The sequence below is a fragment of the Nuphar pumila genome, chromosome 7, assembly GCF_984573655.1.
Source record: "Nuphar pumila chromosome 7, dmNupPumi1.hap1.1, whole genome shotgun sequence".
Taxonomy (NCBI): domain Eukaryota; kingdom Viridiplantae; phylum Streptophyta; class Magnoliopsida; order Nymphaeales; family Nymphaeaceae; genus Nuphar; species Nuphar pumila.
The window spans coordinates 118,905,603-118,977,691 of record NC_143255.1 but is presented as its reverse complement, the minus strand read 5'-3'; the positions used below and the strand labels follow the sequence as shown (position 1 = coordinate 118,977,691).

The 72,089-nt window shown below is 40.2% G+C and overlaps 3 protein-coding genes across 5 annotated transcripts in view; 1 reads left to right on the top strand and 2 right to left on the bottom strand.

Moving 5' to 3' along the window:
- The first annotated feature begins 19,523 nt into the window (after nt 1-19,523).
- Nucleotides 19,524-52,919, top strand: LOC149833163 (protein PHR1-LIKE 2-like). Of its 2 annotated transcripts, XM_090014964.1 has the most exons (8): nt 19,524-19,653; nt 19,766-19,962; nt 51,000-51,076; nt 51,318-51,372; nt 52,044-52,107; nt 52,191-52,260; nt 52,350-52,499; nt 52,631-52,919. In XM_090014964.1, exons 2-8 carry the CDS (start codon nt 19,770-19,772, stop codon nt 52,643-52,645), a joined length of 624 nt encoding a protein of 207 aa, XP_089871090.1. In that variant the 5' UTR covers nt 19,524-19,653; nt 19,766-19,769; the 3' UTR covers nt 52,646-52,919. The 2 variants fall into 2 exon arrangements, with proteins under 2 accessions (XP_089871090.1, XP_089871089.1); XM_090014963.1 differs by having other exon boundaries at nt 52,350-52,919.
- A 3,251-nt stretch (nt 52,920-56,170) lies between these two features.
- On the bottom strand, nt 56,171-58,916 carry LOC149833162 (receptor like protein kinase S.2-like). Its single transcript, XM_090014960.1, has one exon. The coding sequence runs from the start codon at nt 58,914-58,916 to the stop codon at nt 56,367-56,369; it is 2,550 nt and encodes an 849-aa protein (XP_089871086.1). The 3' UTR covers nt 56,171-56,366.
- Nucleotides 58,917-62,775: 3,859 nt separating this feature from the next.
- Nucleotides 62,776-72,089, bottom strand: part of LOC149833161 (ubiquitin-conjugating enzyme E2 8-like) — an 18,903-nt gene continuing 9,589 nt past the window's right edge. For both annotated transcript variants that reach the window (XM_090014958.1, XM_090014959.1), the window contains exons 3-5: nt 63,425-63,552; nt 63,242-63,346; nt 62,776-63,175 (exon numbers count right to left, since the gene is read on the bottom strand). In XM_090014958.1, the coding sequence (XP_089871084.1) occupies nt 63,032-63,175; nt 63,242-63,346; nt 63,425-63,552 (377 nt within the window). In that variant the 3' untranslated portion in view covers nt 62,776-63,031. The remainder of the gene's footprint in view (nt 63,176-63,241; nt 63,347-63,424; nt 63,553-72,089) is intronic.

The window sequence follows — 72,089 nt, the reverse complement described above, 5'->3', positions numbered from 1 at the left end:
CAAGACATTTTTGTGATAAATGAAATTAAAGGTCATAAATCCAACAATATGAATTTTGGATGAAAATGACCTTGAATGGTCCACCCGCTTTTGACTAATGATCAAGGACCTCACCATTCGAAAAACATAAAGTCAAAAGACGACTTGGTCAAAGCGGACCTCAGCACCTCACATGTGCCTCGCGATGCTGCGAGCATGCGAAGTGCAAAGTGTGTTATCAAAACTCCACATTGCACCTCAAGTGCCCTTGAGCTTACACGCGCGCATGTGCGCAAATGGTGTGTATGTTCCTGCATGAAGCACAACAACATCTGTAAGTCACCCTAACACACACGATTTACCAAAGTAAAGAGTAAAGAACAAATACTCTATTTAAACCACGAGAAAAATTTCTCCCTCTTAGATATGTAACTAAACATTTTTAAAGCACTTTTGGTGGGAAACAATAAACCACCAAAACTTTACAAATATACTATATTTTGAATTTTTTTTCAATAGATACTCCATAACAGTGCCTTTGCATATCGCAATTATATAGTTATTTTATGACAACGACGTTGTAGCATGATCGTTATATAGTTACTTTACCACACATGTCGTCGTTAATAACACAAATAATGATGACGAACATGGTCACCATTATAGAGTAAAACCCTATAAAAACGATGTTCTAATGTCACAGTTATTGATTAATAGTGGTGATATTGAATAGCCGTCAAAAGAGTTTTAACCGTAATATTTAACGGCCACATATGTCATCGTTAAAGACAACGCATAATGACAACGTCATTAATCGCCGTTAGAGACATATCTTTAACGATGATATATAAAGTCATTGTTATAGATATATCTATAACGACAATATATAAAATTACCATCATTGCGGCAATTCAACTTCATCAATAGCGGCGACTTTTGGTATCTTTGTTGCTATTGACCCATATTCTTGTAGCGCTTTTGTATATGACCTTATATTGTTTCTAGACTTATTGGCCATGTTACACAGATACAAGCATGACACGTTATGCGAGCTGGAGTATTCTTTGGAAAATAAGACATGAGGATACAAATTTTTTAATTTTTAATAAAAACATTTTTTGATATTTTAATATATGAGAATGTATTTTTATTGAAATATTATTAAAAAAATGAAAATAATGCACATACGAGTCAGATTTGGGTGAGGGTGTCATAGCGTGTCCGACTAGTGTCGCCCATGATAGGCACTTTAAATAGCGCGTCACTGTGAGATAGCCTATTAATGAGACTACGATTGGCCTTTTTTGGACCTGACCCAGAATCTGATACAGTAACAGTGCTTTAAATGGATCAAATCTGGTTTCAGTTTATTGGATCCAGATCCATTTAAACATCCAAGTCCTGGGTCTTCCTCCACCGAAATGGACTCGATTCATACACACACAAAACGTTCATTCTAAACCGTCCAAGTGCAAGCCTCTATATCTATAACTTTTTATTGGATCAGGATACAAATCTGGATAAGCATAAGAAGTCCAATCCAATCTGATCTCACCTACCAGTTTAGATGCTTAAGGTGGATGACGCCACTTTACAGTGGGGGCGTCAAAGGGTCGGGTTTGGTTTGGACCCATGTGAAACCAGACCCAACCTGACTTGAGATGATGGTACCAGTTTCGGATCCGGGTCTAATCTGACTCTCCATAAGAGAAACTATACCTGGGTCCTATAAGAATTACATGAACTAGACCCAGATCATACCCGGTAAAATAATATTTCTTCTCATGTTTACATTAAAAATTTGTGGATCTTAATTGGAACTCAGAATGAGGCCGAGTCTGGTATGAAATTTCATAAACCATACCCAGTTCCATATATTAATCAAACCCTTTGGGTCTGACCCTGATTCTAAGCGGCCTTCTTATTTATCACCAAACCCTGACCTTATAGGGTTTGGTATAGGTCGGGTCTAGGTCAAACCCAACCCATTGACACCCTTAATTACTTTAAAGGTGGTTTAGGGTTGCCAAGTTAGGGATTTAGCCATAATCTTTCATTTTACCTTTCCCAAGGGGTGAGATAGCTAGATGACAAACATTGGCAATTTTCTTCAAAAAAAGACCCCCCCCCCCACATTATTTTACCGAGCCAGTAAAAACTTAAATATAGGCAGAACTTATTTTTTATACGTTGAAAAATCAATATGCATCTGCATTTTTAGTTAATTGTAATAGAGATAACTTACCAATAAAATGCAAGAAATATGAAAAAAAATGATTTTCATGAAAAAAAAAAGGTTGGCTCTATTTTTCATGTTAAAGTTTTGTCACTATTCACCGTAGTACTTGTGCCTACTGCCTAACCCACAAGGACCCTGCCCTGCAAAGAGTGAGGGGGTCCTTGCCAACAAAGAGGTTGATGAAACATAGGGGTTGAAAGGAGGAGGACAATGCCAAGTGAAAATGAAAGGAGTACTTGTGTTCCCCCTTTAACTACAGGGACAGACAATAAAGATCATAGTTTGATATTTGTGAGTAGGCAAATAGTACGTTATCTGACAGAGAAGGAGGCCATGCTTGAGAGACACTTCATTTTGATGTAACAGGAGCCAAAAGGCTACGTGCTATTTGATTTGAAATTGCCAACATTGTGTCCGTTGCACCTTTGCTTATACATTAAGTTGCCTGCAAGTATGCAACATAAATGTCCTTTGGAACATGCCCCCCCCCTCTCTCTTTATATATATATATATATATATATATATATATATAAAGAGAGAGAGAGAGAGAAATGGGTCAGTGCTAAACCAATTTGGTGCTAAACTGCGATCATCAATGGGTTTTGGGGGATCTTTTCATTTTATTTTTAAATTTTAACGGTACAGAAGTGATTAAGGTACTTGATTTTAGAGGGATCAGTTCTTGAAGCATTTGATTCCAACACATTGGTGGGTTTTTATAAAGTTTGAAAATTCAACGGTCCAAAATCTTTGTAAATTTTTAAGGCTCCAAACATCATTTTTTTCATCCAAAACAATGATCCAGGTGTAGATGCTTAGTAAATTTATCATGACCAACACATTTATAAGGACAGAACTGCATAAAAAGCACTAGAGAAGCCCAAAGACCCCATTTAGGACGCAGTTTAGCACCAAATTGGTTTAGTACGGACCCATTACTATATATATTTATTTATTTATGTATGTATGTATATATATTAAAAAAAAACTTGCAAGAAATTGAACATATTGCAAGAAATTACCGTTTTAAATTTTTGGGTAATTTCTCGCTATATTTTCATGAGATTTTCATAAATCTTGCAAGATTTGTCACTATGATTGAAACGCCCCTTAAATGACAAAAGATTAACAAAAACCTTCTTTAGGGCTTGTTTGGATGGCTCCGAAAACTTGAAAGGGTATTGGAATGACACAGAACCCAGTTTGGCAAAACTTAAGTTCACTCTAAAAAACAAGTTTTTGAAAATTCTGCACAACCACTCTCATCTGCATACCCTACAATTTTCTTTTTTCATTTAAATTTTTAATTCATTCGGTTGCAAATCATTAGTATTTGTAGCTGCTATATATGGAGGTAATAGTAGACACAAATAAATTATAAACCTCTTCAATTTCTTCAAACTCACATGAAGTTGCATCTCAAAATATGAAGTCAACTTCATGATCAAGAAAGGGTTAAAAAACTATTTCCAATTTTTTTTATGAAGATACTCAAGTCCAAGCATAGTATCGCTGCATCTTTTAGTGGTTAATCATTTTAACAAAATAATTTGTTTGACTCTTTGCAAAAAATATTACTACATCAGGAAAAAAAAATAAACAAATTTTTTAGCATGTATTGAAAACTTTTGGTATACATGCTTCTATCACATGTGATCAAGATAGCACATTTATAAGTCATCTTTGAGAGTCACCATGTAGGATGATGAGACATTGTGCTGAAGGGAAGTACTTCTGCATTCCATTGATATATATATATATATATATATATATATATATAGACACACACACAAAACTATTAATAGGATTATGGTTCTTTTCCTTTGAGCTCAAAATTTCAAGCATAAAAAGCACTGTGGGGTCGCCCGCATGGCCAACAGGGTGGTTGTGAGGGTGCTGAGATAAAGGCACTGGACCAAACCCCACTGGTGCACGGGTGTATCCGTAACTTTGGCCATAAATCTAGTAATTGGCAGCAACCACTCTTCCAAATGCATAAACAACCTCCAACTACCAAATTATATTGATCACTAACTATATTCAATTGATTGAAATGAGTAAAACACCCTTAAAAGCAATGACATTTTGACTATCAATTTTTAGAGCAAAGTGAATCTTTTGTTTTGTAGGGAAATAAAAAACTCAATTTTTTTTTAAACTTGAAAAATAAAAGTTAGTTTTTGATATAAAAAATAACCAGTATTTTAAAAAAATACTATTGCTTTTAAGAGTGTTTTGGTCATTTCAATTAGTTGAATGTAACTATTGATCAATAATATATATATATATATATATATTGGCTGAAACTCGCTCGCAAACTTTAAGGTATATTGATTTCATTAGCTTTTGAACTAAGCAAGTAGTAAACTTTAGCTGGTGATTGCCAAAAAACAAAGATTATACGCAAAGGTCAAAAAAAATGGTTTGGTTATAAGACTTACTAAGCTTATAAAGCATGTTATGTTTTATGCAATATATATAATCAACCAACTATACACTCGCAAATTAGACTCACACCCACAAGGGCTCTACGTACGTACCTGGCTACATGCATCGGCTTAAGACATCCAAGTTGAAGGGCATCACGAGTTCAATATGCGAGGTGCACATAATGTTGCTGAAAGGTTGAAGCCAACAGGAAACTATTCCGGTGTGAGCAGTAGTACTCATGGAATGTTGCACTGCGAGACACGGTCAACATGGCACCTTTCAGCCCTGGGTCTGAATCATATCGATGATTAATTTCTCCTTGTTATATATATAAAAAAAAAACAATCTTACACATGCACATACATATATTATGCACATACGTCCAACATAACTCTATTTTGCTAATAGTCTATACAACAATCAAGATTACTGTAATAAATGACAAATTTTGACAGCACATGACTGTGCAAATTGGGTAGTCAATTTCAGCTCTCTTCCTCTCTTATAAGTGAATAGATATAGTGCTCTTAGGTTCGACTCTCACCGGGTGCGCAGGTGCCTTTCACTGGTGAGCTTCGTAAGGGCTTGAGTGTTGGTGACCCCACCAGGAGATTACCTGCTTCGCAGGGAACTTCTGTCATAATTTTTTTTTTATTTTGAGTTTAATATAAAAGCACCATGATTTAATACCAAAATGCATTACCTTTAAATGCTTTTGGGAGTGCTTAAACCTCAAGCACCCTCCTAACTTTGTATCTGCATTCAATCCACTTTCTCTTTCTTTTGATGTTGTTTTACAGCTTTTCCATGGATTCTATCTTATGACATATGATATGTGATCATATATGTCGATCTTAGCCGTTCATCCAAGTATATTTAGATGATTGGGATCATATGTAGGAACAGGTGAAAAGTGAACAGCAAAATGCATTCAATTGGACGGCTAGGATCAAAATATGGTATGATGCATGGCATCTTGTGTGACAAGATATGATCCTTTTTCAAGATATTCATACTTGGCCATCTCTGTCATTCTTTAAAAAGCCAAAAGACCGAATGATCTTGTCACCATATTGAGGTCTTGTCCTACCCTTAGCCTTAGCCTTGGCCTAAGTCCTCTGAAAGTTTCCATCTTGGAATAAGTGTGCATGAAATCCTCTTTCCTTGTTGGAGTGGAGTAGATCTACCATCCCTTTGATCTTTTATTTTTAAAAGAATACTCCCATTAAGAAAAAAACAAATAAACTTAAGCAAATCATGCCTTGGAGATTTCAAAAATCCTTGTTGGTGGTCATGAGGAACCCACAAGTGAATAAATAAATGAAGTTTGGTCAACACCAAAATGAAAGCAAGAAAATGACAAGTTTATTTCCTTATATAATTGCAAGTTTGCAACTCCAATGTCCCTTCATTTCTCTCAATACTATTAATTAAAAACAATGAGAACAAGGGAATGGATACAAGCACAGAAAGGGCCCATCCCTAAGTAATCATTTTAAGAATATATATGATAAAACTTCCTGTTCACATGTGGGCTTAGCTCATCACCCAAGGTTGTTGTCCTTGGTGGTCCCTCCAGTCCTTCCCTTTTGCTTTTGGCTCATGTCTTGTCCATTATGTGCCACACAGTCACCTTTTGGTGTTGGGCAATGTTGTCAGTATCGGAATCGGACTTGGATCGTTTGGGCAATGTTGTCAGTATCAGACGTGTATCCTTTGGCCAATGATTCAGGTGAATCGTTTTGAATTGGCCAAAAAATAATTAAAAAATATTATATGTTAAGTGTGACACATGTTAAATCCAATAAAATAATTTTAAGCTATTTTTTACATGTATTAAAAAATAGCCCATTCAGGTCAGTATCGGATCGATTTTCTGGCCCTATAGACACCGGTACTGACAACACTGGTTTTGTGTAATTCACATACTAACACATAACAAAATGGTGAATTTATGTTTAGTGGTCTCAGTTTTTATATATTTGAAGAAAACCACCTTTCCTTTTAAGAAACCCCCAGGTTGCACTGTTCTTAGTATGGATGTGAATCACCGGATTGGTATCGTTTCGGCCCAAAATCGATTCGACAAGCGCCATTCAATCCTCAGCCTACTTTTAATAATTTAATAGTTTTAAAAATGATTCAATAATTTAAAAAAAAATTATTTTTAATGATTTCTAAAGTAAAAATGGTCATTTCAACTCGATTTTGGACTCGAACCAAATTGGCCGATTAATCTAAACCGATTTGAAATTCAATTCAGATCCGAAATCGATTCGGACAACATTTTGAGGTTGATTAGAGTTAGATGAATAAAAAGTTACTTTAACAGCCATATGAGAAATTTTTTTTTTAAGTCAGCTTAATGAAAATCTATCATACATTAGGTGCCCTTTTGATTTTGTTTGAAATGGAAGGTTGCCTCTATGGAATGTGTACCTTCAACTTGTCCGTCAACCACATGTGCCAGAGATGTCCATTCCAGTCCAATTGATCTTGTAGGCTATATATAACTTCTTTTGCAAGGCTCAAGCTAAACATTTCATGATAGAGAGCCCCTAATTTTTTTTTTCTATTTTACTGTTTTTTTTTCTTTCTATTTTATACTTTTTTTGAGATATCATTCTTCATTCTAAACAAACATGAGAATCCAAAACACATGATTTTGAATCTCATGAGATTTCAATTCTCATGTGAAATCATGTGATTTCATTTCATTTTTGAAAAAACGCAGCCAAACATAATCTAAAGAAGAAAAAACCACCGTTGTTGCTCATCTCATCTCACATTGGATTAATGTCTCTATCTTTTCCATGTAAGCCATAATGGTGATTTTGGCACAGAGGGCCATTGCTTGGTGCAATAATAAAGTGTTTACTTTTTGTAAATTTTCCAAGGGTTTTTTCATATAAAAACCCGTCACAAAGACACGAACATGAACTGTGATTCGATATAAGTATTACTGCCAATTCAAATTTTTTTCTTTAAAAGATAAAGCAGGAGGGCACATTTTTTATTTTAATATATAAAATACTTTTTGAAAAATATTAAAAAATTATTTTGTATACATGTCATAGTAAAAGACAAAAAATTAGGACTGTTTTCAGTTAGGTCTTTTGCAGCACCTGACAATACAGGCTGCACTAGCCTAAGGGTGTCAAGGTTTGACCCCAACCCAACTCGTACCAAAACTTATACGGTATGGGTCTGGTAATAAAAAGGAGGTTTGATTAGAAACTGGGTTTGACCTAAAAGGTTCGATTAATATATGGAGCCGGGTATGGTTTGTGAAATTTCATGCCAGACCCAAGTCTGACTCGAGTTCTGCTTAAGACTCATGATTTTTCAGTACAACAAATAAAAAAAATATTATTTTACTAGGAGTATTTTATGTAATCATTATAGGGTTCGGGTATGGTTTTTCTTATAGCAGACTCGATAAGGTTCGGGTCTGAACTTGGTACCCGCACCTCAAAACAGATCTAAATTTAGACTCATCTGGTCTGAACCAGATGCTGCCTCTTGACACCCTTCAATTTGCATGGTTGAATCCCTTTAATATTACATCCTAGAATAAGATGCTCCATACATAGTGACAATCGTTTTTTTCGGCAAAATCTCGTTTGTCAAAAACTCATGAGAAATTAAAAAATTTTCAAAAATCTTTAATTTTCGGGTAAAATCTTGGTAATAAAAAATTTAATTTAAAAATATAAAAATTATTTTTTATAAGAAAATATTAATAAAAAATTTAAAATAAAAAAATACATGGTTTTTTTTTACGATAAATAGCTATTTAAAACATAAATATCACATTTAAATCACAGTATTTATAGTTTTTTATCACAAGATTTTCATAAATCTCGTGATATTTGTTACAGAGGCTACATAGCACTTAGGCATCACCATGCCCTCGTATTCAAAAGTTGGATGTTTTTAACAAGAGGTATGGTGTCATATGCCTATTTCTTCAATAGGCCAGTTCGCCGCGATGATCTTTCCTTACAAACGCAAGCCTTTCAGTCACTCACTTTGTCGCTGCAGAAGCTTTGATAGTTGAAAGTGCAAGAAAGCGATATAATAGAGAAGAAGAGAAATTTCAATCACTCGACAGCAATCACGGGTGAACAAAAGAAAGCTCTCACATTTGCATTCATTCACAATTTTGCCAGCAAGCACATTACAGTTTAGATCTATGGGCTAACCCTTCAGGGTATTGATCATCCATAATCGAAAGAGAAAGTTACAAGTGACTCGACACTTTACATCACGACTCAACCAAAGCAAAACAGACTCTAGACATAACTGTACAAAGTAAGTCGCAGGGAAACAAGTTCCCTCCTTTAAATCATGCACTACCCTCGACATCATATGTTTCGTGGTAGGCTCTGACTTCGGCTAGGTAGCAACTCTTGATCCAGAATGCTGGCTCCCACATCAGCTTCGCTGCCTCCTCCCACTGTACCAAATATTTCTTCGCTTCACCCAAGTAATTGACCTTGTGGTGAAGGATCTTGCTGAGACGCTTCTTGGCCCGTTGTGTTGTCGGGGCCCTCTGCAAGATAGAAGCGTATTATGACATATTACATTCTGGATCTCCCTCCTCCACATAGAATGGTTTCAAGTTGCACATGTAAAACACCGAGTGCACCTTGAAGTCTGGGGGCTGCTCCAACTTGTACGCTAGGTTGCCCACTTTCTTAGTGATGGTGAATTATCCTTCGTACTTCCTAATCAGTCTGCGATGTTGTCCAGAAAATATGCTTGTGTGATTCAGGTAAAGTTTCACCAACACCTGATCCCCAACACGAAACTCAGCAGGCTGACAATGTTTGTCAGGCTACTTCTTTATCATCTTGGCCGCTTTGTGCAGAAACACTTTCGCCAGCTCGGTCTGCTCGTGTCAATCTCGAACAAACTGATAGGCAAATGATGGCCTTCCCTTCTGTATAGTAACTCTACCGATGGCGAAGTCTGAGGCGTTAAATGATGCTTTAGAAGGATGGATAATATCTGCCTTCAAGATCTCGTTCAACTGCCTGCGCAGCTCCTTCAATTCAGTCGGTCTCATGTAATAAGGTATCATGGCAGGAGACTTTGCTTTAGGGGTCAACTCTAACTTGTGATCGACCTCGCGTCTCGGTGGCAGGCGCTTCGACAAACCTGGAAGCATCACTCCTTAAAACTCAACCAATAGTAGGGCAAGGGTCGACGACACTGCTGTTTCCACCTTCCCTTATTCAGAGTACATGGCGGCTAAGAATGTTTGCTCTCCCCGTTTGACACCCTTCTTCAATTGCGTAACAAATAGCATTGAAGACCTACCTTCAAGAATAAGGCATTGCACCGTGTGTGGAGAGTTTGGCCTCATGATTATCAACGAGTTAAACTTCGACAACATCATCACATTCTTGTTGCAAAGAAACTCTTTGCCCAAAATCATTCGAAAGTCATCTAGGGACACCACTGAGAAGTTGGCTTTGTCGACCCAACTCTCAATTTGGATAACCACATCCATTGTTTCACCAAGGATTGACTTGGCCTCAGAGTTCACCGTCTTGATGATTCTCTGTTTTGGCCCAGGCTTCAAGCCCAACCGCTCTGCCTCTTCCCGCGAGATGAAGTTATACATAGTTTCAGAGTCTACCATTATTGCAGTAGACTTCCCATTTGCAATGACTTTCAGATACATGAGTTATTTGCTAACCGGCATGCTCTCGGTTGCGTAGCTTCTAACTGTACTTATGATCTGCATGTCTCTCATCCTAGATTGCACGTCCTCGGCATCACTACTCTATGTCTGCACTGCATTGGTCTATTTGTTGTCCCTCACGAGATGCTTTGGATATTGCCTAGCGATATGTCTATCGCCACATAACCAACAAGTCACAACCGACCCTTTGTTGTCGTTATTGCTGTGCCTTTTATAATTTTGCCTCTTGTCAGAATTATGTTGGGTTGATGCCTCACCTTTATTGTCGCATTGATCCTCCTTCTTGTCTCCGTGATCTGGCTTCTTCCAAGCTTTAGTCGATGAAGTGAAGGACTTGCACTGTGTATCAACTAGTCACTCATCGATCACATACGTATCTTTTAAAGTCTCAGGATTGCTTATTTCTACTTTGAACTGTGTCAAAGGTTGTAGTCTCACAATAAACTAGTTGGGTCTGTCTTTATCCGACATATTGGGTACGTCTAGCATGAGCTTCTGGAACGTCCTGATATAATCCATCAAGGCTTCAGTATGCTTGTATTCTAGCACCATCCAATAAGCTTGGCGTTGTAGATTCCTCGGCATATAGTAGTTTCATAGCTCAGTTTTAAAGGCTTCAAAGGTATCAATCACACAGTGACCTTTTTTCATGACGCTACATTTTCGCCTCCACCAAGCTATAGTCTCTCTGTCAATTTGAGCTACGACTATCTTCACCCTGAGGCCTTCGGTCAATACATTTTAAATGTCTAAGTAATCCTCCACTTGGAACATGAAGTTCTCTATGACCTTGCTATCCCTAGAACCATTAAATTTTGTTGCCCTCATCACATCTATCTTTAATGGCCTATCGCCATTTTTTTCATTTAGGGTAACTGTCCACTGCAGAGTGCGTTTCTTCAACTGAAGCTCTCCTACTTCAATCTGCAAGGCAGCCACTTTCGTAGTTAGCGAAGTAATATGTTTCATCAACAAGTTTACATGCTCTCGCAAGCTCGTCACTTCATCGTTCAGTCCTCCAAATGACTCAATTGCACATAAAATTGCTTTCTCATAAGAAGTCACATCAGTCACCAGTCTGTTGACAGTCTTGACCATCTGCTCATGACCCCAAGGTGAACCCATCTCTTCGGCTTCATCAACTGCCTTTCCTTTGGTGCTACGCAAGTTGTATTGGGGTGCCACGATGTCTTGCTTACAAATTGTGGTTTGTCGGTGCATCTTTCGACACCGACTCTTGAGTTTTTTTTCTCATCTTGAGAACGAGCTTTGGTACCACTTATCACGGGCCTATTTCTTCAATAGACAAGTGCGACACAATAATCCTTCCTTACCGCCACAAGCCTTTTGATCGCTCACTTGGTACTGCGAAAGCTTTGATAGTTGAGAGTACAAGAAAATGATATAATAGAGAGAGAAAGAAATTGCAATCACTTGGAAACAATCACAATGAGAGTAAATAAAAAAAAAGCTCTTCGTATTTGCATTCATTCACAATTTTACCCGTAGACACATTATAGTTTAGATATATAGGCAAACCCTTCAGAGTATTGATCAACCTGAACCAAAGTACAAAGGTGACCCAAAAATAATTACAAGTAACTCAACACTTTACATCACCTTTACATCACAGGGAAACATATTGAGTGTCATTGTTAATTTCTACTAGAAGCTATGTCACAACACTTTCACATGCCCCCCGTGTCAGTGTCTTGTTGTATACTATTCTTAATAAAAAATTGCAAAAAAAAGTGTGTCTTGTGTTCTTTTAGCCATGTCCATGTGACAGATTATAAGTAAGCAACTATATAGCTTTCTACTCAAGCATATGTATTTGCTACAATCCATTGCAGGTGCAATCGACCTGGCATCGTTTTTACTCAATCTAACATGGTAAATGTATTTTGTGTGGTCAATTTGCAAGGAATTGACCATAAATTATATTTTAAGTCAAGAAAATTGATTACATCTAACGCCATTGATTTTTCAGTTGTTGGAAAAACCTGTTCTAATTTCAAAATCCAACTATGCAAATGCTAATTCCCACATATAGATCACATTTACATTTGTGAATTTTTTTTAAAAAAAAATTGCCAAGTCATTTATACACACAAACGGTTTTAGCAAAATATATTATATAAACAAAGGTCATTGCATGTCACAATCACTTTCTTTGTCCTCCATGAACTTCTATACAAGGATGGCAATGGACCCGAGCGGGGCTGGCTCCATCCTCGGTTCAGACAGGGCGAGGAAGGGTGCAGCCCCATTTCTCCTCAATCTAGTGCCATCTCTAAAGAAGGATTGGGGGCGGGGTGGGGCAGGGCAAGGCGGGGATTGAGCGGGGGAAAGCGTAAGTCCATCCCTGCACAGGTTTTGATTTTAACCTCTATCCCGGGTCCAAACAGGGCGAGGCAGGGTAGGGCCCCCATTCCCCCATTCCACTTGCCATCCCTACTACTTCTATATCAAATATTCACATAACATAACTTTTGACCAACTTAGTGGATTATATTGTTAGATAATTAGTTTTAGCATGTTCATCAAAACCTTTGACAAACAAACAAATAAAATTCAACAAAAAGAAGTTTCATATATCTGACAGAACTTGAAAAAAATGACTAGCTAAAACTTCTTGATGAGCGGCACCCCTTGCCCAAGCCAAAGCGTGATGACTCGATGAGGGTAAGCTCTCAGAGTTTCACGCTACCAGAACAACGACCGTAAGTACGGCATGCAGAGCCAAATGCAACAAGGTCTATGATCCTGGAGTGGTTTCTTCCAGTAAAAAAAAAAATCAATGATACTGGTCCGCCAACGGCTAAAAAAACAAAAAAACAATTTAGAGTACATACCCTTCAACCAACGGCTAAGATTGATTGGTCCACATTCACCAAGATGTGGATTGATCCTAACCGTCTTGATGCATCAGCTAGACAGCTAGGACCGACGTAGGATACTTCTTAATGGGATCCTTTTTGGGTGATCTACATATTCATAACACTCTGAAAGTAAAAGTTTATGTCAACTATTTTTTTAAAAGGAAGGGGGCTTGGCTTTTTTGGTAGGAGCTGTTAGTGAACGTCACCTTGTGTTGGGACGTTGCAAGTTCAAATCCCAATGGTGTGTATGATGTATAGCTGGTGAGGGTTTGCCTAACCCCAGCTTGCCTATAAAAAAAAATCCCACATTGATTTGAATGTTTTCAAAGATCGAAAAAATCAAGACGTGATATGTACTGTAGGAAACGTGGTTTGAGTAGAATAATTGTGAAGTGTAAGCCAGGTTTTTCAAAGGGTTTAAAAAAATCATAGCCCATAACACACGAAAGTTTTATGATAAAAATACATGTTTACATTGAAACAATAATATCCAAAGTGTGGTAAGAAAAACTGTGGAACAAATCTATAAACTGTAAATGATTATATAAAAACTTGCTTGTCATTTCCAATTAGACACTATTTTGGAGCTGAATTTGAGATGAAGGATTCACTGGCTTTGGGAGATTGAAAGAGATTTAACCTCCTTCACCCAATTTCAAGTGCATCAAGCCACGACTCTCTAGGGGCAAGGGGTAAGCTCATGGAGTTATGCTGCCAAGATAAGGATGGTAAGTGCAGCAAGCAGAGGCACTGTGGGTGGTTTCTCAGTGTAAAAAATAAAATAAAAATGCATCCTCGTGAAAATGTACTTGATAAATCATTACCAGTACCCTTTTCTTTCCTAACACTGCCTCCCAATCAAACCCATAGATATAATCATCTAACCTTAAGAGAGAGAGAGAGAGAGAGAGAGAGAGAGAGAGAGAGAGAGAGAGAGAGAGAGACGTTCAGTATTTACACGGAGAAACCACTCTCAAGTATAGAGACTTAGCCACACTGACCCAGCTTGCCACACTTGGGCTCGGGTTGGGAGCATGTTACGAGAGTATTTGTAGTGTATTAGGAGATGGTTACTTGATGTGACACTCATCTCATGTATTTGGCTGCCATTTGGGAGGAGTTGGAGGGAGTCAACATTTTAGGCTAAGTATCAACCCACTCTATTTCCTTTGAAATACTCATTTGAACTCCTCTTAAAAAAAAAGGCAGTATTTGCAACTCCTTAAATCCGATGGGTTCCTAAATTTTTGATGGTTCAATTTTTTTATCTCATTTAACTCAGTAAATCTTTTATTCACCTATTTTATCTCAATAAACAATAGGATTTTACCTCAATAAATCTTAAATTTGTATGTTATATATACATAATATATAATATATATGCATACAAAATTTATATATAAATATATATATATATATATAATATATGTATACATAATATATATGTGTGTTTGTATAATATAGAAAATATATATAAATACAAGCCCAACTAAGGCCTAATTTATAAGTCCTACCCCCCCCCCCCCCCAAATACATGGTGAGAGGAATTAGTAGTAGTTACAAGCCCAAATCCTTGAAGGAGTTGTTTATGCTTCCAAATAAAAAGAGTCCACAACTCCTCCCCAATCCATTTTCCTTGAATTTCATTAGTTCTACTCTCTTCGACTCCTTGCAATTACATTCAACACGGATTCTCAAACAAAGGGTTGCGGTCACTGTCGTGACAACGTAAAACTCAACGAGCTTACCCCTTGCCCCCTAAGGAGTCATCACGCTTTGGCTTGCAAGGGGTGGCACCCATGACATTTGAACCTATACCACCTGCCTAGTGGCCTAGGCCCCACCCCACTATGCCAAACCCCTTTGGGGTGAGCCGATCAGTGCTTACAACTATAATTACAGGTTTTTGGAGTTTTTTTTAATGTTTTTTTATATTTGACCATATAGTGCGTTCCATATGTTTGGTTTTATAGGAATTGTCGACATGAGTAGGTTTTTATAAGATTTGAAAATCAACAATCTAAAATTTTCACAAATACTCAAGGGCTACAAAATTATTATTTTTAAATAAAAAACACAATCAGGTGCCATTTTCTAGTAAATAGAACATGTTCAACACATCTTCATGGTCAGATTTACAAAAAAATACCTAAAAATATTTGTGTTTGCTTGTTGTAGGCAATTAACTTTTGTTAACACTTGCTTTTGATCATGTTTGTGTTTATATATATATATATATATATATATATATATATATGAAAACCCGAGCCATGGGTTTTGGTCCTGTTACTCGGAGGTTCAAATCCTTCCGTCCCATATCAATTCCATTTTAACTTAACAAATATTATTTGTTTTCTTTACTTTATTAATCTCAATAATCTTCTATTTAATTAAGAGATCCTAATCTATTCTTTATTTCTAGTTTTGTTTTAAATGGTTCATTTTTAAATTATACTTTACCTTTCTATTTTGTTTTCTACATATGAAATCCACTTTCAATGACTGACACACGTATGAAAAATCCATGATTGTAGTGTAGGCAGGATGGAAGCATAGACATAGATCCATTGAGAAGATATTTCTTTTAATTTAATTTCAAATTTGATTATTAAATGTATGTCTGTCCTGTTTATATTGAAGTTAGTTAGTCAAAAGAAGAGACTTTATGCTTAAATCCATGAAATTCTTATTCGTATATAATTCATTATGAGTCCAAATGTGAAAGAAACCTCTTCTATCTTCTATCTTCTAATTAATGGTAAAGCGGATATGGTAATCGTATCTCATTTAATAATTATCCGAATTGCCAATTCATTTTTATTTAGATTCTATCTAATAAGGATTTTTGGATTCTAATAATGGTTCGGGTTCATGGTACCAATTCTATGAATGAGATTTGAGTTTTTAAGTCTAGACTAAAATGAAAAATGAAAATAAAAAGCAAAAAGAATCTGTACCTGTTTTGTTTTGCACTTATACGTATCTAGTACTGGCATAGCACGCAACTTATACAACTTATAAGAAAAGATCACTGATCAACAATAGAAGGTATCAATTGCAATATCTGTGGCTATTCCCGATTTCATCAACAAACAATCAAGTTCAATACGGAATAGATGCATTGTATTCAATTTTTTTCATGGGGTTCAATGTATCAATTGGTAGGTAGAATCATAGATGTTATGTATTGACTTTATCAAAGGAAGAATCTGCCAAAAATAAAATGCCTTCCTTTTATATTGTTATTGTTCTACTTCAGTAAAAACAAACAACAGTGTTTTGGTTTCAGTCAAAATTTTATGTGATGCCTTACAATATCCACAATTGCCGTCGATAACAGCTGTATATATAACATAACTGGATGGATATTGAAAGATCATACTGCTTTGATTATATATATATATATATATATGAAAACCTTTATCTTCAAATAGGTTTTTGTCAAAATCAGGTCAGATGTGTGGAAATTTGCATTTTAGACCTTTAGCCCGCTATAAACCCCAAAAAGCAAAAACAAAGTCTGCGCCACTAATTGCGCACACGATTAGTAGCGCACAAGTGTACAAAATTGTTGGGACACTACCCATTTGACGATACCGGCTACACTCTCTCTCTTTCTCTCTCTCTCTCTCTATATATATATATATATATATATATATATATAGAGAGAGAGAGAGAGAGAGAGAGAAAAAGCGATCAACATTACTTAAAAGTGAAACTCAACAAAGCGTTGAGCCCCACGAGCACAAACACAACAACACAACATGAAAACACCATTTACACAAAATAAAAAAAATCCGAACACAAAACAGAAAACTCATCAAGGACCACATACATCTAGATGAGGATCGGTTGGAGGCAGAGGCAAGTCTTTGAGATATATACCTAAGATAGCATACACATCAGCCAAGACCCTATGAGTCAAATTGTTAAGGTTGAACGGAACATCTCGAAAAGTAGCATCATTTCTGGCTATCCATATGAACCACCACACTGTAAATAACCAAACTCTCCAAATAGTCCTCCACTTCTTTTCGCATCTAATTATAGCCGAGTCGATGATAAGATCTAACGCAAAGCAACCCTCCCGCACAACAATTGATGGAGCTCTTCAAGATTTAGAAAACAATTCCCGAAACACTTCACAAGACCAAAAAAGATGTGTGGTTTCTTGATCTTGTCGACAAAGCACACACCAACTAGAAACTGAATATATATATATATATATAGAGAGAGAGAGTTGTAATTGTTTGACGAACAAGGCAATCGTACCTGCACCTTTCTCCTTCTTGGGGGCGTAAAGTAGAGCCATGAAGTCCCCATAAAATGCAAAGCCCCTCCTTATCAACAAGGCGAAGGTGGCCTCCACACTGAAGAAACCCTAAAACACCAAACGAAAGATTGAGAAAGATGGCAACAAACATCCAACGCCATGCGACAAAGGAAGGGAGGGTAGCCTCCCTCCACAGTCCGCACGACCCCCTGACCTTTTGTGTTGTTTCCGTCCTTTTTGTCCCTTCTATCATTTTTTTTGTGTTGATATTACCCCAACCTTCCCTTGCCGTGTGACCCTTCCACCCTACCCTAAAATTTTGTAATGTAATGAATAAATGAAGGCCACCATCCCTTTTATATGAAGAGGATTTTTTTAAATGTCGCTTGATTTTTTTGGCATAATTAAGTAATACATTTTTAACGTTTGAAAATTTCAAAATGCACCCAAGTTTTGTTTATGAAGATAAAAAAAAAACACACTAATTAGAAGTAATTGTTGTTTACTACTAACCAAATTTAGTCTTAGTACGAAGAACTTACTTTTTTATTAAGTTGCAACAAATAGAATATGGTTTTGGTAGGATATGCCAAACTAGTATGGGAGGTTCATGAATTAGGTGGACATTAATTTGGTATCTCCCTCCCTCAATTATTGATTTAGTTATGCCTATAAAAAGAGAGAGTTCATTTTAGCTATTTTTTGTTTATACTTAAGATGTATTTGATCTTTATATTATCATTATCCCATGCTACAACAAATTGGTTCAACTTATAAAAAAGAGAGAGACCAAACTAGAATCAAGAAAAAAATAATTTAATAAATTTTTGAAAGTCAAATTTGAGCTTTTTTCCCTATCATCATCAACCGCACATTAGCTGCTTTAAGTTGATAAAAGTACCAGCTTTGACCATACGCGAAGGATGCCCTAGATGTCTGGTCAACTTGGTGACACTCACAAGCACAATGACAAATATTGCGAGATTTATGAAAATCTCACAATAATATCGTGAGAAATTGCTTGAAAGTTTAAAACGGCAATTTCTTGCAAGATTTTCAAAATATCACGAGATTTAATTTGATTTTTTTCCCTATCATCATCAACTGCAAATTAGCTGCTTTAAGTTGATAAAACTACCAGCTTTGACCATCCGGCGAAGGATGCGTTCAGTCAACTTGGTGACATTGAGAAGCATAGTTGACAAATATCGCAAGATTTATGAAAATCTCACGATAATATTGTGAGAAATTGCTTAAAAGTTTAAAACAGCAATTTCTTGCGAGAGTTTCAAAATATAGTGAGATTTATGAAAAAACATAAATACTGTTATTTAAATGTGATATTTACATTTTAAATAGCTATTTATCATGAAAAAACCATTTGTTTTTATTTTTAAATAAATTTTATTAATAATTTCTTATAAAAATATTTTATATATATTTTAAATTTATTTTTTTATTGCCAAGATTTTTCCGAAAAATACGTGAGATTTATGAAAATTTTCAAATTCTCGTGAGTATTTGAAAAACTAGATTTTGCACTTTTTAACGTTTGTCACTATGCTCAGAAGCAATGTTGTCAGTATCGGTGCATATCGCCCTATATGGGTCGATACATATAGTATGGATCACCCTTGAATCAGTTATTTTTAATAAATATAGAAAATACTAAAAATTATTTTTTTAATAGTTTTAACTAGTATCACGTTCTGATTGGCACGTATTTTTTTTTACGATTCACTTGAGTATCGGTATCGGCGATACAGCTGAATTGTTGGCCAAACGATTCAGAGCCGATACCGATACTGACAACATTGTCACAAGTTTTAAAACATTAATCAGTTTTTAGATTATTGATAACAAAAAAAAAAAAGAGCAGGGGAGGTGCAACCAGCCTTGTTTTATTGAAGTCTCTCTCTCTCTCTCTCATTTGAGGACTTACTGTGGCTGGCTTGTCCGGACTCCGTACCTCTTCCGAGCCAATGCCAAGGAGCCTCTCTTCTCAGAGCACTCACTCTGCATTCCCCAGAAGAAGCTTAAGATCCAAATGCGGCTCTTGCCATGGATTCCGAAGGCTTTGGTTGATTAGGGTTTCCGGAAGAGAGGTTTTCTAGAGAGAGAAAGAGGGATAGGGAAGGTGGGGGAGGGGTGGGTCATCGATTTTTCGATCTGGGGTCTCTTGTTTTGCGATTTTGTTTTGTGAATGTTCGATTTTTCGCTGAGATTGTGATGCTCGGGGTGGTTTCCAGGAAAATGTACCAGGCGATTCATCACTCTTTGGAGAAGGGAGTTGGGCACGAGGACTTGCAGAGACCACTCGAGGGTACCAATCTTTCCGGCGACGCCTGTCTGGTGCTCACCACGGATCCGAAGCCGCGGCTGAGATGGACTGCCGAGCTCCACGAGCGGTTTGTAGATGCGGTGACGCAGCTCGGCGGCCCCGATAGTGAGTCTCTGATCCCCCCATTGTTTTACCCTTTTATGGTTTTCGGAAGCATGTATCTTTCTTCCTTTTTATCTGGATTCAGCTGCATAGTTTCTTTCGGTAGTTGTATGGATTTGCAGTCTCGATGTCATTGGGAATTTGTATTGCTTTCCACATGAGTTTTTTTTTGGTGATTGATCTTGTTACTTGATATTGAGTTCGCAAAAAGATGCCTGTGGGATGTTGTGCTGTTTTTCTTCTCCAATGCTGTAGATTTTTATCTCTAATTTCCTGTTTCTGTAGATTGGATTCCTTAAGTTTTGCGTGGTTGACATTTTCTCATATTCTTAAAGCATTAAACACATTACGGAATATGGTCCTTACCTAAGAAACTGTTTCTAATTTTCTTATTATTGCGTTTCACTATGCGTCGGGAACTATGACCCTTATATCTAAAAGTAGAGTTTAGGGAGTTTCGTGAGTTTCTTGGGACGGCAAGTGAGCTCGAGTGATATTCTGGCCCAGCATTTCTTTCTTCTTCTCTCTAGTTGTGAAATGGTGTTCTACATCTCTAAGTGGCTGGCTGCATTGCTTGGTACAAAGATCCTTGTATTATGTTATTCTTCTTGTTTGTGAAGCATCAAAGTATCGTTCGTGGTCTGAGTTAGAGCTTTCATGGTCTGAGTTAGAGCTTTTAGTGTCTCCTGCCATTGAACATAAAATTTTCTTCATCAACTGGTACATCCTTGCTAGCTTTTCTTCTTAATTTAGGCTTTGTTGGGAACTGGTAACTAGGATGGGAGTTTATGCATTTGGTAAAAATTTGGTCAAACTACCTCTCTGGTGGATTGAGTCTAGGTTGAGGAAGGTTGTCATGATATCGGAGAATCAATTTGGTTTTATGCCTGGAAGATCAACTATAGAAGCTATACATCTTCTTAGACAACTTATTGAAAGATATAGAGAGAGGAACAAAGATTTGCATATGGTTTTTATTGATTTAGAGAAGGCATACGATAGCGTACCTAGGGAAGTTCTCTGGTGGACAATGATGAAGAAAGGTGTTTCTCTCAAGTACATTAGTATAATTAAAGATATGTATGAAGGAGTAGTAACCAATGTCCGCACTTGTGGAGGGGTGACAACCAATTTTCCGATAACGGTTGGGTTACATCAAGGATCTGCTTTAAGCCCTTTCCTATTTGCGATAGTGATGGATGAGCTTACGAGATCAATTCAAGAAAATGTACCGTGGTGTATGTTGTTTGCTGATGATATTGTTTTGATTGATGAGTCTAGAGCTGGGGTTAATGCTAAGTTAGAATTATGGAGACAAACATTGGAAGCTAGAGGTTTTAAGTTGAGTAAGAGTAAGACTGAATATATGGAATGTCAGTTTAGTAAGCAACGAAGTAGTGATGGGAGTGTAGTGAAGCTTGGTGAGCAAGAAATACCGGTGAATGATTATTTCAAATATTTGGGATCCATCATTCAAAAGTATGGAGAAATTGATGGAGATGTAAATCATAGGATAAAGGTTGGGTGGATGAAATGGAAAAGTGCAACTGGAGTGCTGTGCGATCGTAGAATGCCATTGCGGTTGAAGGGAAAGTTTTATAGGACGACTATTAGACCCGCTTTACTATATGGTACGGAATGTTGGGCTGCCAAGAGACATCATATTCAAAAAATGAGTGTAGCTGAGATGCGGATGCTTAGATGGATGTGTGGAAATACAATAAAAGATAAGATTCGGAACGAGGAGATACGTAAGAAGGTAGGTGTTGCACCCATTGAAAATAAGATGCGAGAGAATCGTTTACGGTGGTTTGGACATATTCGGCGAAGGCCTAATGATGCTCCAGTTAGAAGGTTGGAGAAATGGGAAAATATATTAGTTAAAAGAGGTCGGGGTAGGCCTAGGAAGACTTGGATGGAGATGATAGGAAAGGATATGAATGCTTTGAACCTCACCGAGGACATGACATTGGATAGAAATGATTGGAGGAAAAGGATTCATGTGGAAGACCCAAAATGAATTTCTTTTTTGGTTCATATCGCTGACCCCAATTGTTTTGGGATGAAGGCGTAGTTGTTGTTGTTGTTGTTGTACCTCTCTGGTGGATGTTTGGGAACTGGTAGCTGGGATGGGAATTTATGCGTTTTAAAAAGGAAGTGTGACCATCTCCCCTTTGTAGTGACACTAAAGATTCGATTTGGTAACTACCACCTTCTAGAGGTGGTAGCTGCCAAATTCAGGATTTGGCAGCTACTACCTTTTCAAATACATAAACTCCCTCCAGCTACTAGTTCAAATGGTTTAGCTCAAGGCTAATTACTGGTCTATGGCTCTAGAGTCTAAACATGCTCCATGACATACAAGACAATGCTTCCTTTCTGACCTTTATGTTCTAGTTGTATTATCTGGGTCTCATAAAATTTATCCTCTTCTTAGTTTTGGTGCTTAAGGTTCCACTACCTGAATTAATTTTATCATTTTTCACCATGGTAATTATTAAATGTCCCATTTGGTATCTTTATCTTTCATCAGTCCTGTTGTTATCATTACCATAGTTACTAGTGAAGTGGCACATATAAATGCATGTACAGAGGTTTTAGAAATGTGCTGCCACTTTAGTTCCTCACTAGTGTTGTTGTCACTTTCTTTTCCTTGTATTTGGTAACCAAGCTAGGGGATAACCTCCTTGTTGGAATCAAATCTGAGACATCTGACCTGAATAGGGCTCTCTTAATCATCCACCTAACACATACTGGTGAAGATTGTTGCCACTTAAGTATTATCATAAATAAATGAATAAATTTGATATATGAAGGTGGAATGAGGCTCCTATGTAATAGGTGATGTTGCACGTCAGATAGTTCTGATATTTGGTGCATACTTTTGTTGAATATATTGCTTTGAAGAAGCAACTAATAGTAATTGGATAAATGTTAAAATAATGATTATTTACAAGGACGATTTTCAAGGAAAGGCATATGTATGTGTCTAACTGATGAAAAGGGGAAAAAAGCACAAAAGGAACACACATAAACAAACATATACAAAAGACAATAAGAAACTAGTGATAAAAAATTACAAGCAAATACCAATGGAAAATATAGTTAAAACATTTGCCAAGTTGAAAAAACCTTTACATTTATATAAATAGTATTTTTTCTCTTTGAAATGATTGGATGTGTATTGAATTCTTGAAGCAATGATGACTAAAAAAGAGATGCATGGAAGATAAACAAGAGGGAACGAGGAGTGCATAAATTTACATAACATAGATAAATGATTAAAGAAAGGTAAAGGAAGAAACACAATCTTGATTATGGATGAAACTAAATGATGAAGTAATTATACAACAGAATTTTCACCAAAAAATACACAACAATAAACAAAAAAAATGAACACAAATAAATAAGCAAAGAAACATAATTGAAAAGATATTGTCTAATATGTTAATATTCTAAACTCTAGCTCTAAACAACTATTGCCAATATTTAATATTTATGTTCTAAACTCTAGCTCTAATCAACCACTTCCAATATTTTTCTAAGTAAACATTTCATTCTTGGTTCTGTCCATTGCTTCTTCATATTCTCAAGAACTTTCCCCAATGTTTGAAGCTGGTGGTGAATGTATATTTTCTGGTGACGATGGTTTATCTTCCTTAAACATTTCTTGTTCAAGATTTTGTTATAATTTCTGGCATAGATTGTGTTTTTCCCAAGGTTGCCTGACTAGGAAGTGGAAGCGGGAAACAATACGGGATGTAGAAGTGAGAAACGAGACATTTTAAAATTTGTAGGAAGGAATCAATTTAAAACCAAACAAGAATAAACAAGGAAGCAATATGGGAATTGAATAGAAATCAAACAGAAAGCAAATTAAAACTAAAATAAAAATGACTATTCTTATCTTTCCTAATTTTTTAGTGTAAGAATTAAATTTTTGTTGAAATCTAACAATGATGGTTACCAATTTAGACAAAGCACATGGAAAGTGAGTGGAAGCACATGAAAAACATGAAAAGAAATGTGAGAGAAGCATGTAGGAGGTTTGTAAGAAAGCATGGACGAAGCATGTGGGAAGCATAAAAGAAGCATAGAAGAATCAAGATTCCCATAAAGTTTCAAAAGCGAAGACTATCACGCTTTCGAAGCGAGTTTCTAAGAAGCGCACTTCCCACTTACCTAAGAAGCTTCCGTTAACTCTGGTTTTTCCTCTATTCATTTCTTGTTGTCACATGGATAATCTATTTTGGTCTTTGTATAACTTTCCCTCATCTATGTCACATAGACACAACAAAAGGCCCCACATACCCATGTCGACACGGCCCGACACAGATACTGACACCAGGCACGACACGGGTACGTGCTAGCCTCGGTCAGGTTGGGTCCAACTGAAACCCAACCCAAACCCTAACTCTCTCTCTCTCTCTCTCGCTATTTTTCTCCGTCTCCACCCTAACTAGTGGGAGAATAAGAACTAGGGGAGGAGAAGACAAAGAAGCAACGAGAGAGGGTACCTCCTTCTCGTTCTTCTTCTTCTTCGCATGGAGAGAGAGAGAGGCAATGGGTATGGGCCCCCCCTCCTCCTCCTCGTTTTTCCTCTTCGCAGAGAGAGAGAGAGAGAGAGAGAGAGAGAGAGAGAGAGAGAGAGAGAGAGAGAGAGAGAGAGAGAGCAATGCTCTGCTTTTTGAAAAAAACTGAAGGGATAACCTGATGTGATGCTCCTTCGTGTTGCACTACACCTCAGTGAGCTTTCGACGCTGTCCCCCTCCTCGCTACTTTGATGCCTTTGTGCCGCGCGCTTCTCTCAGTAACTCTCTCTCTCTCTCTCATCACCATCTACTGCCGTTCTTCCTTCTCTGCTGCTCCCCTTTCCTCCTCCCCTTCCCTCTCCCTCTTATCCACCATGACGACTCTCTCTCTCTCTCTCCTTTTCTTTTCCTCTTCCCAACTCTAGCATACACTTATAACACCTGGCAGCAGTCAGGTGTTATAACTGAGTCATTCTTGGATCAGATCCAGACCAGATTTGAATTAGGCTTGAATCTGAGAATCAGTCCTAGGTCTGATCATGATTCAGATCTGAGTCTAACCTATATAAGAATCAGACCTGGGTCTGATCTAGGTCCGAATCAAACTTGGGTCAAGGTCAAGACTGACATTATATATATATATATATATATATATATATATATATATATATATATATATATATATATATATATATATCATTCTTGGGTCTGACCCAGGTCTCAATCAGGCTGGGGTCTGGACTCTGGTCTAGGTCCAGGTGTTATAACTGAATCATTCTTGGATCAGACCCAGACCAGATTTGAATTAGGATCAGATCAGACCCAGGCCTGAAGGTGTTATAAGTATAACTGAATCATTTTTGGATCAGACCCATACCAGATTTGAATTATGCTTGGATCTGACCCAGGTCTGAATCAGATCTGGGTCTGCTCAAAGTTGGGTCAAAGTCAAGACTGACATTATATATATATATATATATATATATATATATATATATCATTCTTGGGTCAGACCCAGACTTGTGTCTGATCCATCGGACCTGAGTCTGACCCAGGCCTCAATCAGGCTGAGGTCTGGGCTCTGGTCTAGGTCCAAGTCAAACTTGAGTAAAAAAATTATTTTATCCCTTGTAAAAAAGAAAAGACCCCTTTTGGACATTTTTAAATGAAACAAACATCACCCCCCCTCCCCCCCCCCCCCCCCCCCACACACACACACACACATATCCATGTCCTCGTACCCACATTTTTAGAACTTGCTGTGTTGTACCCTCCGTACCCATAGCCGTACCCATGTGACATAGCCCCTCATATACTAGTCATTTTGGAAACTGCATAAAAATGGTTGTATCCCTGTATCTGCAACCATATCCATGTGATATAGATTTCTTGCAAATAGCTATCATTCTTTTATACTTTGAAAAATGCCTGTTCTCAGTGTGGATGACTTGGTTGTTTTTTCCCCATGTCATGGTTTGTGGACACCCTTGTTGGGACCTGGTTCAGTTGGTCCAAGGTTCATGTGTTTAACAAGTGGAACTTGTGATTTGGCAAAAAGAAAAAGATTTCAAAAAGTGAAAAAGCAAATGAGAATCAAAATTACTTGTCCATACTGCCTTTCAAATTCTGTTTTCATTTTAGCTTTGTCTCAACATGGATGTGATGGGTTTTCGCAAGTCATGAGCACACAACTTGTGGAAAGTGTTATTTTTCTTTGGCTGCTTTTGAGGGGGAGCAGCCATTTGAAAAATAGGACTAAGTTTTTCCTTCTTGACAAATATAAGCAAGTTTAGGTTAATGTGATATAAACTGTGTGATGCTAATATGCCGTTTTCAGTATGTCAGAAATATCTATGACCAAAGTTAAAGAGCTTTTGTTGCGGCTGCATTTGGTTCTAATGTTGTCTGGTTAAATTAGAACTCCACCAGGGATATATATGATTAGATTTTAAATACCTACTGGGAATCCTGGGGACCCATGGTTTTTACAATATATGGGAATTTGTTTTACCACCTCTATGAAATTTGTCTCGAGAATTGTGTGCTGCACAAAAAAAGCAACTTTGTTAGAGCCTGTCGAAGTTGAAATTAGATCCTGTTGCAGTTTTCTGGTAGTTTTGAAAATGACTACCAATTTGCCGTGGAATATGTTTAAGTTGTTAAAGAAGTTGATAAATGTCATCCAGGAAAAGAGAAAGGCTTGTCCTGGATGGGTAATGAAAGTTTAGCAAAATTCAGTTTGATTTTTTGGCTCATGCTTAGAGTTGGCAAGTCCGGAAAAAGCCTTGGTGTGTTTGGCAATTATATCATCTTTCCTGGTCTGTACTCTCTGTTATAAATCTCAGGAGTCATTGTCTTCCCCTGCACCAACCACACCCACTTGAACTGTTTTACCTTGGCATTTCCCCCCACCCCTCCTCTTTGTGTATCATATATCATTTTACTTCCTCTTTGATTTGTAAATTGTAAGACAATGTTATAATGTCCGGAACACAAAAAATAGTACTCAAAAAGGCAAGGTGACAGCTATAAGTGTCATCAACATTTTTAGTTGCTTGTTCGAAAGCTAATTCTCATGTGTATGTTGTGCTTTATACTTGCTTTTAATGGTATGAAGAATTAGAAACAGGGATTGGCTTCAGTATGGATAAACTGTTCATGAAGCAAGCTAAATTGTACCAAAATATAGAGAAGTCAGGAGGACAACTTCCTACAATTGTGGAAAGTGCGTTATAGTAGCTGTTAAGCTATTTGAGGAAGCAATTAATGCTCAAATCTGGCTTTGTAGTATTCCTGACCTATCATTGCACAAATGGTCTTCCGTCAAAATTGAGTTTAATGGCAACTTGTTGCAATTTTGGCTGATCTTGAACTGTTTTTTTTTTGTTGCATGTTTTATCTGGAAAAAGAAAAAATATGAATGTTATCCTGGTTGGCAGCAACATTTTAGGACTTTGGTCCAATTGGATGTCAGTTGAGTACAGGATTTCCTAAAACCTTGGCTGGTGTTCATCGAAATTGAATCATTTTAACAGACTGCAGCTTGGCTTCATTAACTTTCCACTAAACTACACTTAGGAGCCATTTGATCTCCATCTGATAGTCATGTTGGACCTCAACTACTTTTCTGGGAATTTTTGGAGGTACCCATTACCAATATGCTAGTTCCTTTTCAGCACCTTTTTACTATTCTTTTGTTGTTATGGATCAGCTTGTTGTGCTCCATATCTATGGTGAAGCTCCCTCTTTCATTAATAATTAAAAGATATTTCATTGAGCATTACATAGTCATGTCATCTTTGTGGAGACCAGCATGGAAGTTTCTTCCCAGTAGAAGGTATCATCTACTTTATCTAATAACTGCAAAAAACTTTACAAAGAATTAAGGATTTCTATAGGATATCTTCCAAAAAGGGATGATTGAACTAAAAGTAGATAAAACTTGAATCGTTCTACCACGGCCTTTTTTATGTGTTCTTATAGCTGCACACCAAGTTCTTGAATTAGAATAAATTGATACCAACATGATAGCTTGGTCGGTCTTTGTTAATGGCCTCCATAACCTGAATTTCACCAAGCAGGCTATCACCATGAATGGAAAATCTGCTAGCTGAAATATAGAAATCATTATCATCATGTAACGAGTAAACTACCTTCAAGCCATGTCTGACGTCCTATCTGTTGATAAAAATATTTGAATGTTTGAGAAAGATGGGACTTACTTGGATGACACAAGATCATTTTGTTGAAATGTAGTGACACCGTTTGCAAGCTCTGACCGTCCTTTGCCTGAAGGAAAGGTAAAGTCAAAACAGGTTTTTCGATCTCTGTAGCTCGAATCAGGCCGTCGTAGATTCAGATATATAAATAAAATGAAAACATGTATAAGCACCAATCAATAAGATAAATGAAATCGAAATAAATAGATTAGGGATTTGAAAAATACCTTTTTCGGACTCGAGGATCCGTTTAACTTTTAGGCTCATTTTTGTCTGTTAGCACCTCCACGTAGGTGCGAGTGTTCTTCAATGGCTTCAGGACATAGTGCAAACATGGCTTGAGTAGGCTTGTTTCGCAGGGTCAACACTTGGGTACGTTATTTTCCGATCAGATTATAGGGTTTAGCCCATATTTATAAAGTTTCGAACATGATACAAATCACTAGATTTTCTCAGTCCAGATCCGATCCCAGATGGATTTGAGTCTATCCCAAATGGGGATAAGACTCATCCAAGGGAGTCTCCTCGGATAAAGGCTCATCCAAGAGGAGTCCTCCCACCTTGAGAAACACGCAGGGTGGTTGGGAAGAGATAGGGATAAGCCTCGAAGCTTATCTCCACATTTGGCATAGTGGACGACGAATCAGCTGTGCCGTCCCATGGCGGACAACACTTCCATTCTGCCATCCCCAATACTGGACGATGGTCTGTTCTGCAGTCCTGTAACGGACGACAATATGGAAAGTTGTCCTCTAGATGGACGACATAATCTTCTTTGCCATCCGAGTTTGAGGGGTATCAGATTCTTGTTGGGTAACTGCAAACACGTCTCCAAAGATGTTAGTAATTGGGCATTATAAAAAATTTAGTGTCTACAAATGCCTCTCTTTGTCATTGGTCGATGTGATTTGATTTATGACAAAGAAATAAACATGCCAAAATTTTGAAACACAACTGGGTTGCCGAGACCATGATTTGGTCTTGCTGAACGAGGTCAGGCTAGTTTGAAAACCACTGGGTTTTGGGGACCATTTGAGTCCTGCAGAATGAGGTTGGGCTAGTGCTTTCAGAAGAAAACTGAGTTGCTGAGATCGTGATTGGTATCGTCGAACGAGGTCGGTCCAGTATTTTTAGAGAAAAACTGTGTTGGCGAGACTGTGATTGGTCTTGCCGAACGAGGTCGGAGCCCACATTCGAAGGGAGGAGTTAGATTGTTGAGATTGTTATGCGTCTCACCGAGCGAGGTTGGATCAGTCTAAGGACAATTGGACTGCCAAGACCATTTGGTGGTCTTGCTGAGCAAGATCGGGGCCAATGTAGGGACAACTAGATTGTCAAGACTGTTCAGTGGTCTTGCTGAGTGAGGTCAGTGCCAGTGCAAGGACAACTGCATTGCCAAAACCATTTGGTGGTCTTGCCGAGCGAGGTCGGTGTCAGTGCAGGGACAACTGAATTGCCAAGTTCATTTGGTGGTATTACCGAGCGAGGCCGGTGCCAGTGTAAAAAAAAAACGTGAAAGAACTGAGATGTGGAGACTGTTATGGGTCTCGCCGAACGTAATCGGGAAAATTCAAAAACCACTTTATTTATAGTAGAGAGAGAAAATGTTGGGCTTCAAGCAGGGGTAGCAGAAGAGAAATGCGGCTCCTTTTCATGCCTTTTAACCCATTTCAATTTTTTATGCCTTTTGGTGATTTTCTTTTGAGATATTGTGGGAGAAAACACCAAGAGTCCTACACCTCTTGTGGGCTCATGGATAGGTTAGAGTCGCCCAGTAAGGCCTTAGGGCGTGGGTGTCCTTTCTAAGATGATTAATTTAGAGGTAAGACTTCCTGCCCCAGTGAGGGGAGTCAGACATATTTTGGTCAAGTAGCACTGAAGAGAGGGTAGATTTTTCTGTGTACTCCTTAAACTCAGGATCCATATGGCTAGACTTTTTGATGAATGCAATAATATTTTATGATATGCAGTGAGACTCATGCATTGTAGCAGATTTGGTAGCCTATGACAACCATGAATGATTGATCATATAAGGTCACCGTTTTTTGCTATTTCTTAAAAAATTAGAACCTTTCTAACAAGTTATTTGATGCATTTGAGATTCCTACACTTTAGACTTTACGACACTCGGTTTCACTGGTAATTTTCTCCTTTAATTCTGCCTTGGTTTTTAAGTGACTTGTTATAGGGTTATAAAGATTAAGTTTCAAGGCATTCCTGTTTGGTCTAATGGTCCTCGCTAAGGCTTGAACTCTGATGGACTAGAGCTTGATGAAAATGTATTCAAGTGCACCTCTTGCCTATAGGTAGATCTCCTAGAGTCTTTGTTTTTAACTCAAAAGGGGCTTATTCCTTACTTTTGCCATCCTTTGACTTGAGGCCTGACAACCATGGGTCTCATGGATTTCGATCTAGGAGGGATGCCCCTAGCTATCCAACCTTTGTCTGAGCCTGCCACCTTGCCGTAGGTCTAGAGTTTAGTATTGTCTTTCTCCTAGCTCTCGCTTTTCTATTCTAACCTCTACCCCTAAGGCAGTCTCATGACCGGAGCCTGCCACCTCGCCATGGACTCAAAGTAGGTGTTAGTCTAAACACACTGTTCTTTTTTGTGCTTTGCTTTTTTCTCTTTTTTTTGATGTTTTTTCAATGTTTTTACCTATCGAGATAAAATAAAGACTCCTTAGGGGCCAACCTATAAAGCAGATTAACATTGAAGTTATTAAACACCCAACCCTTTTTTTTCGGAGAGTCACTTGCCTAGGTGAGTTCCGCATGCTTTACACTTATGCATTGATAATGATCTCATGTTTCTATAATTCATCTTTATGGGCCCCTCCCGATGTCTCTGTTTGCAGGGGAGGGGGCTCTGCCCCTCCCCTTCGATTTAAGGCAGCAAGGAGGGGGCTTTGCCCCTCCCTTGCGATCGAGGGTGGCAGGGAGGTGGCTCAGCCCCTCCCTGCGCAAACAGAAAGTGAGGGAGAAAGAGACGAAAAGAAAAGGAGAAGGACGAGGGAAAAGAAAAGGGGAAGATGAAGCGGCGCATACCTGGAGGGTCACCGGATGGGAGCTCTCCGGAGAGGAGCTTGCCGGAGGGGGTCGCCGAAGGCGGCTACTCGACAGACGCGAGGAGAGTGGTAGAGGTGGTCAGGAGAGGGAGAGAGATGAGAGAGCGAGAACGGGAGAGCAGAGGGGAAGGAGGTTTCGAGAAACCTCCCCCCTTTGCCTTGCTGCCTTTAAAAGACAGGAGAGGCGGTGGCCTCAGGTTGGGTCCGGGTCCGGATCCGACCCAAATTCATTTTTTTTTGAGTTTTACATCCTACTCTCCTTAAAATAATTTCGTCAGCGAAATTTCTATTGCATTCATTGGTCAAAATATAAGTCAGGGTATTTTTCTCTGATATCTGACTCAGGCTCCCATGTACATTCATTTATTCCATGGTGTTGCCAATGTTCTTTTACAAGAGAAATCGTTTTTTATCTGAGCACTTAGTCTCGACGATCAACGATTGCCACATGTCTTTCCTCGAACGTCAAGTCTTTTTGGATGTCCACATCATCGAAATGAATGATGTGCGATGGGTCGTGAATGTATCTTCTCAACATAGATACGTGGAAGACGTTGTGGATCTGAGCGTACTGAGGAGGCAGCGCAACACGGTAAGCCGCCTCACCAATCCGATCCAGGATCTCAAATGGTTCGACGAATCAGGGACTCAACTTTCCCAACTTTCCGAACCGAAAAACGCTCTTTGTAGGAGATACCTTAACAAAAACCATATCTCCCGTCGAGAAAACGAGCATCACTATCTTTGTAGGAGTCAACTTTCCCAACTTACTCGACGATCGTTGTAACACTTTTGCCGACTGCGCAGAACGCAGACGTTCCCTGATCATATGCACTTGCTGAGTATAGTGATGTAGCACTATTGGTGAATCCTGCGTCTGTTCACCAACCTCGTCCTCCAAAGTCTGAATCGTGTGTTCAGATTGCCCGTCGGTCTGAGGGTGGAAGGCCGTGCTGAATTTCAGTTTCGTGCTCAAGGCCAACTGCAGCTACCCCCAAAACCTTGAGGTGAACCTCGGGTCACGATCGAAGATGATTGACACAGGAACACCGTGCAATCTCACAATCTCCCGGACACACCTTCCTTGGAGATGACATGCCCTAAAAGCATGATCTCCTCGAGCCAAAACTCGCACTTGGAGTACTTAGCGAACAAACGCTCCTTTCACACGGTTTTGAGAATAACTTTCAAGTGCTCACGATGTTGCTCCCAGCTGTCTGAATACACCAGGATGTCGTCGATGAACACAATCACGAAGGTGTCCAAGAAGGGTTTGAACATCCTGTTCATGAGGTCCATGAAGGCTGCAGAAGCGTTAGTGAGTCCGAAGGACATGACTGTAAATTTATAATGCCCGTATCTGGTCCAAAAGGCCGTCTTGGAGATTTCATCTCCCTTAATTCTGAGTTGATGGTACCCAGATCTAAGGTCGATCTTTGAAAAGATCTTGGCCCTCTGTAACTGGTCGAACAAATCCTCGATGCGTGGCAACATGTACTTATTCTTTATTGTTGCCTGGTTGAGCATCCGATAATCGATGCACAACCGCAATAATCCGCCATTCTTTCTCACGAATAAGACAGGAGCTTCCCAGGGCGAGACGCTGGGGCGAATGAATCCCTGATCCATCAACTCCTGCAACTGCTTCTTGAGCTCTGCTGGCGCCATCCAATATGGAACCTTTAAAATTGGCGTAGTACCCGGCAGCAACTCGATGCTTAACTGCACCTCACGCGACGGAGGAAGTCCTGATAGCTCCTCTAGCAAGACGACTGAAAAATCTCGAACCACCTCCAAGTCTCTGATCGGGACTCGCATCAGTTTGGACTGGATGACACTGACCAAGAAGGCAACGCATCATTTCCTCAGGTAGTTCTGCGCCTTTAGCGACGAAATCAACTTGCTCGCCCAAACGGGCTTCACGATCTTGAATTCCACCTTGGGCATTCCTGGTGGAGATAAGACAATTTTGCTATCTTGGCAGAAGATCTTGGCATGATACTTGTGCAACCAATCCATGCCTAGGATGACGTCAAATTCCTTCATATCTAGCAGGATAGCACAAGCCGGTAAATGTCGATCTGTCAAGACTACGCCCAACTTTGGTACGTAGGCCGCACAAATGGTATTTTTCCCAATCGGGTTATACACTTCAAGGTTATTATGCAAGGGTTTTACAGGTATATGCAAAAACTCGGCAAAATTTACCGAAATAAAAGAGTGTGTGGCACCACAATAAAAAAGCACAAAGGCCGCTTGGTTAGCGACAAAAAGGGTACCTTGCACTAGGTCGCCCTTGGTCAACTGCTCGACCGTGGCGGTATTGATTCGTCCCGACGCCTTCTTCTAACGGCTCAACTGTGGTTGCGGCGACTGATGCTGCTGCTGCGATGGCCGAGGGAGCAGAGGTGCTCCGCTGATCTGCCTGAGGTCATCAACTGCCTTTTTGCGACATTTACGGAGGTAGTGGCCTATCTTGCCACAATACATGCCTGTCTCGAGTGGACACGCCTGCCCAAAGTGAGGTCGTCGGCATCTGGGGCATACATTGCTAGCCTGCCTCCTAACTGGAGGGTTGCCCTGAGGCCGCTGACGCTTCGAAGGAGGAAACTGTTTCTTTCCTCCTTCGATCTTTATGGGAAAGAACGACTGTTTGCATGGGCTGCCGGATGGTTTCTTCGGCTCACCACCCGCAGCGAGAGGCTTCCTGCTTTGAGTACTCTTAGAGCGCTCCCAGGCTTCACTCAGGAGGGTGGCGGCAACAACTGCCGCAGAGAAGGTCGAGGGCATACTAGTTAGGACCCGATACATGAGCCCCTCCTTCAGCCTTCGAATAAACTTTCCTGCCCGTTCGCGATTATCCGCAAACAGGTTGGGGCGGTAGGGTTCTAAACTCTAGAATTTGGCGATCTAATCCGTCAAACTCGAATTGCCTTGGCTGAGCTCCAAGAACTCCACCTTCTTCTTCTCCCTTGCATAAGGCGGAAAGTAGTTCTCCAAAAAAGCTTTTCTGAAAGCTTCCCAAGGAATTGTTAAAATTCTCGAAAACTGCACACCTCGGGCCATGTCCCACCAGCTGCGGGCATTGTCCTTCAGCCTGATGGTCCCGTATAACGTCTTTTGATCGTCAGGGACTGACAAGACCTCAAACACTCATTCCATCTTCTTCACCCAGTTATCGGCTATGTCTGGGTCAGGCTTACCGGCGAAGGTCGGAGGGTCAAGCTTCAAAAATTTCTCATACGTCACTGTAGTATGTTGGCTTGGTTCAGGAAAGGGCTCTTGACCCCTTTGGGAACGAATCTAGTCTCGCATAGCCTCTGCCAAGGTACTTAGGGAATCCATCACGAATCTCCGCTGTTCTGACCATTCGTCAGCAGAATTTTCGTTCGAGTTCCTTACCATCCTTGAAGTAAATAAGGGATACCAAAGATCAAAAATTTTAGGAAGCTCGAGATAGAAGCCAAAACATCTGTACTATTCATGCGTAACATGAGTAGCTTACAAAAACCCAGCAATGCTGGTACATAAGCAGAACGTGTCAAGCCACTTAGCTTAACAATGCAAAATACAACTACAAAGCAAGAGAAATTGTATACTCACAGCGTGATGCAGATGCTCAATGGTCAAGAATCCTTGCTTCACTTAGCTCTGATACCAATCTGTAACGCCCTAAAATTTTAAACTTGCGAACCTTTCAGAAAACAGACAAGAGACTAGAAGAAAATCTCTTTCCTTTCAGAGTTTGTTTATATAATCAACGGAAGATAATTCTTTTGTTGAATTTAGAAAGACAAGCTCACAACTTTGGGCACGTTAGCTAAAAGAACCAAAACTCACAATCCATGTTACTTGCAAAACACTTTGAAATGCCACTTTCATTAAAAGAAGTACCCAACAACAACAACTACGCCTTCATCCCAAAACAATTGGGGTCGGCGATATGAATCAAAAAAGAAAATCATTCTGGGTCTTCCACATGAATCCTTCTCCTCCAATCATTTCTATCAAATGCCATGTCGTCGGTGAGGTTCAAAGCATTCATATCCTTTCCTATCATCTCCATCCAAGTCTTCCTAGGCCTACCCCGACCTCTTTTAACTGATATATTTTCCCATTTCTCCATCCTTCTAACTGGAGCATCATTAGGCCTTCACCGAATATGTCCAAACCACCGTAAACGATTCTCTCTCATCTTATTTTCAATGGGTGTAACGCCTACCTTCTTACGTATCTCCTCGTTCTGAATCTTATCTTTTATTGTATTTCCACACATCCATCTAAGCATACGCATCTCAGCTACACTCATTTTTTGAATATGATGTCCCTTGGCAGCCCAACATTCCGTACCATATAGTAAAGCGGGCCTAATAGTCGTCCTATAAAACTTTTCCTTCAACCGCAATGGCATTCTACGATCGCACAACACTCCAGTTGCACTTTTCCATTTCATCCACCCAACCTTTATCCTATGATTTACATCTTCGTCAATTTCTTCATACTTTTAAATAGTACAAAATTTGGATATCCAAAGAAAAATCCGTAACAAAACCCAAAAACGTACAGGATGCGAGCTAAGAGCAGGAAAAGAAAATCTTGAAGCCATCTTGCCATCGCGCCATCGCCCGTGGTGTACCTAGTCATCACCTGTACCCATAGAATGTGTTAGTTTCACGAAAAACTATTAGGTGCACAAGAGAGACTACAGAAAACTGAATTAAGAGCAATTAATTAAGCATGCTAAGCAGTTTAAAGCAGATCAACAGTTAAACAGGTAAGCAGTTCAAAGCAAGTAAGCAGTGCAACTATCAAACACAACATGACGATTCATTTGATCGTAAGCTGCAGACTACCACACAACAAGCAAGTCTCATGACCCATCAATCAATGTGAACAGACTTTATGTTTCGATATTACTGGCCTGCGGGTACGTTCATACAAATCGTAGAAACAACTGAGACTAGTTCGGGCGTCTGTTATTCTATGTATTTTCAATAACCCGAATAGCTAGTTGAGTCCGTTCTTAAGGGGACGACTTTAGCTGAGAGAGGATTCCCCAAAGGCAGGTACTTGGCAACGGATGCATCCAACTTATGCAGAAGTCCATGGGATCTACCACCTAGGATAATGTCTGGTAGTCCCTTCCCCTAACTCCAATGACTGGGGAGGTCGGATCTTTGCCCGTGGGGTGGTTGTTAACAACCTGTCCATTGAAGTTTTGTATTGATCCATCATCTCCATTGACAGAAACACAAGGGCGAATGAGTGCGTCAGGGGTAAATTAACTGACGACTCATTCTATATGCTCTGGTCTTTTGACCAAATGAGCATCTTACCTGTGAAGGCGATCCTATTTTTATGTGTTTACAACATTGTGCATTTAGCACTGTTCGAGATCGCACAACCGTTTCATCCGATCATCGCAGTACTAGCTTGTAGTGCACGACTACGAGTACTCTAGGATGAAAGGGGTATAGCTCCTCAATAGGAGCCTCAACAGAAGTGTTTCACAAAGATGTAATGTTTCTCAAACTTTACTTTTGACATTGTTTATCTTTTGAAACAACCAACATTTTGTGCCAACATTTGACATGCGATTTCTAGAATCTCATCCGCTATCGTGGTATTTACATGTCTCGCATGACTCGATACCGGCCTCGACAGAACCCCTACTAAGAAGTTCGCTCAAGCCCCAATTCGGGGTTACCCGAGATATGTTCAACTCCACGTTGCAGGACCGCTCACTCGAAAAGCCAGGATCCCTGCTAGGGATCCCTCTCCTTAGACAATGATGTATCGTTAATCTCTCGACTCAACTCTTGTCGCAAGAGGGAGAGTGCTAAATGCCTCTTGCATCCTCCACTTGCATCCTCCACGAGGATGCCTTTATAGCACATGTAATGAGCGAAAACTTGAGTGTCATCTGCAATGGCAAGGCAGTAACGAAACATTTGCAAAAGCAAGAGCCTGGGCACAAAGCGCGACGACAAAGTAAAGACATGACAGAAAGTAAAGGACAAAGATCGTGAAACCGCGTCTTTGAGTTAAATACGTACTCGTATAAATATATATATATATGCATATATATTTATTTATTTGTCCTTTTTAGTTAATTGAACTCAATTCAATTGTTCAAGTCCTCTGTGCAATCTTCCTCTACCTTGGGGAGTTGCGAGCTTGTTGACGTATTCGGTTGTAGGCGATTGATGGCTCGGGCCGTGGAGCGTGAGCGAGATTCGTCGTACGAGTTACAAAAGCGACGATCTTAGCAAGCTAATACCAAAAATAGAAGGTCAGGGGCACTGCCGCTGTCCTGACGTGAAGGAAGCAGACGCAGGGGCATCGTGCCCTTGCGCACCTGCTATAAGCGCAAGAAGTAGGGGCAGGGGCTGCGAGCCCCTACTGACTTGCTGTCGGTAAACTACGAGGAGGCAGGGGGTTGCACCCCTGCCCTCAGAAAGCGAGGGCAGGCGGCCCCTGCCTGACAAAGTAGAAGAGAGGCAGGGGCCTGTCAACAACGAAGGGGAGGCAGGGGACTTCGCCCCTGTTTGTCGAGCATGCAAGGAGGCAGGGACTTGTCCCTGCCTGATGCCGAGGAAGAGGAAGGGGGCTCTGCCCCTACCAACCGAAAAGCAAAGAGGCAGGGGCTAGGCCCCTCCCCGTTAGCCACAAAGGGGGAGGCAAGGGGCTTCGCCCCTGCCTACCGAATACGCAAAGAGGCAAGGGCCTGACCCCTACCTAACGAACACGTGAACAGGCAGGAGGCGAAGCCCCTGCCTGACGCCAGAGAAGGAGCAGGGAGGGGGCTCGACCCCTCCCCTGAACAACGGCGGTGCAGGGAGGGGTCGACCCCCTCCCTGTCGAAAAAAGGGAACAGGGAGAGGCTCGACCCCTCCCTTGCCAAAAAAAGGGGAGTAGGGGGGGGCTTGACCCCCTCCCCTGCCGTAAAAGGGAGCAGGGAGGGGCTCGACCCCTCCCCTGTTGTAAAAGGGAGCAGGGAGGAGGCTGGCCCCTTCCCTGCTAAAGATGGTGCAGGGAGGGGGTTCGACCCCTCCCTTGGCCGCAGGGAGCACATGGAGGGCTCGACCCCTCCCCTGCCAAAAGGAGACGTAGGGAGGGGGACCGACCCCTCCCCCGCCAAATACGGCATGCAGGGAGGGGCTTTACCCCTCCCCTGCAAACAGAGACATCGGGAGGGGGCTGGGCCCCTCCCTCGCAACACACATCGCAGGGAGGGGGCTCTGCCCCTCCCCTGCGATTTAAGGTAGCAAGGAGGGGGCTTTGCCTCTCCCTTGCGATCAAGGGAGGCAGTGAGGTGGCTCATCCCCCTGCAAACAGAGAGTGAGGGAGAAAGAGACGGAAAGAAAAGGAGAAGGGCGAGGGAAAAGAAAAGGGGAAGCGAAAGCGACGCGTACCTGGAGGGTCGCCAGTGGCGGCTACTCGGCAGACGCGAGGAGAGTGGGAGAGGCGGTCGGGAGAGAGAGAGAGAGACGTGGGAGCGAGAACGGGAGAGCAGAGGGGAAGGAGGTTTTGAGAAACCTCCCCCCTTTGCCTCGCTATCTTTAAAAGACAGGAGAGGCGGTGGCCTCAGGTTGGGTCCGGATCCGACCCAAATCCAATTTTTTTTCGGGTTTTACACACCGAATGAGGTCGGGGCAGTGTTTGGGACAACTAGGATGTGGAGAATGTTGTGGGTGCCGTTGAACGAAGTTTTGCCAATGTCTAGAGGGAAACCAAGCTTTCAAGACTAGTTTAGGATTTGTATGCTTGGCTGTTGGAGGTTCCTTTTTGCCTAAAAGATTTGGACTTTAGATGACTTTACAATGCCCTATTTCTGGGTTTTGTATAGGTTTAGACTCATTTGATATGACTCCACATGATTTTGACAAAAAAGGCGTCATTGGAAATGACCAAAGAAAACAAAGAAAGGGGTTTGACCAAAGCTTTCTTAGTTTTATCAACAGGAATAACATACTCCTTCTATAAAGAGGATAGCTTGGGCCCTAAAAAGAAAAAACTTTTTGAATTTTCTTGGCTTTTTTCTTTCTTTTTTTTGGATTTTTGCAATATTCATATTTTTTGGATTTTGAGAATTTTTTAATTTTTTTTTTGGATTTTCAAAAGGCTAATTTAGAGAATCCAGGTTTTGAAATTTTACTTGGGGCCAAAGATCTTTCTTTTTTCTCCGTACCATTGTGATTCTGCCCTGAATTGTTGTTGGACCTTTGTGTGCTCAGGCTGTGTTGATGCAGTGGATGTGTCAATCCTGTGTTCTTAGATGCAATCGGACCCTCCATTGAACTGATGGTGGTAGACCCTTTTCAGAAGTGATATTTTAGGATCCATGCAGGCTTTTTTCTTTTGCCTCTTTTTTGTTCAGATCCTTTGTAGCCTAGACCTTGGGTTCTCATTTTGGGTGCGGTTGAGAGTGGCTTTGTAATGCCTTGTTGGTTTCTGCCCAATCCTTTAAAAGGTTGCTGTCTCATGTCCAAGGTGATTCTTCATCCATTGAGGCATTTAGAGACTTGTTTGTACTGAAGGTGACCTCTAAACTAAGAATCGTCTATCTTTTTGTGCTTGGGTTTTTTAGAAAAAGAGATGATTTGGTGAGGAAATAAGGGTGCGACCTTTTTTACTTGGTTCACCCAACCTCCTAGATGTTTCTTCTTGAGTGAGAGTACATGAAGACTGTCCTTTTGTAGGATGTGATCTTTCTCGCAGGACACAAGAGGGAAGACTTTGGTGTGATTATCTGGTGGGTCCAAGCGAATCACAGTTATCTGAGAGGACATCTCTAGAATTTCTTCTTTCTTCTGTGGGGCGTATCTTCTTTGTATTTTTATGCCCTATTGGTAGCACACTTGTGGAACCACTGATGGTTGGCAGGGACTGTCACTGCATGAGATGACTCAAGGAATGGGGACCACTGTGTTGGTTGACGCTTTGTGCTCGCTGGCCCATTTCGAGAACCATTCCTCTCTGGGCTCATAGGCTTGAACTTCTTTATCTTCATTGTGGTTCACATCCTCATTTTCTTGGGACCGTTCTTGCTCTTAATTTATGAGCAGGTCACTACTTTCGATGTTGTCCTTGATAATGTGTTGGAGGATAAAACATTTCTCGGTGTCACGCCCCAAGGCTTTATAGTATTGAGAGTACTTAGCTGGGTCATTTTCTTTCATTTGTAGTGGGTTAGACACCTTAGACAACTTCACCAAACTGTCCTTTAACAGGAGATCCAAGACATCCGACTGGGCTTGTTGGAACTTGGAGAACACTTTATCCTTAGTCTATTTTGGGTTTCCACCGTACCCATTTTCATTTGAGTTTGCCTTCTTTGGGGCGGTTCTTTGGGGCAGTTCTTTGGTTGTTCGCCTTCTGACCCTTGTTGCCCTACTTTCGGTGGCCTTGGATAGCATTGACATGACCCTTAGATGGGTCCGACTTCCATTTGACGTTGTTGTCCCTATTATGCTTCAAGAACCCAACATATACTCCTTTCTTGATGACTACCTCAAAGGTGGTAGCCTTCTTAATGTGGTCGACATAGTTTTCGACCTGAGCCATGCTGATGAGGCTCCGTAAAGGTTGAGAGAGGATATCATAGCTATGACCAGGGCATGAGAGTCAGAGATTGACTCCTTCATCCTGCTAGCCATAGACCGCCATCTATTGATGAACTCATGAGCCTCTTCTTCTTTCTTTTGTTTCAAGTCATACAACTGGCTTATGGTAGGAAGGGCCTCAACATTAAAGCAAAATCGTTCTATGAACAGGTTGATGACCTGCTTAAATTCTCTTATATTTTGGAGGTTTAAGGTAGCAAATCATTCAAATGCCTCTTCCTTCAAGCTTCTGGGGAACCAATTAATTGTAATGAAATGGAGGTCGTCCACGATCGCCCTTGAAACACTCAAAAGAAGTGTCTAAAAGACACTTTAAGCAAAACCCTTAAAAATGGTACAATAGAAACAACACACATAAATAAATAAATTTTATTTATGTAAAAAGATGCTTGAAAAGCATTACAAGAAAGATAATAAACAAGAGGGGCTGCACCCCTATTTATACAAGATCAAGAGGGAGAGCTCATAAGGAGCTCTCCCTTTCTAGTTGTTGGACTAGTCCAACGGCTAGAAATCTAGCCGTTGGACTAGTTCCAACGACTAGATTATTTGGTCAAGTTCCAACCGAAACTTGACCAAATTACATTATCTAGTTCTATGTGAACTAGATAATGTTTATTACATAAAAAAAAATATATATATATATATATAATATAATAATAATATATCATATTATTATTATATTATATATTATGTTACATATTTTAACACTCCCCCTCAAACTTACGGTACAATGAGCGAAAGTTTGTCTAAGAGAAAGTGAAATCTGGGAACTGCAAGAGGTTTGGTGAAGAAATCTGCTAATTGGTATTCTGATGTAACATATGGCAGATTAATGGTGTCGTGCAGGAACTCCTCTCGGACATAGTAACAATCCATTTATATGTGTTTGGTGCGTTCATGAAAGGTCCGGTTGCTTGCGATGTAGATTGCACTCATTATCACAGCACATGCGTGAGGCCTGTGTTGCTTCAGCTCCCATGTCATCTAACAGTCTTCGGAGCCAAACAACCTCCATTGTGGTAGTTGATATGGCTCTATATTCGGCTTCAGTAGAGGAAAGAGAAACCTTCTGCTGCTTCTTGCACCTCCACGATACGAGAGATTCTCCTAAAAACACATAAAAACCAGTGGTTGAGTGCCTATTATTAGGATCACCTCCCCAATAAGCATCAACATAAGCAATTAAATCCAAAGATGATGATGCGGACAAGAAGATTCCTCGTGAAAGAGAACTCTTTAAATATCTAATAATGCGTAAGGCTGCTCACATGTGAACAGAGGTGGGAGCATGTTGAAATTGACTAGCCGTGTGGACGACATGCGCAATGTCTGGTCGAGTGATAGAAAGGTAGGAAAGAGCTTCAACAAGTTGTCTAAGTGGAGTAGGATCTTCAAGTCGTTCTCCATCATCAATTTTCATCTTAACATTAACTACTTCTGGAGTATCTGCAAACAATGTCAGAAACAAATTTAGATTGAGATATCAAATACCCTCTAGGGGAATAAGCAACTTCTATTATTAGAAAATATCATAATAGTCCTAGGTCAGACATCTCAAAATGAGTTTTAAGAAGAGTTTTGATATTAGCAACTCCCTGTTTGTCACCTTCAGTGATAGATCATATCATCCACATAAAGAAGAAGAATGATGATACCTGCATCAGATTGCTTAATAAACAAGGCAGTGTCAGTCAAACAAGAACGAAAACCAATATCAGTCATAACATGATTAAACCTGTCATACCAGGCTTTTGGTGTCTCTTTAAGACCATAAAGTGCTTTATCAAGACGAAGAATTTTATCCTTAAGAAGACTAATACCAGGAGGAGCTTCCATGTACACCTCTTCAACAAGACTCCCATTTAAGAAGGCATTTTTAACGTCCATTTGAAATATAGGCCATTTCTTAATAGAGGCTAAGGCAATTAAAGTTCGAACTGTGGTCATTCGGGCCACAGGAGCAAAGGTTTCTTCGTAATCAATGTCATACTTTTGAGCATAGCTTTTGGCTACAAGTCGTGCCTTATATCTTTCAAGGGTCTCATCACTTTTGGTTTTGACTTTATAGACCCATCGACAACCTATAGGTTTCTTTCCAAGAGGTAGATCTTGGATGGACCAAGTATTGGTTTTTTCTAACGCATCTAGCTCTAAATTCATAGCTTCAATCCATTCTGCATGATTTTTGGCTTCAAGATATGAGGAAGGTTTAACATAGGATTGAATTAAAGCTAGAGCTGCCCTATATGAGGGTGAAAAGGATTCATAAGACACAAACTTCCCGTGGGGTCTAGAGATTCTAGAAGTTCTACGAAGGGGAGCTTCAGAGAATCTTTCTAATACACATGGGGGGCGTTGCTCTCCAATTCTTCGTCTTGAATACTGAAGACTAACATCCCTACTAGTTTGATCTTCAATATCATGTTCCTAGCTAGTAGGGCTTTGATCATTGCCAATATTACATTCAAAATCCTCTTCATCGGATTAGGAAGTTAAGTCAATTAAAAAGGAATATTCAGTAATATTCTTGGATTTTTCACTTTCAAAAAAATTTTCTTTTTCAAGGAAGGTCACATTCCTTGACACATATAACTTATTATTTTGAACATCGTAACATCTATACCCTTTTTGGTTTTCGGCATATCCTAAAAAGACACATGGAATAGCATGAGGAGAGAATTTATAGTTTTTGTTTGTAAATACAAAACATTTGCAACCAAATACTCTTAGTCTGGAGTAGTTTGGAGCTAAGGTATAAAGTTTTTCAATCGGAGATATGTTTGCTAAAGAAGAAGATGGCATTCGATTTTTGAGATAAGTAGCAGTTAAAGCTGCTTCAACCCAAAACCCTTTTGGCACTTGGCGTGCTATTAGCAATGTCCGAGTGGTCTCCATAATGTGACGATGTTTGCATTCTGCAAGACCATTCTGTTGCGGGGTATTTGGGCAAGATCGTTGATGAATAATGTCATATGAATTAAGATAGTTTTTAAACTCCCCAGACATAAATTCTCCCCCTGAATCAATGCGAAAAATGGAGACATTACTTTGAAATTTGTTTGTGACCATTTTATGAAATATTTGAAAGTGAGTAAAAACTTCAGATTTATGTTTAAGAAAATAAATCCAAGTATGTCTAGTAAAATCATCTACAAAAACGACATAATATGCGAAACTACCTTCAGAAATTACTGGTGCGGGTCCCCAAACATCCGAATGTATTAACTCAAGAGGTTTTGAAGAGACAAAAGTTCTACTTAAGAAAGGTAATCTTTTCATTTTTCTAAGAATGCAGTCTTTACAAACAAAATTTTCTGATTTACAAAACTTTCCAAAACTTGGAAAATATTTGATTTTAGACATATGAGGATGGCCAAGTCTTCTGTGCCATATGTCTGTTTTCAATTTATGAACATTTAAGCAAAAAGCATTCTTGGGTAGTTCCAAAAAGGCCATGTAATATAGTCCTTCTCTATGGCCTTCCCCAATCAGCTTCCCTAACTGGCGATCCTGTATCCAGCAACCATCAGAAGAGAAGGATATATTACATCCATAATCAGAAATTTGAGAAACAGATAAGAGATTCAAATTGAGTTTTGGGATATATCTAACTTCTGAAACACAAAAAGTTTTGGTTTTTTCAAAACACCTAACTCCCTTTATTTCAAGAGATTTTCCATCTGTTGTAAAGACTTTTTGAAATACTTGAGTTATTTTTAAAACATTTGGATAAGCATTTAAAATGTGGGGTCATATGAAATGAGGCACCAAAATCTAAAAGCCAAGGGAAGTTACCTGGACCGGAAATAGATGCAACTGCAGCTCCAGTTGAGGTTTCAGCGGAAGAAGAAGCCTTTTGAAGAAGAGGCTGAAGAATCTCCATAAGTTGAGCCATAGAAATAGGTGCATCTTGGTCTTTTGATTCTTCAACTGATGCAACCTTCTTTTCATCTATTTTCTTTAATTTTTAGACATTGAGGCCTATAGTGCTCCAGTTCATGACAGTGATGACAAATCACTTTTCTTTTATCGAACTCGCCATTTTGCCTCCCAAAATGAGGTGGCCTGTAGGTGCGAGTATGATTCTCAGGCCTAGACACAGCTAGGACGAAATCATCATCAACTTTAGAGGAGCCTTTCCGGAGACGATTTTTCTCCATTGTTAGTTCAATAATTTCAATGGAAGAAATTTTTCCCCGGTGAAGAAGGGCTAATTTTGTGGTTTCAAATTCCGGCCTTAATCCAGTTATAAACTGGTAAAAGTGTTCAGCATCTAGTTGCTTTTGGCGAAGCTCGATGTCTTCGACACAATGCCACTTTGGTTCTAAGAGAGAAAGTTCGTCCCAAAGTTCCGACAACCCATTGTAGTATTCACGAATCGTTTTATCTCCTTGGGTCATTATTCAAACCTTTTCTTGGAGGTTGCACACATGAGTAATATCTTTAAGAGAATACATATTTTTAAGGTATTCCAATGCCTTATCGGCATGATCAAACTTGGCAAGACTTGAACACTTTTTAATGTCAACACTATTGATAAGCCATGACATTATTTTTGCATGAGTCATTCTCCACTGTTTTCATTTTTTCTCGTAAGAGGCTAGGGCCTTGATTTTCTCCTTTTTTAATAGAGGAACTTCTTTATCTTCCTTTTTTTGGTAAGAGATAGTCTTACCAAAGACCCTTTCCCCATATATGGTGCTTCATGATTGAAGCCCATGTTACATAATTCATATCACTTAATTTCATGGGAACGATGGCGACTTTATCATTGTCATCCATCGATTACAAAGGGAGAGAAAGAATAGGGATAGAAGAGAAGAACAATAAAAGAGAAGAGATGCAAGACGTAAAAGCTCTTCCAATGAAGTGATAAAACACTTCTCTTCAAGTGGTGAAATGTTTTCGCAAAGGGCACGGAAACCGAGACAGCTTTTCTCCAAGATCTAGTATTCCCGTAGCTCTAATACCATGTAATGAAATGGAGGTCATCAACGATCGCCCTTGAAACACTCAAAAGAAGTGTCTAAAAGACACTTTAAGCAAAACCCTTAAAAAGGGTATAATAGGAACAACACACATAAATAAATAAATTTTATTTATGTAAAAAGATGCTTGAAAAGCATTACAATAAATATATTAAACAAGAGGGGTTGCACCCCTATTTATACAAGAGCAAGAGGGAGAGCTCATAAGGATCTCTCCCTTTCTAGTCGTTGGACTAGTCCAACGGCTAGAAATCTAGTCGTTGGACTAGTTCCAACGACTAGATTATTTGGTCAAGTTCCAACCAAAACTTGACCAAATTACATTATCTAGTTCTATGTGAACTAGATAATGTTTATTACATAAAAATAAAATAAAATATATAATATAATAATAATATATCATATTATTATTATATTATATATTATATTACATATTTTACCACTCCCCCTCAAACTTACGGTACAATGAGCGAAACTTGGATCAGACATGAGTTTGGTATGAAATTTAGTATATCAAAATTGGCTCCATAAATTAACAGTATCTCATATGATCTGATCTAAATTCTGATTTGGACCTATTTATTTATTAACAAACCCGAATCTTATCGGATAGGTACGGGTCGAGATCAGGTCAGATCCGACCTGGTTTATCAGTAATCACGCGTCAGTTGAGGGAAGGGGTTAAACGAAAATATTTTGTGAGATGGGGTGACGGAGGATTTTGCAGTAAAAGGACAAAACAAAAACTTCCCCCTTGGTCATTTTTTCCATTTCATTCCCCACTCTCTCCTTCGCTCTTCATTCCCTGTGCGCCCTTCGCTTCAAATCTCTCCTACGATTTCTGACGGAGTTCTCCGAAATCTCTGGGAGAGTCCCAGAAATTTGATGATCGTAAAGGTAACTTCCCGATCTACAATTTCCTTCATTTCCTTCCCGTCGATCTGTAGTTGCGGTGGTGGTTCGGAAAACTAGGGTTTTCGTATCAGATTTGCGGCCTTCCTGGTAGGATTTCGACAATTGGGGTTAGGGTTTTGCAGGAAAAGAAGGAGAAATCGTGCAGCCTTCTCGTCCACTTCGACAAGGGCACTCTCGCCCTCGCGAACGAGATCAAAACCGCCCTCGAGGGCAACGATGTCTTCGCGAAAATCGACGCCTTGAAGAATTCGATCATGCTTTTGCTCAACAGTGAGACCCTGCCCCAACTCTTCATCACGATCGTCTGGTACGTCCTGCCGTCAGAGGATCACACGGTGCAGAAGCTCCTGCTTCTGTACCTGGAGATCATCGACAAGACCGACACCAAGGGGAAGAATTTTTTTTTAAATTCTGCAGCCCATTTCATAGGGCAATTTTTTTTTAAAAAAAAATCCAAAAAATGGACCGAAATGACCCTGGGTGCGGTCAACGCACCCAGGGTCGGGTTGACCGCACCCGGTGCCGCACTCGCACCTGCGTTGAGTCGCATCGACGTGGGTGCGACACCCTGCTAGCCGAATCCCTGTGACATAGGTTCTATGTGAACTAGATAATATTTATTACATAAAAAATAAAAAATAAAATAAAAAATATATGTAATATAATAATAATATATCATATTATTATATTATATATTATGTTACATATTTTAACATTAATTAGCCTCGTATCATTGTTTCGATATTTGACCATACTTGCCATAAATAGGAACATATGAGTCATTGAGTCTCCTTTTTTACTAAACTTTAGGAATTTTTGAAGGGTCTTATCATCCTCATCATTGTATCCCTCTGGCAGAAAGTCATCCATGGGGTATTCTCTCTGCTGTATGTTCATATATCTCATTCTCGAGCTTAGGCTCTGAACCATGTCTTCTAGTAATTTGTTCTTTCTGTTCGACTTAGATGACATGGTTCAGACTGGACGAGTCAGCCTGGGTCTGTGAACTCTCATCTCCACATCAGATACCTGGGACTCTCCTCATTGATTGTACTCTCTGTTCTCTTGTGGCTCCAGAGTCTGTCTGGTCCTCCTGGTCTCTTTGTCGGCCCATGCCTTTTCATATTCTGATTCTGCCCTCGTTCTAACTGTTCTTGAATTTCTTTCATCTTTTCTTCCAGCATTTTCACGTTCTGTCTAGCTTATGCTAGCATATCCCTTTCTTTGAACCAAACTTTGAAATGCGAGGTCTTAGGGGTTTGTCTCCCAGTGGACTCATCTGTGCTAGAACTGTCTGTCTCGTAACCCGCATTAAGACTTTTATGAGACTGGTGAGGGTGCCGTTCTTTGGATCAAGCTTTGAAATGTGAGGTCCCTGAGATTCGTCTTTTTGTAGATTTATCCATGCTAAATTTACCCATCTCGTAATCCGCATGAGGGACTTTACGTGACCAATAAAGGTACCGACATGAGCTGGACTTAGGGAACATCAAGGCCTTTTCTCTTTTCCGGTTGTCCATAGACTCATTAGGAATGTTAGTATGAGTCCTTTCTTTAGGATCCTTATCGAATATGATGTTTGACATCATATATGGTGGCATCCCATACGTGAGATTCTCACCTCTAGGATTGATTAAATTTGGAGTCTTCAGGCTTTAGATCGGGTATTCATTATACCCAAAGCAATTGATTCACACAGGCCTAAACAATTAATAATAGATTTTAAAAATAATGGGTACCCTAGTCCTTCTCGAAAGATGTATCCACAAATCCGCAAGATTTTTTGGGTTCTGAAGTTCAGGGTTCCCTTCTGGTCCACACCGATATACTCAAGATAACATTATAAAGGTACTAGTGTGGATGTTCTGGTTCCCATGGTACCACCATCGATATACCTAAGCTAACATAGTAGGGGGATCCGAATGATAGGACAAAATTTGTAAAAAAAATTCAATAAAAGAAAAGCTCTTTTCCTAAGAGTAGGACATAAAAAATGAAGAACACACATTGAGATCAAGATAAAGTCCCACACAAATCCCTACTTGCTGGAGGTTCTATTTTTCCTATTTTTTATATGACATGAAAATCTTCTGCAGGGGTTTCTAAAGTGTAATAGGCCTAAACCCAATGTTTATGCATGTATCTAATTTAAAAAGGTCTATATTTGTAATGAAAACAACTAAAAACCTTGAAACTGAATAGTATCTACCAGAAAATCAAATTAAAATGTCCATTACGAAGCAATGATGATGAGATTTTCACCATTTCACAGCGGATGACAAAGATGAACGGCCGAAAAAGCCACCAAACGGCAGGTAATCTAGTCACTGCAGATAGCGGATGACCCTGTCTGCAGACGGCGCTGTCTGCAGATCTGCCGTATGACATTGTCTACTGAACGGTGGGTCTATCAGAAATTGGACGGCAAGACGTCAGCAGACGAAAAAATAGGGTTTGTTGTCCAAACATATATAAAACCCGAAAAATGGAGATCTTGGGCTCGTTAATGCTCAAAATCTGTCGATAAAAATATTTGAATGTTTGAGAAAGATGGGACTTACACGGATTACGCAAATCCTTTTGTTAAAGTTTGGTGACGCCATTTACAAGCTTTGACCGTCCTTTGCCCGAAGTAAAGGTAAAGTCAAAACATGTTTTTCGATCTCCGTAGCTCAAATCGGACCGTTGCATATTCAGATATGTACATAAAATGAAAACGTGTATAAGCATCAATCAGAGAGAAATGAAATCAAAATAAACAGATTAGGGATCTGAAAAATACCTTTTTCGGACTCGAGGGTCCGTTTAGCTTTTAGGCTCCTTCTCCCTTAGCACCTCCATGTACGTACGAGTGTCCTTCAATGTACGAGTGTCCTTCAATGGTTCGAGACAGAGTGCAGGAAAGGCTTGAGTAGGTTTGTTCTCCAAGGCCAACACTTGGGTACGCGATTTTTAGATGATCAGATTATAGGGGTGAACTCCTATATATAGAGTTCAGAACAGGATCTTTACTGGATTTTCTGGGTATAGATTCAATCCCAGATGGATCTGAGTCTATGCCAAATGGGGATAAGATTCATCCAAAAGAGTGAGGAGTCCTCTCACCCTGAGAAACACACAGGGTGGTTGGGAAGAGATAGGGATAAGGCTTGAAGCTTATCTCCACATTCGGCATAGCGGACAGTGAAACAGTTGTGCCATCCCTTGGCGGCCGACACTTCCATTCTGCCATCTCCAGTACCGGACGACAGTACAGAAAGCTGTCATCTAGATGGACGGCAAAATCTCCTTTGCCGTCCGAGTTTGAGGGGTATCTGATTCCTGCTGGGTACCTGCAAATACTCGTCTCTAAAGATGTTAGTGAGTGGCCGTTATAAAAATTTTGGTGCCTACACCGTCACACTATCCAAATAGAAAAATTCCCTGCTTCATGTGGCACCCAGGAACCAGGGGTCAGCCCCCACTTGATTCACATATATATAGCTAATCGATTCTTGTAGCCATTCAACCTTTAGAAAATTTTCTCTGCGGCTTATCCAAACATTGTTCGTTGACTCCATATTCCCAGACATTTTATCATGGGTTATTTTATTTCTGATCTTTCAAATATTTCAGACGACAAGAAAACACACATGCCAGCATTTCTGAGCCCACGGGAAGTCACACTTAATGCTTAAATATATCAAGATAGCAAGTAGTTTTGTTTACTGAAACTAGATGGACTGAAGTGGCATTAGGTTTTCTCAGGTAATATGTGCTTACTGGATGCACCGGTAGAGCCATTTGACCTTCCACTGAAACTGTAGCTACAATCATGCATCCATATGCTGAGTAGTTGGGCTGATTGTTGTTAACATGCAGAATTGCAGATGTTTTTGCTTCACTGTGATTTAGTGTGGTGACATTATGTCACCACTATCTCTGAAGCAATCCCTCATTTTTGAGTAATGAATTTCTAGTTTTTTAGCCATGTGGATCAATGGCTGTTGAGGAAGAGTGCCATTCTCCTATTTATTTATGGTGAGAGTACACTTTTTGCAAAATATCTATATAATGTTTTCATATTTCTGAGAATAATGCTTCCCTGATTTCGACTATCCATTTTGACTCAGTTCATTGTTTTTGGGTGTTTTTGATTGGTCAAGATTTTCCTCCCCGTGTATGGTGCTTACTTTGTTAATTGTGATTGCAGAAGCCACACCTAAAACCATCATGAGAACAATGGGAGTAAAGGGTCTTACTCTCTATCATTTGAAGAGTCATCTTCAGGTTTCACTGATTTATTCCCTTGAAATTCTCAATCCTTGCTGTTTGATGTTATTCCTTTGCTGGGAAATAGGTCATGTAACTGTGACAATGAAGTTTGCAGTACTTAGTTTGTAACTACTTCATTAATTTATTTATACATTTATGTATTTTGCTCTGCATATAAAAATTGGTTTTTGCTTAGACATGCACCACAATAACGTTTATCAGAAACTGTTTGACAATTTGGCGATTCAATCTGCAGAAATACCGGTTAGGCAAGCAATCATGCAAAGAACTAAGTGACAGCTCAAGGGATGGTCTCTCTCTCGCTCTCTCATGCATCATGTTATTATACCCTTCTGTTTTTCATTTATTCTTTACGTATGCTTAAGTTTGAGGGGCATAGAATGACATTGGGACCAATTACAGTTTCTTTTAGCCTGTCCTTTCCCTTATTTTTCAAATATTTGCAGTTTTTCATTGGTATGTTTCCCCCACCCCCTAAGAGACTTGGTTTACTTATGTTTTGAACTTCCCTTGTAACAAAAGGCTGCCTCATGAAACAGAAAACTCGTTCTATTCAAATGTTTTTAAAGATGGGAAGTTGTTTGATGGCTACGATGGGGTCTGATTAAGGCCTGATTGAGGTACATTTTGTTTTGGAACTTGGTAGAGCATATGTGCTTGGGCCCACGAACAGTCAGAAAACAAATCCAAATCCTTGTCACAGTTTGTTGTCAGATCCAAGTCAAATGAAAAAAAACGATGTTTTTTATTTGTTTTCATAAATCTCTTTGCTGCTATATCTAAATGTTTGCCCACATCCAAGTGATCCAAATGGACATCTATGATCCAGGCTCAAGTTTTCAGGATTAAGGTTTCTTTCCTCATCGGATTGATTCAGGTCTTTGGAATACCCACGTGTGATCCATTGTCACCCTAATCCTTAACTGGTGTTGTATGATTTAACTCTACATTGTTATTGTAGCTACTGGACTTTCTGAAAATCAGGGCACTTCTTCATCAAGAATGGTGCCACAAGAAATAAACGAGTAAGATTTAAGATGCCACTTGTCAACTAATAGCAGCAATCACATCTCATATTCAGTTTCAATTAAATTCTATTCTTGTGCAGTGGTTACCAGGTTACCGAGGCATTGCGAGTTCAAATGGAAGTCCAAAGAAGATTGCATGAGCAGTTGGAGGTTGTTTTTTTTCTTGTTATGCATTCAAAATTTGCTCTTGATTATTGCTTCTCATTTGTGATTGTGTTGATTGCTTTTGCCGCAAGAAGGTTCAGAGACATCTCCAGCTCCGGATTGAAGCCCAAGGAAAGTATCTCCAGTCTATACTTGAGAAAGCCTGTAGGGTGCTTGCGGACCAGAACATGGCTTCAACTGGCCTAGAGGCTGCAAGACAAGAACTGTCTGAACTGGCAATCAAGGTATCTAACGATTGCCTTACTGCACCTTGTGACACCACAAATTTGGCCTCACTATCAGAGATGGCAGCAGTTTGTCTGGACGAGAAATCTATCAACCGACAAACTCAAATTACTGACTGCTCTGTTGACAGCTGCCTGACATCTAATGATAGCTATGGGAGGGTTTCTACTATTGGTCTGCAAGATGGGGCAAAGAAAAGAACAAGGCCTATATACTGCGACAGCGAATCACTGGTCTGGGAGAGCGATGCTCGCCAAGATGTACAGTATCTGAGCTGATATCAGTGAAAGCGTTGCTAGCTTCTTGCACAAGGTATGGCCTTCCCAGTCTATTGTAACATCAAATATGTATATTTGTTTGAAATAGATTGTACTCGGATCCTGTCACTTGCAATAGAAGCGGGTTCACCTTGAATTTTTGCATTGACTGCGTTTTAGCATTTAATCATCCTCCCCTGCAAATTGGAAACAATCTCATTGGTCAAGGGAGATCACCGTATTTTGGTTTTACAGATGTGAGTATACTAAAGCCATGATTTTTAAAACTGCTGTTTGCTCATCTACTCTGCTGATGCCATAACGAACGGAAGTCAAATAGATGTTTGACAGGGTGGGCATCAATGAGCAGCACATGCATACATATATATACACACAAAAACACTGGAGGACATGCATGCATGTGTTGACAGCACATTCTTATGAACATAATTTCCTGTTATTTCTAATCTCCGACAGAGTTTCAGGCTGTTGTCAAGCCTCATTTAATTGTTTACATGTGTGTGGTCTAGATCAAATATGGATCTAGATTCAGACCCAAACCCCTCTTTTCTCTTTTACTAACTCCACTTAAGGGTGTTAACTGGTCGGGTTTGGTTCGGACCAGGTGAAGTCAGACTTTGACCAGATTTCTGGGCATGACATTGGATTTGGATCCAGATCTAATCGGGTCTACTACAAGAGAAACTATACCCAAACCTGATAAGAACTACATGAACCAACCTCAACATATCTGGTAAAATAATATTTTTTATCATTTTTACATTAAAAAATTGTGTCTTAATCGGAACTCGGGTCGGGTCCGTGTTTGACATAAAATTTCAAAAACTATACCCAGGTCCATGTATTAACCGGACCTTTAGATCCGAACCTGGGCCTTCTTATTTGTCACCTTACCCGAACCGTATAGGGTTTGGTATGGGTAAACCTGACTAGCTGACACCCCTAACTCCACCCCACTGCCTCTTTCTCTTCCTCTCTCGGTAACCCCCACCCCTACATATCTCTCTTAGTAACCCACCCCACCTCCTCTCTCTCCCACTTGGTAAGCCCACCCCACCTCTGGCTCCCTTTTTTGGTAACCCCCACCCCCATGCCTCTCTCTCTCTAGGTAACCTCAGCCTTTCTCTCCCTCCGTAATCCTCACCCACCACCCCTCTTCCTCTCTTCTTCTCTCTTTGTAACCCTCACCCACCGCCCTTCTCTTCCTCTCTTCGGAACCCTTACCCCACCACTGTCTCTCTCCTTCTACAATTTAGAAAAGAAGGTACCGCTTTCTCCTTTAGTTTCTCTTTTTTTTTACTTCTCTTGTTCTCTCTCTTCTTCTCCTCCTCCCTGCCTTTCACCGACATAAAAAAAAAATTGAACAAAAATGACCCGTACCCAGGAGTTTTTTACTGCACCTGTTGCAACACTCGCACCCGGGTCGCGTCACATTGATGCGGGTGCGGCGCCCTATTAGCCGAGTCCCTGTGACATAGATTCAGATATAGTTTTCCCAAGCTAAGTGATCAGGAAAACCTTCCATCCCATTACAAAGGAATGACATGTAGTGCAGGCAAGAAGCTGTTTGTAGCCTCCAGCAGCACATGGATTCAACTTTGACTGCAAGGTCTCGAGGTAGTTAAGTTCAGCTTGTTTACTTGTAAGCATCAGCTCGTTGAGAAGCACTGATAGAAAAATCAGTGTGGCATTAGGCGTAGCATCTCATCTTCTATTTTAAGGTCAAGGCTTTGGAAAAATCTAGAAGACCAAAACCAAAGGACTGAGTGGAAAGGTTGAGTTATTTATGGGCATGTAAAGATCCGAAAATAAATAAGAGCAGGTTTGGACAAGAAATGCAGCTTTGACGCTTTTGAAATGATGTCTTTAGCGCACTGACTACACATCACCTTGTCTTTAGCGCACTGACTACACATCAGTGAAATTTTCGTCTCCCCAGAGAAACAGCACCATTGGAAAGAATTGCAGGACGACTTGTGAATGTCACCAAGTTGACTGGACACGAGTTTGAAACCGGTGATGGTGTCCCTTGCTGCAAGGTCGGAGCTGGGTTCCCCTTAGCCTAGCCAAAACTAAAAAAAGTAGTCTCATTCGAATGGGAAGAAGCCAAAGACATTGGCATGGCACTTTCTCTCGCGACTCAGCCACAACCAAAATGGCTTGCAGTGGTTTCACACCTAAAGGCTACCTTTCTATCCTCTGTTTGCTAAGTGTTGAAGTTTTCTAGAATAAGTTGACAGCTAAATAGAGGTAGTTTTTTTTTTTTTGAAAGGCAAGCTGGGGTTAGGCAGACCCCTACCAGTTACCCAACATACCATTGGGTTTTGAACTTGCAACGTCCCAACACATGGTGACATGCACTAACAGCTCCTACTAAACAAGCTGAGCCCCCATTGGTAAATAGAGGTAGTTTTGGTTGTGATTGTCCTCTCCTTTTTTTCTTGACGAAGAATGAAACCACATATATAAGACAGTTGGGGATGGGCTTATTTGTCTCATCACAACGAGGCCGGATCCAGTGCGATCGCATTGCACAAATGCAATGTGCCTGATCACCCTCTACCTTCTGTTGTACAGCCAGTCAGAATGTGGGCCAACAGCAGATGGAGGGTGATCAGGTAGAACAACACATTACATTTGTGCAATGTGATTGCACCTTAAATTCCCTCGTAAGCCCCTTTATGGGTGCATGCAAAAGCTCTTGGTGCCTTCTTTTAACCCATCAAGAAAGTCTCCCCGTACTTTCAGCCTTGCAACAAAAGACACTCACCTTGAGTATCGAACTCACAACATCCTTATTCAACTTGAAGGCCTCAAGCCAACCCTCCTAACCATGGGTTCGGTTGGGTGATGGGGCTGAGTATTTTTCAAAGTACTAGGGTCACATGAAACATGAAAAATCACCAAGAGGAGCCATTTTGTGAAACACACACACACACAAAATCACTACATGAGCAGCAAAAAATCACTACATGAGCAGCGATTTTCTGTTTAGAACACAAAAACACAAACTATAAGCGATTTCTGTATTTTTTTTTCTCTGTATATAACCTGAAAAAACTGCACCCGATGCGAAGACCTGACCACAGTGACTCAGCCTGCCATACCTTTGGTTGTCATGTCGGCAAGGCTAAGACCTTCAATGCCAGAGCCAATGCTAGGCATCAGCTTGCCCAAAAGGGCAACACCCATGAGAATCAAACCTTGACCGTCCATCTAGCAGCCAAAGCCTCACCCCACTATGCCAACCCCTCCTTTGGGCTTCTGCGTTTTGTGATGTCCTAGTACTTTGTAAAGTACTGGGGCCTGATCATATGCATCCACTGGAGTTCCTACTCATGCAAACAGGTGGCAACAAATATAGAAACATGAAACATAAACAGAAGCAGAAGCCCATACCACTCCAGATTCTCGTTACTTCTTGTCTTCCAAACTGTGCCTCAAAATAAACCAACCTTGCTCCACTATTTAATTATTTCCAACTTTAAAAAGATACCTACAAGCATTCTATATACATAGAGAGAGAGAGAGAGAGAGAGAAAACCTACCCAGAGCCTGGACTCTCTCAAGTCTTAATTATAACCACTGTTAATGAATACCCAGAGCCTGGATTCTCTTAACAATAGCCACAGAAGCAGCATTCCTGGCATCCCACACTTCCTTGCTCTCCTCCTTGCACGCCTTCACCAACGAGTTGAGGCACCGATCATTGCCATCCAATATGCTGACAATCTGCCTCATGCTCGGCCTCTCATCAGGATCGAAGCCAGTACACACCACGCCCAACTTCAACAACCTCAGCACCTCCCTCGCTTCATACCTCCCATCCAACCTCTGATCCGAGAGGCCGAGCAGCGAGCCCCTGGCCTCCGGCGAGTGCAACTTCTTCACCAGCAGCACGTCAGGGCGCCGGAAATCGACCGCCATCCTGCCGCAGGCGATCTCCAGCAGCACCACGCCGAAACTGTATATGTCGGCTTTTGTGGTAGCGGTCCCCGTCGCCATGTACTCCGGCGAGATGTACCCGAAGATCCCCCGGACGGAGTCCGTGTTGCCGCCGATCGAGTGGCCGTGTGCGTTGCGGGCGAGGAACTCCGCCAGCGCGAACGCGCCGAGGCGGGGGTTCAGGTCGGAATCGAGGAAGATGGAGGAGGAGGTGATGCTCTTGTGGATGACCTGCTCCTCCCACTCTTCGTGGAGGTACAGAACCGCAGAAGCTAGCGACTTGACAATGGTGTATCTCTGGCGCCAGGGGAGGACGAATCTGCCCGGATGGAAGAGGAATTTGCTCAGAGAGCGGCCGTGGGCGAGGTAGTCGTAGACGACGAGCATCTCCCCCTGGTCCGTGCACCACCCCCGGAGCTGGACCAGGTACCGGTGGCGGAGCCGGCCGATGTTGGTGAGCTCGGCGGCGAACCGGGATCGGAGAGCAGGGCACGTCTTCATCCCCAGCCGCTTGATCAGGACCCTCACGCTGTTGTCGAGCACGCCGTGATAGGCGGTGCCGAAGTCCAATTCCGCCACCATGTTCGCCTCCGCGAAGTCTCCGGTGGCCGCGATCAGCTCCTTGTAGGATATCTCCCGCGGCGTGTCGACGGCCGGAATCATGCCGGATTGCCAGCTGTTGCCGTCCGGGCTCGCGAGGCTTGCGTCGGAAGCGGTGATGTATATGCTCGAACCAGAGGACAATGCTGTAGTTGTGTGGGTGGTGGTGGTGGTGCCGCTGGATAAAGATGAAGATAAAGAGACGTAAGGGGGCACCGAATTGAACGACGGTAACGGCGGCAATTGTCCGGCGGAATCGCCGGAGAGCGCATCGACTACCCATTTCATCGGCGGCCGGGAGCGCGGTTCGTTGAGCGAGCAGAGCAGGCCGAGATGGATCAATCGCTTCGCCTCTGCCTTCGTGTAGGATCCGTCCTTGATCACCCGATCATCGACCAAGTCGAGGAGGTTTCCGGCGTCGTGGAGCCGGCGGACCCAATCGAGCAGCATGATCTGGTCGTCGGGGAAGGCGAGGTCGACGGCTCGCCGGCCGGAGACGACCTCCAGCATGACGATCCCGAAGCTGAAGACGTCCGACTTCGCCGTCGCCGTGTTCCGCCGCCGGAAGCTCTCCGGTGGGAGGTACCCAATTGTCCCGCCGATCTTGCTGGTGTTAGAGAGGCGGAACTGCCAGTGGGCGGAGGAGGATGACGACGACGAGAGCGAGCTGGATAGCGCCGGCGTCTCGAGCTCGTGCTCGAGCCACCGCGCCAAGCCGAAGTCTCCGAGCCGAGCGTTGTAATCAGAGTCGAGCATGACGTTGCTCGTCTTCACGTCCCTGTGTATGATCTGCGTCTCCAGCTGGTCGTGGAGGTAGGAGAGCGCCGCCGCCAAGCCGGCCACGATCCGGTGCCGCCGGTCCCATCCGAGAGGCGGAGCCGCCGCCGCCGCCTGGCGGGGGAAGAGGAGGCGGTCGAGGCTCCGGTTGGGCATGTAGTCGTAGACGAGGAGGAGCTCGTCGGACTCGACGCACCAGCCGCGGAGGCGCACCAGGTTCCGGTGGCGAAGCTGCGCGACGGCCACCAGCTCGGCGGCGAACGTCTTGACGAACCGCTCCCCCTTCTCAGCGACGCACTTCACGGCGACCAGCGTGCCGTCGCTGGGCAGCAAAGCTCGGTAGACGCGGCCGAAGCCACCGCTGCCGAGCAGCTCGTCCTTATTGAAGCCGCTCGCCCCGACGTAGAGCTCTGCGTAGCTGAAGATCCTCGGGTTGTTGCCGGCGCACACCTTGCCAGAAAGCACCACCCCGGCCGTGTCGTGAAACACCTCCTCCTCCGCCGCCGGTTCGGTCTCGTCTCGGAATCGTCTCGGGTTGGAACAGGGGGGATTGTGCCAGAGGGAGGACCAGTTGAGGGCGTAGAAGCGGTGGAGGGAGCGGCGGAGGTGGTGGAGGAGGCGCCGGTTCAGCGGTTGCCTCTGCAGCGTCGTCGTCGTGGTGCCCGCCTTGCCGCCAAACGCGTAGAACCTGGCGAACATCTCGTCTAGGTCCGCGGGAAGGACGAAGCAGAGCCTTCGCAGCTTCTTGCACTTGTCGTCGCCCATTTTTGGAGGACGATTGCTGTCCATGGCCGCTCCTATCCTGTCCTGCTTCATGACACCAGCGTCCCGCCTTTTCAAGGCACAGAAATAAATCAAAACTGAGCAAAATGTCAACGGACGTCCATCGGTGGGAGCTACCGCGTTATCGAACTTTTTCGTCCTTCTAGAAGGCTGGGCTTTCTAATTACGTTCCATCTGGAGCGTTGGATGTTTACGAGTTGGTGTGCCGTTGACGATGGAGATTCAATGTCCGTGTTGATTTTGATTGGCTTCTCGGGCCCACGTCGCCGACACTTTCAGTGCGCCTCAATCACAGGAGCAGATATATCCGAAACCCGCTAATAAAGAGGGGGGTTAAATCTGCCACGTCTGCTTCATAGTCTGATGACTTATATGACACGTGGGCTTGCTCATGACCCCCAGGGGTGGGCATCAGGCTCGGCTCAGGCTCAGGCTCAGGCTCAGGCTCAGGCTCAGGCTCAGGCCTTTTAGAGCTCGGGCCATCAGGCTTTAAGTGCGGTTCAGCCAGGGTATGACCCGATACATTTACTAACGGGCCGTATGTTAACATGTTAACGGGATCGGATTAGAAGAGCATCCCATGACCAGGCTCATTGGCCCATTGTTCCAATGTGAAGTGGTTCAAGACCCAAACCCAACTAACTAGTGCAATTAATTAGGTACATAATAAATAATTAACAAGTTTTTATGTACCTAACTAATTATTTTTCTAGTTTATATAAAATTAATTCAACTAATTAGCTAAATATATAATAATAGTTACCAAGTTACTATGCAATTAATTAATTTTAAAATTTTATATTAACTGAAAATTAATAAATAATTCAGGCCTGTCGGGTCAGCCCAGTAGTCCGCGGGCCTACCAGAACCTAATCCGCGTATATAACGGGTCAGGTTTTGGTCCAGTGACTAACAAGCCCAGGCCTAAAACCTTGATCAAAACCCAGGCCATGGTGGGCTGAGCTGCCCAGCCCGTTGCACACCTAGTGACCCTGTTTTGTTTTTAATTGGGAAAACGATCTGTGGTGGGGTGTGGTGCCCTCTCGCATTTCCGGTGACTCGACAATGATGCCCAGCTCGGATTGGTTCGTCCGGACCTTTTTGTTTATATAATAAAAATTAAGAGAGATGGGTCTGAAGACTAGGACCGTAGTAATGTGACATGTTTTACTTTACCAAGAAAATGTTAGGCTTCCAACCTTTGGGTTGTGTTGCTTGAACGTGACTTGATAGGCTTAAAACATCAAGATCAGACGAGCTTTTAGGTAGAGAGAGCCCGAAAGGGGTTTGGGGCAGTGGGATGTGTCCTACGTGGTCTACCTTCAATTCTCATGAACGTAAGTAGGGCAGGTAGAACTAGGTCTCTGATCCTGAGAGCGGTTTCTCCGTGTAAATATTTAAAAAAAAAAAGTAAAGAAAAAAAAATCGAGAAACCTGGGTGGGTGTGATGGTTACAGCTTCCACAACCAACACCACGAGAAAAATGGCTACGACCCTTTTGGTTTTTACTCTCAAAGGATGGAGACCGGATATCTGGGCAGAGTTCGGTTGGATGCTTGCACTGAAGAATGGGTTCGAAGTAGGGCTGATAAATGAACCTAACAGCTCGCAACTTGGTGCTCGGCGTGGCATGAGTTCATTCATGATCAGCTCATACAGCTGCAGTCGAGCACATACATGTGGCGGCTCGGTTTGGGTGAGGTCGTATGGATAAAATATATATATATATAGATTTTTTTTATGTATAATATATATTTTCAGTATAGTATATAAAGAGAAGGATGCAAATATATATAGCTATTAGCCGTTGGATCATACTTGATCCAACGCCTGTTCCTTTTCCTTGAAAAAAGGTGTGCAGCCTGGACATGCTTTTATGAGAGTAAATGGGTAACGAGCTAACTTGCTCCTGAAGCCGGCTCCCGCCTAGTAATAAACCCACAGAAGATTAATGTTTTTCAAAACCCAAAGGCTAAAATATCTAATTCATATTCCTTGGAATCTTAAATTCATTTAAGAGCCCTCTCTCTCTCTCTCTCTCTCTCTCTCGGCCAACCCAATTCCTTGATTTGAACCTAGGGATGTGATCAGATGGGGTTACCCAAACCCAATAGTTGTTTTGAACCTATTGGACCCAACCTTATCGAATATTTGATCCGAGTCTAGCACATCGTTCTTATATTCTGATCTGTTAGATACAAATAAGTATTCTATTTGGACAAATATCTAGTAAACTGAATTAATTTCGAATCTAGACAAAATTTGATTAGTATTTAGATTCAGATCCAATTCATATTGGGATCAAAATATAATGCAATTGAATTCTCACATGTAAATAACTTGTTTTTATCCTTTTCCTACTAGATCTAATATTTTCACATATATTATGAATTCAAATTCAAAATTACCTGATTAGATTCAACTCAGATCTGAATTAACATTTTGAAATATTAATTTGGATTTGGATTCATAGGCACTTAGCCGAAGAGAGAGATGGCTCCTATATGGAAAACGTACACTCTATCTACCAAGTTCCAAGAGAGTTAAAAGGTCAATGTTGGATATTGAATGGGAGACGGCTTAGAAGCTAGTCAGCTCCTCACTACCTTCATAAAGGATGTCCACGTTGGGCACCTTTATGAAAGAATGAAGAAATAGCCATCGGATCAGTGATGATCCAACGGCCAACAGTTCAGTACCACCACTTATTATATATTCCGTGTATAAATAACATGAATTTTGCTGTTATACAAGCCAGCTCATGTTCGGCTCGCCTCATTCAGGGGCAAGCCAAGCTTGGGCTCAGCACCGTTAAACATGAAAACGAGCCACGAGCATGACCCCCTGGTAAACAAGCCACGCCCATACATGCCATGTTCGGCTCGTTTACTAGCCCTAGTTTCAAGCAACCAAAGCCAGGTCTGAGAAAAACTATTCTGACATATTTCCTGTTAAAACTGTCAATACATGACATGCCACTACAGGACCAAAACTAACTTTTCACTAGAGATGTGGTTGAAGGGTGTAAAGATCCAAATCATTACTTCAGTGGGGGGAACTCTCTCCACAATTATGGATCTCATCATTTGAAATATGATGGGTTCCATCATAATTCAATCCTAGCCATCCAATCAACGGCTTAGATGGTTCTGCTGAATGGCTAGGATTGAATGTATGATGGGTGTCAGGCCACATTGGACACGCTACTCAAGAGAGAAAGGCAGCTAGGACCCAGCCCAACTCATTAAATCGAAAAAGTCTACAGTCAAGGACACAAAAATCTATAACAGCACCCTCGGCCACTTTGTCGCCAAGTGAAACTTCAAACAAAATTTTCGACAAAACAGAATTCACAGGCAACTACTTTACGTCCACAGAAACATGATATGACTGATTTTCCCATGCAGATGGGAAAGCAGGCACAGCAGAGAAAAAAATTTCTCTTAATTTATTTGAAAAATGGACCCGATGGGGGGGTCCGTCAATCAAATAATTCAGCATTCATATTAGAATCCTGCCGCGCTACAGCCGCTCAAGTGTGGCTTCATCTGGAAAAGAAGGCCAGCAGTTTAACCTAATCCTTGAATTTTTGACATCTTTCAAAGCAGCAGACATGATGCAGCTCTCCGGATCTCAAGACCATGCGCACCTCTGGTTAATTGAGCGATATGTTAGGGAGGCAAGATATAATTATAAACCCATCAAAGCCCAAATCAACACAATCAACGGCAGATCCCTACCAACCACCAGGAAAATCATCAATAGTTGATCTGGTAGGCAACAGTTGGACAGCACAATGCTCAACTATTTATAGAGGCACATCAAACCTCATTCTGCAAGCTAAATCATACTGCTCAATGAAGCATAACCTTATGTATGCTTAACGCGAACGAATGGAAATGCAATATGTAACATAAATCTATGTATAGAGAAAAGGTATTTATCAGTTCTGTTCCACGGAATGCATATCTGATCATGTAAACCAATAAACAAAATCAAAACGGTTTAGGGACGAAGTTCTCATATTCCCAGTTCGCAACACCTAAACCAGCTTTCTTTTAGTTATTCGGTCTTCAACATCTGAAAGACACCTTTGATGGAGGAAGGGCAATCTTAGTCATTTTTCGACCTAGAAACGGGCTCAGCATCTACCCCATGGCATACTTCTGGGTCCAGTTGCGTGCAGTTGATTCATACTTGGATCTGTCGGTTTTGTACATGTGTGCAATCTCTGGCACCAGCGGGTCATCGGGGTTTGGATCGGTTAGGAGAGAGCAGATAGACAGTAGAACCTGTGGTAAAGAGTGGCTTCATTGGCAGGGAAGGCAACAACAGAAAAGAAGAGAAGCATTTGTTACCTTGGATATGGTGAGTGCAGGGCTCCACTGTTCCTTGAGGATGTCCAGGCAGATACTGCCATTGCTGTTGATGTTTGGGTGGAACACTTTGGTACGGAATGAGACCTGATCCCTCAACATGCAGTCATTCTAACATATTAAAAGACGGAAATATAAGGGTAAGGAAAGGTTTTACTCTTTTACCTTTGGTGGCTTGAATGGGTAGTCAGGTGGGAAGTGGATGGTCACAAGAAACACACCACCAGCATAAGGGCTTTCAGGAGGCCCCATAATGGTAGCTTGCCAGTGGAACATGTCCTCTGCTACAGGACCTAAGGCACACAAAGGACAGCAATAGAGGGTTTAATGCTTGTTTGAATCATCCAAATCTTTGAATCAGGTGAATGTATTCCATGCATGTCCAAGGACACAAAACATTACTCCAAAAACATTCATCATATTTGCATTTACAAGTCAAAAGCTGAAGGATTAAAACGGAAGGCATGATCACAATGTGAAGGGAATATTAAAAAGTCATCTGGTTTCATTCAAAAATAGCAGAGTAAAAGCAGCAGCAAATCCTAAATATTATAAAAGCAGAAGCAAGGGTAATAGGTATAAAAAATTAGATGCTTTATAACTTTTTCTTAATCGATGCTCTTGCCATGTATTTTGATAGTCATTATGAATTTGTTCGGTCATTTTTTATATTTTTTAAAAAACAAAAAAGTGTTATATAGCATTTTGTAACTTTTCAAAACTTAAAAATTACCGTTTACAATGGAAACCCCCTTCCTCTGAAATAAAATCTCTTCATTATCACTTTGCTTATCCAAAATATCTCCCTCAATGTAACATCTTCCTTCCCTTTGCAAATGGTATGCTCATTCTCTTGCCTTTTTACCTATTAATTCGGTAACTAAAATTGTATTTTTTCTCATTATAAGGACAAGTAAACAAGATAAGATAATTTTTTATACAATGATATTTATTTGTTTTAGTTTTTTTTAGTTGCATGTTTTAAATTAAAAATATAGTAAGTCATATAAAAATGGTATTTTGTATATTTTAAATTAAAATACAATATAATGTGTTTTAAACACATACATGAACATGAATTTTCTAGGCCCAGCCACACGGATGGGCCATTTAACTATGCTAGTAGAAGTAAAAGCAACACAGAAGGATGCAATAGAAATAAAATAACTTTTTAAAGCCATGGCCCTGCAAATAGAAAGTCATTATTTTCATGATCAATCCAAGTTGAATCATGTAGTTGAAAAGAAAAGTACAGAAAAAGGAGACCAGTCTGTAAATGAATAAACAAGATTAAATCAAAGAGAGTTTTTATAAGCAACTGAGCTTGAAAGGATAACTACTTGTGAGAATGCGTGACATGCAAATAACCAGCCTGATCTTAGCAGATCAGTCTCACAGAAATCACAATTACAAGTCCACATAAATTCTTCCAATGTGATGTAGAATATAGAGTTCATAAGACTAGATTTAACAGCTCTCTTATGTAAATGCAATCCTCAGACCTGTAGCATAAGAAATAAGAATATTACGGATGTAATTAACCCACAAGATTTGCTGCCAGATTACCGATGTATTCTTTGTTTTTGTTTTTTGGGGAAAGGAAATAAATTTTCATTAAAGGAAAATTGACAGATGTTACCATAAAAAAGCAGCACAAAAGGAAGAGAATATGAGGTCAATATAAGTGTTTTCAGAATACCTACTACAATCAAGGTTTCTTAAACAATCCAGCCAACTGTCCTATCCAGCTTATGTCATCCCCAGATTACGGATGTATTCTTTGTTTTTTGTTTTTTGGGAAAGGAAATAAAACTTTCATTGAAGGAAAAGTGACAGAGATGACAGCATAAAAAAGCAGCACAAAAGGAAGAGAATACGAGGTCAATATAAGTGTTTTCAGAATACCTAATATGATCAAGGTGTCTATCATGCAAGATATTTAATTTCTTAAACAATCCAGCCAACTCTGTCCTATCCAGCTTATGTCATCCATTGACCATTTTTCATGTGAGTAGAGCTGCACTTGCATTTTAATTCTGACATGTACTACCAAAATATCCTCTTTCTTCGCCTTAATACGCACCACCATCCTCTTGCAGCGTGTTTATATGCAAAAAATAAAACTTGGGCAAAGCTGTGACGGAATCAAGTTTGGCAGACATAAAACCATGATTCGACTCAGCTCTTCACTAGCCTATTCTCTTCCCTTTGTTTCCTCATCAATGACAAATCCCTTCCTCTTTCATAATTTTGATTTTCTACTCTGCTGAAATGTTTAACCTCTTTCCTAGGAACGCCTTTATTTGTCATTCTAGCATGTGAACATACAGAGAAAACAGCTAGCAAATAAGCTCAAGATGAAATCAATAGCTATGCTCTCACCATACTAGCAATGTAATGATTATTATTCTTTTATTTTGGATGAAAGTGATCTTAATCCTAAACCCAAGAGGCTCCCCTAATTGGACAATATAAAGCCATAGTGTAACCTCACTGGGAGATACCACAACCATGGTTAACTACAGTATTTTTGTGGAAATGATCAGGGCAGACCTGGTTGTCATGTGCCAAACCTCCAGGTAGGGGAGGCCATCTTGCTTGAAAAATTGCACAGGGCCCGACAGGCCCGACCCGAGCCCAATTATAATTGGGTTTGGGCTGGGCTCGTGCCAGAATATCGGTCGGGCTTGTCAGGCTCTAATCGGGCTGGCCGGCCTGATGGCCACCCCTACCTCCAAGGAGGAATCTGGACACACATCATATAACTCAAACATTGAATTGGCACATCATGAACTTCTCTAAAACTAATGAAAACAAAAAGATAAAACAAGAGGAAGGCTAATGTATAAAGCAATGTTGTGAAAAGCGTTGAGGCATAGCAAGGCACTCCACCAAAAGCTGAGGCGAGGTGTAAAGCATAAGCCTCATTTTTTTTTGAAAACTTAAAAAAAATATAAAAAATATCTAAAAATATAAATAAATAAAAAATGTTTTATTGATGAAGCAACCAATAAGAAATAGAAAATCTCAAATAAATACTAAAAAATATGAGATTAACATGCAAAAGTAATGGAGAAACTAATTATATAACTGAGAAACTGATTATATAATTGGGAAACTAATTATATAACTTAGAAACAAATTATATAACTGTGAAAAAAAACTACAAAGCATAACAGGATTTAAAATTTTGATTAAAAAAACTATAAAAAAGTAACTAATAAACTGATTATATAACCGAGAAACTAATTATATAATTGAGCAACTAATTATATAACTTAGAAACAAATTATATTGAGTAACTAATTATATAACTTAGAAACAAATCATATAACTGTGAAAAAAACCAAACAGCATAACAAGATTAAAAAAATTGATTAAAAAAACTATAAAAAAGTAACTAAGAAACTGATTATATAACTGATAAACTAATTATATAATTGAGAAACTAATTATATAATTTAGAAACTAATTATATTGAGTAACTAATTATAACTTAGAAACAAATTATATAGCATAACAAATTATATGGAGAATCTCCTCCTCCTCTTCTTCTTCTTGTGTTAGGTTGTCTTCATGCCTTGGGCTGGTGCCTTGAGGCACAGAGGCGCCTTGCCTCAAGGCGAGGTGCACGCCTTTTGCACCTCAAGGCGCGCACGCTTTTAACAACACTGGTATAACGAAACAAACTGGTACTATCATGCTAAACTTACTAACTAAAAACCACTCTCAACAAAAAAATTACAACAAACAAAATGCATTTCACCTTGATTTCGTAAAATCGATTTCCAAAATCATTTAGAAGACGTGAGACACCAGTTTTAAACTCCACGAGAAGGTGAAGCAGAAGAAGAAGCAAGTTCAATCTTCATAGCTCAAAATCTACTATTGAGAAAATCTGGATCTAAGGTCCAAACTCCCAATGGAATAATATATGCAATTCAAATCAAAAGAATATATAAACACGTATGCAAGAAATAATGAAATATATATATATATAAACCAAGATAAAAAATAAACAATCGAATGAATTTGATAATTACCTTTTCGAACTATGTTAGACTTTTAAGCACGACTTTTTTCGGTCAAAGCCCCTTCTTGAGGCGTGTATGACAATTCAAAAGCAGCCCCTTCACAGTTCAACAATACCTCCACATAGGTATGGATCTAATAGTACCTCCGCATAGGGTTCCAAGATCGATACGAGGAATAGAGTCAAGGCGAGGTTGGGAAGTTCGTTCTTTTTAGGACCAACACTTAGACAAGAAGTTCTCAGATTGGTTGGGCTCTAAGGGTCAGCCCCTATTTATAGATGTAAAGGAATACGTGATATAAAATTTTTTGGATTCGGATCCAACCCAAATGGATCTATGTTCATCGACAAGAAAAGGTAAAAGTTATCTCATAAAGAGATTTGCGCTTAAAATGCGTGCAAAGAGTTGAAATGAGGATGGGGATAAGGATAAGGCCCAGGGCCTATCACCTACGTTCGAGGTAGAAGACAACAAAACTTTTGTCATCTTGGACCAAAGATAAAAAAAAGGTGGACAACAAAAAAAAGTTCTTGTCGTCTGATCACACATCAGAACCAGTGAGATGGCAAAAAGTTTTGTCGTCAGATGGCAATAACTTTTGTCATTAGTGACAGACGGCAAAAAAAAAACCGAAAGGGGTGACAACAAAAATTTTGTCATTCGGTGATCAGATAGCAAAATGTTTTTGTCATCCAATGACAGACGACAAAAAGGTTTTGCCGTCTTGCCATCTAGACGGCAAAACCTTTTTGTCGTCCCCTTTTTAGTTTTTCCCCCTTTTGGTCCAGACGACAAAAACTTTTTTGTCGTTTGATCACCATACGACAAAAGTTTTTGCAGTCTCCCTTTTAGTTTTTCTCCTTTTTGGTCCAATGACAAAAAGTTGTTGTCATCCCCCTTATAGCTTTCCCCCTTTTGATCCAGGCTGCAAAAGTTTTTGTTGTATATTGCTGGACGACAAAAACTTGTCGTCTGCTACCTCGAGACTGCAAAAGTTTTTGTCGTATGTTGTCGGATGGCAAAAACTTTTGTCGTCTGCTACCTTGAATGTAGGCCCTAGGCATTATCCCTATCCTTACCCAACTTTGCACGTATTTTGAACACAAATCTCTTTATGAGATGGCTTTCGTTCCTTCCTTGTGAATGAAAATAGATCAATTTGTGTTAGATTCGAATCCAAAAATCCCTATATCCCATATCATGTCCTTGACATCTATAATAGAAGTTGATCCTTAAAAACTGACTCATCTGCGATCTCTATCTCTGAGTGCTGAACTTAGAAAGAATGAAGTCCCCAACCTCGCCCTCACTTTGTACCTCATCCGAGATCTCTATCTTTGAGTGCTTTCATTAATTGAGCAACAAAATCTTTAATGTCTCCATCTATCTTTGGCTCTTCACTTGCTTTAGTCGGCTTTTCTCTAAAGAAGATTGCCTTCCTTTTAAGCTTGGACAATCGGGTTTGATGTCTTGGCTCATAACAAGTGTCAAACAATTCTCCTTTATTCACTATTGTTAAACCTCCCAAAATGAGGTAGGAATGTCCTATGAAGTAAGGATGACTGAATTTGCTCGAATTCTGAACGAAGACCATGAAGGAATTAAAAGAAATGTTCCTTCTCAATTTGACATTGTCTTGATTCAATAGCCTATGCTTTCCATTGTGGCTCAAGGAGAGCAAGTTCATTCCACAAGAGAAATGGTGTGCTAAAGTAATCATGCACATTCATATACCTTAATGGTAAGGTAGATGTCACCTTTCTTGCAAAAAATATTGCCTAGCGAGATCTCTTTGGGTGTACATACCCTTAATGAAAATCCAAGCCGCATTGAGAGCTCCCAACTGTTAGAATGTGACCTATGTCACAGGTGCGGGTGCGGCACTTTAAAAAAAACTTGGGTGTGTGAGGCTATATATATAAGTTTTAATAGTTAACAATAACACTAATGAAATAAAAAGCAATTATCATATCATTAATTTATCATTCATGCAATAAATCAAATTAACAATATATAATTCTATTCTTCATCAATAAAAACTAACACCACAATTAAATTAACCTAAATATATTATGGAAAGAATCAAACAGATAAGGCACAAAAAAAGTAAATTATACTAATAAAAGAAATAAACAATGTATAATTACATACTAAAAGTATATCCTACACGATGTATACGATGATAAGGTAATGATCCTAATAATTTTCTACTTCGTCATCAAATTCATTATAAGAAGAAATAGTATGCTCAGATAAGCCCATATTTATAATGTTGAAATCATGCTCTCCCTCTAAATCACATGCCTCTGAGTTTAACATCACAAAATTTAGACGATCCTTATTTGCAGTACAATTAAAATTTTAAAATGTTAAATGCTTGCATATTTAGATGAAGAAACTAAAAAATAGTCAAATAACTAAGAAAACAATTAATACTTGTATTACTCATTGGTTCACAAAAGTAATAAAAAATTAGAAGGAACAAAGACTAAATCCTCTACACGTTTGCTGGTGAGTTTGTTTATCTTCATGTTGTGGATTTGAGCATATGTGATCCAATTTCTTTCACAACAAGATGCACTAGTAGACTATGATACCAATATGAATGCAAGATGTTTACTACCATGTGATAGGATCAATATTTTCCTCCTCTCTCGCTATAAATGCATGTTCATATAACCTCAAAAATGAATATTTTTCAAACTCTTGTGTGAGTCGATTTAGAATATGTGATTCTCGATAAAGACTTGTCATACAGATATTTTTATGTCTTGATAACTCTGGGTCTAAATTTGGAGAGACGACCAACACCACCTTCCAGCCACTTTGCATAATATTTGAAGATTGGGAGAATGTGGCATGCAATGCAAAGTAGTAATGTTTTTATCGCATCTTCTGATTAAAATTGAATGAATATGTTTAAAAAGATTTGAATCATCTACTGTAGAATTTTTTCGCTTATGCTTGAAAACAACTTGCATTTTTTCAATCATATTATCCCACATTTTATAAACTTTGTAAAGCATGGGATCATCCTTGTCAACTTCTCTCAGCATTCCCTAAATAGGCTACATAAACTTAAGAAAGTATATGACTATATATATCTCAAAACTCATCATCAATAATGAATTTTTTAATTTCTTGAGCCTTGACAATATCATCAACACAATAAAATGTTCGATTCTCATCAGTCACCATGTTAACCAAAGCATTCTTGACTTCATTAATTCTTTTCACCATCACAATGATGGACGCAAAATGTGTGACAACAACCTTCAACAATTTCATATCAGAATGCCTATTAAATATGACATTAACATGATGATGGTTTATAACAAAAATTCTAATGCTTTTGATATTCTTTTTCTAATTCCTCAATCCACGAACATAGAGCATATACTGATGAATTTTATTCTTTTTGGGGGTTTAAGATGCTCTTGAGAGTCAGATTCAAGATGTGTGGCACATAAGGAGTCAAAAAAATATGAGAATACTCACTATCCAAACTCAAGGTTGCACTTTTACAAACTGGAGCGTTGTGTGTGATTATTTGCACTTCTTTCTGATCACCGACTACTTTTATTACTTCTATAAACAATTCGTTCAAATACTCAGCATTTTTATATTGCCCAGATGCATCTGGGACACTAAAAGAAGCAATAAAATTAATCAGTTGATGCCTTTGAATATATGTGCACCCATAAAAAATGATGAAAACTCCATTTTGTTACCATAAAAATTTCTTAATCTCTAACAATCTCTCAACATTTGCCCTCTCTTAGAAAAGAATTGTCGTTCGTAGTTTTTCTGAGCTTAGAGGTACATAGTCAATCAAGTTACAATTTGTCAATGAAGTACATAAATCCTTTGAATAAGGATTTCTAGCTGCATTAAATGAAAGTGAACTAGAATAAAAATGTCTTCCTATTTTTCTAGTTATCTCCTCCCTTCCAATCAAATGTATTGAATGATGTGTGTATTGTTCCTCTTTCTATACCTCTTATATCAATTTTTCTTTTCTTAGTAGCTTCTTAGTGGATTAAAAAGGGTACACTGATTGCACAAAAATCATTCATTATATTCCTCTTCTCATATTCATCTTTTTTTTTGTATTGTCTTTGCATTGCCTCATCAACTCTTTTGCATCCTGAAATGCCATGTCCAGATATCTTCAGCAAATGAGCCTTAGCTCTTGTGTAAGACCCAACATAATCTCTCTCAAAAAGCTTGCATCAAAATCTCTTATTTTCACTACCTCCTCAAACTTTTTTCATGTTTATCCATATGTACCCATAGTGGCCCCCATCATCACATGATGCAACCAACAAACTAGAATCAATACTACCACTATCAGCAGAACTTATATGTTGTGATCAGGATAACGCAATTTATTTTCCTTTGTTTGTGAGTCATTTTCCTTTATCTACCATTTTCGTCGTTAAAACAAAAAATATATATTAAAATAAAACTCATTAGATTTGACAGCCCAAGACGGGGAGTCGAACCCAGCCTAACAAGGTTGGGTTTGACATCCCAGGGTTGGGAGCCAAACCCAACGCAAAAGGTTTGGGTTCAACAGCCCAGGTCAGGGAGTCGAACCCAGGCCAGCATGGATGGGTTCGACAGAGCTGAACCCAGCTTAGCAACCTAGGACTGGGAGTCGGACCCAGCCCAACAGGACAATCAAGGATGGGAGTTGAACCCAAAAAGAAAGAGAGAGAGAGAGAGAGAGAGACCTTGCAGTCGTCGAAGGAGGAGAAGAGAGCTCAGGTTCCACAGTTGTCATCTATCGAAGG

What these genes read in the sequence shown, in the direction of transcription:
- LOC149833162 (XM_090014960.1), bottom strand. Translation starts at nt 58,916, where the DNA reads ATGAAGCAGGACAGGATAGGAGCGGCCATGGACAGCAATCGTCCTCCA.
- LOC149833163 (XM_090014963.1), top strand. Translation starts at nt 19,770, where the DNA reads ATGTACCAGGCGATTCATCACTCTTTGGAGAAGGGAGTTGGGCACGAG. An exon ending in GTGCCACAAGAAATAAACGA is followed by an intron (nt 52,108 to 52,190) that starts GTAAGATTTAAG and finishes ATTCTTGTGCAG; the next exon opens with TGGTTACCAGGTTACCGAGG. An exon ending in GATTGCATGAGCAGTTGGAG is followed by an intron (nt 52,261 to 52,349) that starts GTTGTTTTTTTT and finishes TGCCGCAAGAAG; the next exon opens with GTTCAGAGACATCTCCAGCT.